This window comes from Liolophura sinensis, chromosome 4 (genome assembly GCF_032854445.1).
Source record: "Liolophura sinensis isolate JHLJ2023 chromosome 4, CUHK_Ljap_v2, whole genome shotgun sequence".
In the NCBI taxonomy this organism is placed as follows: Eukaryota; Metazoa; Mollusca; class Polyplacophora; order Chitonida; family Chitonidae; genus Liolophura; species Liolophura sinensis.
In genome coordinates this window covers 16,377,355-16,449,443 of record NC_088298.1, presented here as the reverse complement: position 1 = coordinate 16,449,443, position 72,089 = coordinate 16,377,355, and the positions used below count along the sequence as shown (strand labels likewise).

The window sequence follows — 72,089 nt, the reverse complement described above, 5'->3', positions numbered from 1 at the left end:
ATATTCATTCTCTCAAACAAATAATTATGTGTTAAAATTTTGTTTTTTGTCTAAATTATGCTAGAACTTATTCTGTTTTTGTATCAAGTTATTCTGTTAAACGTAGTACACATTTTGCTATGTCAATTTATTTATTTATTTGATTGGTGTTTTACGCCGTACTCAAGAATATTTCACTTATACGACGGCGGTCAGTATTATGGTGGGAGGAAACCGGGCATAGCCCGGGGGAAACCCACGACCATCCGCAGGTTGCTGTCAGACCTTCCCACGTACGGCCGGAGAGGAAAGCCAGCATGAGCTGGACTTGAACTCATTGCGACCGCATTGGTGAGGGACTCCTGGGCTATTACGCAGCGCTAGCGCGCTAACCAGCTGAGCCAGGGAGGCCCCTTTTTATTAATTCAACAGGCAGAAAGATTGTTTACATAGGATATTATGTTGAATGTGACAGGTCTTATGTCTATACAGTGAAACATTCTCGCATCATTCAAACAACAGAATTTCTGTCAAAATCAGCAGACTATTGTGTTTAGTGCACATCGACACACGACACACCGTATCAGGCATGGTCGTACCTATAAGTACGAAGGTACGTATACGAATTCATGACGTAAAAATACTGCTCATAGTCCGATCTGAGCGATAAACTTGTATTAAAGTAAGGATGTGCAGTCTTCTGTAGCCGAAATGGTTAGCGTGCCCTAGTCCCGCAGGACGCCAAGACCCGCTCACCAGTGCGGTCACTGTGGGTTCAAGTCCAGCTCATACGGGCTTCTTCTCCGGCCGTGCATTGGAAGGTCTTCCAGCAAACCCGCGGGTGGTCGTGGGTTTTCCTGGGGTCTCTGTCTGGTATCCTCCCATCATAATGCTGGGCGCCGTCGTTATAAATGAAATATTTTTGGGTACGACGTAAAACACCAATCACATAAATAAATAAAGCAAGTATAATAAGTATACTTATTTTGACCAACCTGTATCGCAGTCCCAGTATGTATATAATTACCTAGCGTCACATTGAAAACGATGAAGATAAATGGGCGTATGCGCAAACATTTCTACTGGACGTGGGCAAACTTGCGCGGCTTTCTGTTATTTTCACTCAAGAATTTGGTGTTTTAACGACGTGCCCAAGAATGTTTCACTTATACGACCGTGGCGTCTGAGTGACATTAACATGTAGTTTGTTATTATAGCATAACATGACGCCATATTGAACAGGTAACTCACGGGTTTTCTGTCACGTTTAACAGATAGTTCTTTTTGACAGTGTATTCATGCAAGGTTACGACATGTTATTTATTACTCTCTTAATTGTTCGCCGAGAAAAAAAGAAACAATGACCAGGATACGAATTTGTTCACACAAACATAACACTTCTTGCCAGGTCATGTCGTAGAGATCCGTCTTCTTATATACGCGCCTTCTGTAGGTCCATGGGTGTCCTATTTATACGTATACTTGTGGGCTGTTTGTTCAACGTTGCGTGCAATGCTCGAACCGGCCTCGCCATAAATAACCTGTCACAATCCGTGTGGCGGACCTAATTTAGGTTCGTGTTTTTGGATAAGGCTGTTGTACAGTGCTCTATTAACCTGTTGACCTCGTTATGCTGAGACCTCTCGGCTCGTGTATACAGCCCGTTGACTGACTTTGGGCCTACGTTTCTGAAAGTACGTACACAAGAGGTAATGATGCATGGCGAAGATTATGTGAACTTGTGTATGTCTGACCGACTTTCGTGCGGTAGATTTAAGTGCTTGTATATCTTAATTAGGTTAAGAAATGCATCAGTGTAGTAAGTCCAAGGTCTGAGCAAAAAGTTCCTGTAATCTTTGTTTTGTTTTTTTCTTCTGCTCTTTTTTTCATGTTACAAGTTCGAATCTGGTTTCCTCAACTAAACAAATTAAGGGGTCTTTACTTGCATTTGCCATACCGGTACCATTGTACTCAAATATGGTTAATATGAATGACGTGAACATAGGTTTGAATAACACAATGGCTTTACGTCCACACCACGAGTCCACCGTCATGCGCCAGACCTAGGTATAGGCCCCCATACTGCGAGGTGAGTCAGGAATGAAATTCCGAGTATAAAGACCCCACCCACACCACATCCCACGCCTTAACTCTTCATCTCTTTGCCTATGGTAAGTGCATGGTACTTGAGGAAATATAATAAAAGATTTCCCGTTCACAGTTATTAATAAACAGGACAGCTGAATAACCTGTATATGGCATAATTTATGCTTTCTAAATTAATCTATACGGTGAACTCGTACCTTGAATGCTGGTGCGTAACTCGGTACGGTAAGGGTTTTTTTTTTCAGCCAATCCCTGTTTCTGTTGTCACAAAACTTCGCAAAAGTATAAGTTTGACAAGAAATCTGAATTGCGAAATTTTGTGAAAGTCGCCCGTAGGCCTATAGTCTAAGACGTGGTGTGTATGTCTTTCTTAATTCTTTTAAAGATATATACAATGACTTGCAATGACATGACGTTAGAGAATAAGTAGATCTATACGCCTACGCGCCTTATATACGTACATTGAGAGTGAAGTGTCTTTCTTAAAGTTGCATCAGAGAACCCAGTAAGTATTATCAAATAAAGTCTTACGAAGTTAACGCACGGTCATATTAGGTCTGCGAATCAAGTAGGCCTATATATACATGTAGTAAAGACACGCGGTCATACACATAAAACGATTCCAAAATCCTATGCCCTTTCAACTGTTTATTTCATTACCTGTTCAACTACTCATCATCGGTTAATTAGGTGTAAAAGTTGAGGAAACTGGATGCCTGAAGTACCCCCGCCCCCTTCCCGGCTTAAAGCCGCAGCCGTACGCTGCTCCCGATCCCTATCCCGATCAAGAACCAAATTTGACCCTTTTACCCTCGGATCCAGGCCGATAATGCTAGGCGCAATGTTTCATCCAGCATAACTAAGCATAACCGTAACAATCTCCCAAAAGTTGCTGACAGACAAACAGACCGTATAAACCCAGTAAAAAAATGAAACTCTTTTCCTTGAGGTATAGTTTCAGCATTTAATTGATTGATTTGTTTAATTGGTATTTTACGCCTTACTCGAGCATATTTCACTTATACGACGGCGGTCAGTATTATGGTGGGAGAAAAACTGGCTAGAGCTCGAGGAAAATCCACGACCATCCACAGGTTGCTGGAAGACTAGTTTCAGTTCTTTTCTACACCTAAAGTATAAAGCCGCAGTTTCTCGCGGGATATGAACATGTTACTATATATTCCTGTATATACATCATATGAGTTCTGTGTTACTAAAGTGCACAAAGCATAACTGTCAATATAGGCCACCACAAAAATCAAGGGCATCTCTGAAGGATATGAAGGATAAATTTTTATAGTAGCGGTAGGTACAATTACGGGTAAAAGGCCTGGCTACAAGCTTTCCAGGCATTGTCGCTTTAAAACGAAAGTCCTAATGTTATAATACAGGAATTTGTGACATCGTGTAAAACAATATGAAAACCCTATATAAACATCACGTGTTCGTGGTATTATGGATGTTTTACCTCTAAAGCTGCATGTTTTAGTAACGGGGTCGTTCTAGATAACACGCCTACCTCCATATATTCATTCATTTATTCATCTGATGTTAAACTCTATACTTAACAATTTTAAACCTATACGATGACGCTCGTCCTTGTGGGTGAAGGAAACGGCAGTGCCAGGGAAAACCCACTTGCATGTGGCAAGTTACTGGCAAACTTTCATACATGTGACGTACAGATATGTTCGCAATATTGATGGATTTCAACGACCGTTACATACTGCGCAAATGATTACTGGAGCCACTTTTTTTCAAATTTCCTGCCAAAGGCCGAGTTTGAACCCGTGTGTCCTCGTGTGTGCAAGAACGGCAATCTCTCCAGCACGGCACACTCCCTGTCTCTATATAACGAATACTCAGCTGATATAACCTGCAAGCTGCATGCAGAGCAGTGTTTATACATCACAGCTCTGGATGGGCAAATCGGTTGTACAACATAACATTGCATATTCACTACGTGGATGGATATGCGATCGACTGATTCATATTTTTCACCAAAGCGCTTTATATAAACAAAACATACTTCGTGTTTGGATCAGTAGTACATCGTACATGGATCATTGTACAGTGATTGCTTTACAATGGCTTTATTAAGTCAAGCACAAATATAATAGCTGTACATGCATGAACATGGAGGCCTTGATTGGCGCATGCGCTCTTTGTGTACATGTTGTCCACAACATAACATAACATAACATAACGTGCAAGAAATCAGACTTGATGTCATTACCGTAAACTGTCAACCAATGTGCTGGCGTGCTATATTAGCAAAGCCCATGTATACATCAAAGACGACAAGGAACTAAAATTTGAAATTTAACCGTTTTGAAATGTTACATATTAACTTCATATAGCATTGTTTTACTGTGACACATGTTTTTTAAGAATATATTCGCCTGGTAAATTTATTTTTTTTCCATAACAGATGTTACTCAATAATGGCACCATGCATATGACCTACAGACCACGTCTTTTACAAAAGTTGCGATGGTTTGTGAAAGTGGCCCCAGTAAAATATGAATGAAGAATCTAACACCAATGGCTTGCAAGTCTGTAGGCTGTATCTGGGAAGTTAAGTCGATAACTTGCCATAACTCTGTGATTTATCCCAGACATGCATGCACTCAAGTGTCCGTCACTAATATAAAACTGATCGCCATTCTGGAAATGAAAACGTATGAGCCAGGATTGAACCGAGAGCTCCCTGGATAACATGAGGCTTAAAAGCAACCATATATTCAGAGGTGGTTAAATTCTTTCCCGCCTAAAGAACAATTCTGGCGAAAGCTCTATTGATTATTCATTCCTTCTTTTTCCTTCTATCACCAGATCAAAACTGGTGATACACATATAGTGCCAATACATTACAATAAAACGTACACTCAAAAAATGAATATGTTAATTTTAACAGAAAGTCCGTTGTTTGAGTGATGCTAGAATGTATTCTGGTGTTACACCATTATACTTTGTCATATTCAACATTATACCCTGTTAATTAATTAATTAATTTATTTATTTATTTATTTGATTGGTGTTTTACGCCATACTCAAAAATATTTCCCTTATACGACGGTGGCCAGCATTACGGTGGGACGAAACCGGGCTATCCTGTGAATAGAATCTTGTATAGAATATGTGTGTTATATTTAACATTATAATCTGTTGCAATATCAGAGTACATTCCAGCATCACTCGGACAGCTGACTTTCTGCTAAAATTAACATATTGTGAAAGTGTAAAATACCCATTAAATAGCCCAAATAAACAAATACAAGAAGCACTGTGGTCAAAACCATTTGAACCCAAGGTGCCATTGCCCATGAAATGGTTCTTCCATGGCAAAAACAACATTTAAAAAAACGTTCATTTGGTGACTTTCTTGGGATATTTATACCACATGGACGCCTACGACAAAGTAATCGTTACAATTCATAAAGGATTGGCTTTACTGAACGAATGGCCACGTTATAGTGGGTCAAGCAACGGCCACCGCTAAGCAGCGTATTTGAAAGACTCGTTATAGACAGCATACTGAAATATTATCGATCGGAGAACGCATGAATGGCGAAAGAATACGCGAGTGGGCTGGACAGCAGACGTTAGCATTGGGGTGGGGACAGGGTGGAGATGGGGTGGTGTAGGGCGTGTTGACCCAGTGTTTCTGATGTATATGAGCAAATGATCAAGGGCAAGCAAATGAGCAAAGATTTGTCGGTCTTATAATTACTTCGGACAAATGATTTTCTGTTCAGGAAATAAGAAGACTATAAGCTGATCCCTGTGTAAACAAATCTGCCTGCGGATTGTTGCTTTGTTGTGTGTGTGTTCGTCTGTAGGGGGTGGGTGTCACAGATGGGAAGGGGGGGGGGTCCTCATTGATCAGATGAGAAGTCTTGTCTGCGCATGTAGCCACATATATTGGCTTTCCCCTAGATATAGATTTACCATATTTATCCCATATACATGCAGAGCCTTCAGGATATAATGGATGTACCTCTGTTCTGAAATGTATGTTACCCTTGTCTGGTTTTGCCTTAAGGCTTACAATAAATGCCCCCGAATGCTTTGATTGTTTTTTTTTTCTTTATAGTATTATTTTATGCACTTAAAGTGATCAACAGAAACTTTTAGTTTTCTGACTCGCACAGTGAATAAGACTGTATTTCGGTCCACAAAAGTACATGCACTATACATGCACTATATATTATAAATACATAAGCAACAACAAGGCAAGACTTGTGTACTCTCCTTGTACAATGCCATAGCTATTATTCAGCTATAACAGACCTATATATACACACGTACCTGTCAAATGATTATCCGCGTGAGAATTCAACCTTTCGACTTCTTAAGGGACAAATTTAGCGGCCCGGTTTACGAGTGAGACATGGTTAGACATGGTTATGGGACATTATATGTTTTGCTCTTTAAAACTGCGTACGTGAGAAGGTCTGCCAGCAACCTGCGGATGGTCGTGGGTTTTTCTCCGGGCTCTGCCCGGTTTCCACCCACCATAATGCTGGCCGCCGTCGTATAAGTGAAATATTCTTGAGTACGGCGTAAAACACCAATCAAAAAAAAAAAAAAATCTTTAAAACTGAAAAACTTAACGAAGAACTGAATTCAATATTGCATGATATCATTTTTGTGTTTATTTACTTGATTACTGTTTAATTATGCACTTTGAATTTACACATGAATTTACAATGGCAGATTATTTTACGGACTGAAGTAGATTGAGTGTCTGAGGGAAATCATCTACCTACCTTTAATAATTACGTTACTGACAAACTACCAAACGCTAGAACAAATGAGATGCGGGATAAAACCTAACCCTGGGGAATTTGCTTAGCTTTCTCCTTTCTCACTGTTGAATTGTGTGGCATACGTGACACTATATGTGCGGGCGATAACGCCCCCGTGCGGCTATTTACGTAGTCAAACGTTCGTTGAACACAAGTTGTCCTAGCTTCACTAAAATGGTTTGCATATAGTTATCTGCATGTGTGTCACATGCATGTGGGAAAGTTCGTCACTGATTTGCAACAAAAGACTTGTGACGTGGAAGTCCTCATTCACACTAGCATCACCTTTTGTGAGAAAAAAACCCGCCAGTATCCCGCATGTCACCTACATTCACTTGGTTTCCACACGTGGTTTCCACACGTGGCTTCCACACGTGGCTTCCACACGTGGCTTCCACACATAATGTCCGCTAAACGACGCAGTTCCTAATATTGGACTTTTTCACGTGCATGTAATTGGGTTTACGAGTAAAGTAACTCTGGCTTCCTAAAACAGGACACATCCTTAGTTCCGATGAGCAGTCACGTCATATCCTCTATAATTTAAAAATCGAAATCACACCAACCTAACTGCAGTTGAAGGGCCACATCCTGAGGATTATGAGTGAATATTTTGTTACAATGATATAAGAATCAAAGAAAAACTACATCTAAAAGTTTTATCACTGGACGAGTGGTACACATAATTGTGGGTACCAGCGGCGCATAAATTGTCAAACCTAATTCTAAATGTTAAAATGACACAAATTGCGTTCAACTGATAGGCGTACACGTATCATTAAAATGCAGATGTGCAAACTGGTGCACAGTTGTTCACAGAGAGTATACGTATCTGAAAAAAGTGCTGATAATCACGGACACCAGTGTAATACACAAGCGTAGCGATGCACGACAGAGGAAATGTTCGCAACTGTCCCAAGTTGTGGAGCAAACCGACGTGAAAGGCCTCTAGCTCGGAAAGAAACACCGAGAGTCATGGTATATATATGTGCTCAATAATTTCAACTTTGAATACCACTATCCTGCATTTAACTGGTTATATCTAAAGGCCAAAAGGCCATATGCTCTCAAATATGATTTCCTTTTTATTGTCTTTGATTTGAATTTGTTTTCGATCTATATACAGTATAGCATACTAAATCAATGTTTCATCAATGCATGGAGATCAACAAAAATATACCTGAATATGTGTATCGACTAAAAAAAAATGGTGGATCGCCTTGACCAAGTTTAAACCAAAACAGAACAAGCCTATAGCCATACCTCAGTTTGGCCCGAAGAGCATTACGCATGGTGAACACAAATGTTAGGAAGGGTATCAAGCGTTCGAAGACGTCGTTAGGCGCGCACAATGGTAGTGCCAAGCCAACACGAGAGATTTTTAAGTTTTCTTGATGCCATTTACCCTTTACACCAATCGGTAATCCGATCAGACAAAATAACACGAACCTTTTGCTAATTCCATCGAGACAAATACCAACGACATCACTGGACAACACAATGTTCCATCTGTATACACTTTTTCACATTTTTGAAAAGTGTTTATGAATGCATATTCTCAAAGTATTATTCTGTGTATTTTGATAAAATTATAATTTTTGTGATGTTCCTAAACTGGCCGAACCAGCTAATATAGTTTTGTCTTCAAAATCAACTTAAAAAGTGCATAAATCGCACTGAAAGTTGCTTTTCATGAAAGTCGCGAAAAGGTTGAAGAATTAAGGCATATGTGAACTTTTTGAACTTTGACATTTCCTTGTACATGCTTGGACTAACCCAAGCACAGTTTTTGCTTTTCTAGGCCTAGATGAAATTTACATGTCAATAAACAGGTAATGCAGAGGACGCTGTATACATTATATTGGCCAATATTAATGTAGTCTTCCTAGTTGCATTACTACGAACTGCGATAGCTTGAGCTGTTAATACATTATACATTCAGACTTTGATCTGCAAGCGTGGTTGGTTAACTCCATTCATCGATACCACGCGTTCGTTCGTTAAGCTGTTATACGAAACAGCTTACGCGCCATATCTATTCATTCCAAACACAGCTGCTGACGAAGACCAAAATTATGCTATAAACACCAATCATCAAACATGAATGTCCAGCTGTTGTAATTGACACCATTTATACCATTTATACCATTAATAAAAGTAGCTATTTTCGGGATTTTTTTTTTCATCATTCCTTTCAGAAGTGAAATGTATGTTAGCGAGATGTTTGATATTTATGTATGATATACAGCAATTAAGAGATCACTGAGCCCGTTACAATGTATTCATTCATATTTTTCGACCCTTGTTTATTCCAGTTTTGCTTACCGTAATACTGAACAGTTTTCCGTTTATTTCACGGTATACGAAGTTTGGCGGCCAGTTTAATGGAAGAAAAAAAAACAGGAGTGCCCGGAGAAAACCATAGCGAACATTCGTGCGTGCATCTGTCACATGTCACAGTGGTGGAAGGCAAGTGGTGTTCAGCGAAATTCATGCTCGACCACACACACAAAAAAACGTCATCGTGGATTTATTTCCACCTATGCAACAATGAAGAGCAATCCTGAAAATTGTTTGTCCGAGAATGGGATTGAAGCCAGCAACGACCATTGGCGAGTTACTGACAAACTTTCGCGCATGCGTCATTTGTCATGTTGGTGGGAGGCAAGTGGTGTCCAGCGAACTTCATGAACGACCACACAAGAGAACGCCATCGTGCATTTATTCCCACTATGTAACAATGCTCAATAACCCTGAAAATTGTCTGTACGATAATGAGATTGATGCCAGCAACGACCTTCAGCAAGTTACAGACGAACTTTCCTACGCTAGACAGACTAGCCTGTCGTCACTGCTGGACGTCGAATGGTTTTCAACGAATGTTACATATAGGCCACACGAATGACGTCGATCGCTTATTGTCCACGAATTCGATCGAACCTACATGTACATACAAATTCCCGGTACAATTAAGGCTGGGGTTGAACCCGAATCTCGCTTGCCTATAGTGGATTTGAGTTGTGCACCTTACCTCTGACGTACATGCACTTCTTGATCCCTACGTTCTGCAACTTGAAGAAACCCACGAGTCATGTTGAATGATGGACAAATAAAAAAATATGCTTTCAATTTTATTTAAGGAAGCAAACACTGCTTTGGGGACTTCATTTAGAGATAGGTGTTTGTACAGCAAGACCCACTGTCATTCAGTGCGTTTTTAACCTTTAAAGCCGTAAAAGGAAACACAAGTTTGGGGGATGTGAATTTAAATTTTGTTCATATATAGATCCTGGTCTTTTATAGAGTTGTAAACTCCCTGAATTTACATTATTTTGTCTAAATGACAGGAATAGTCTTCGATATGAGTACACGGAAATAATGTCCTGTTTACCTGCATACTTGATGTTCACACGTTTGAGTAGTTGAAAAAGAGGCTGAAAAATGGGAGATCGTGTCACGAACATTAAAACAGGTAACCTTGACTTTTCTTCTCATACCATTGAGGCGAATGGGCCACGATGGCTATGTCCATACATATACACCTATATATTCAGGTGTTGTCCACAATAAACATACATTATGCCGGCTTCCTCTCCGGCCGTAACGTGGGAAGGTCTTCCAGCAACCTGCGGATGGTCGTGGGTTTCCCCGGGCTCTGCCCGGTTTCCACCCACGATAATGCTGGCCGCCGTCGTATAAGTGAAATATTCCTGAGTACGGCGTAAAAAAACAATCAAAAAAAAAAACCAGTAAACATATGCGGGGCCTCCGTGGCTCATTTGGTTAGCGCAGCGCAGTGACCCAGGAGTCTCTCACCAATGCGGTCGCTGTGAGTTCAAGTCCAGCTCATGCTGGCTTCCTCTCCGGCCGTAAGTGGGAAGGTCTGACAGCAACCAGTCTGTCAGTCTGGTCGTGGGTTTCCCCCGAGCTACCCGGTTTCCACCCACCATAATGCTGACCGCCGTCGTGTAAGTGAAATATTCTTGAGTACGGCGTAAACACCAATCAAATAAATAAATAAATAAATATACATATGTAGGCCAAAATTATATGTTTAAACTTAGGCTAACCTGAGGTGTTTTTATTTGCCACAAGAACACACAGTATATGTACACACACCCAATGGTTCCTTGTCTTCAGACGACAGTAAAATAGTAAAGTACGACGTTAAACCCCAAGCATTCATTCATTCATTCATTCTAAGAGGAGAGACCATCGTATGTCTGAAACTGTTACGAGCAATGTTAACTACCCTGAAGACGACTAAAGTTCTCACTGACTTACACAGTCAGGTTATTGGCCAGAGGAAACCAGATTGACAAATCTACATCTACCTGACTGTTGACACAAAGTGGCAAAAAAGCGAGAGCTATATCAAGTGGAACCAAAAAAAATTAACACCATACAAAGAACTAAACGTAAATCTTTCTTTCGCTGCGCCAAGTTCTTCGACCTGCAACCGCGCCCAAAGACTGTGGACCATTGAAGCGACTCGTCATTATATTTCACTGTACTTTCGGCACTGTTGATGCTTCTCGCCGGCCACCACCAGAGGGCGGTTGTGGTTAAACCAGTACCAACTAAGTACCGCGAGGGTATCATCTATATAACCAACGCTAACGGTTAGATTTCACCCCTTTTCCAGAGAAATTGCTGATTGCTTACCCAGTTGCAATCAAATGCTTTGAATTATATTACATACCAACAAGTTCCATAGAGAACCCATTATGAGAACCAAGGACAACTCGGTTCTCTGAAGAACAATGAAGAACCAAGATTTTGGGGGTGTGGATCTGAAGGGACTGTGGTTAAGAAAGCTTTCCCTTCAATTATCCATATATAGGCCACATGAGATGTGGGTTCAGTCCCAGTCTCGGACACGCGAGGAATTTTTGAGATTTCTTGCATTCCATCAATAATGCATGGATAAGTTTGGTTTGGTAATTTTGCAAAGGTCGGTGCATGTTTTTCTTCGTTCATGCACTCCAATTTCCTCCGTTGATTACGACTACCATCGCACTTAAAAATTCATGAAAAGGCCTTAATTGTCTTAAAAAAATATTCATACAAGCACATTTAGACACTGCTGTCGGATTGACACAGGCGATATACCGTATTTACAGGATACATGAAACGGTTAGTTTTTATTTCTTAATATGCAGTTTCAGATGTGATCAAAAAAATTAATTTGTTACATTTAACAAAGTCTGTTGTGTGAGTGATGCTAAAATGTATTCCATTATTATAACACAGTATTTTGTCATATTTAAATAGCTGCTCGAGTATTTTCTTAAGACGTTAAAATGGCATTAAACTACAGTTGCCCTCACAGCCCAGCGGTCCGTCTGGAAATGAAGTAGCGTGCATAGTGGTGACGTCAATGACATCTGCTGAAACAAGTTACCGAGTGGGAGGAGCTAAGCTGCATGGTCTCGCGTTCATCTATTACGATATTTCCGAAAATTTTCGACCACAGACGGATTATATTAAGAGATCTAAATTATGCTTCAGAAATGAAGCAAAAAATTCATTTTTTGCTATAACTTTGTTAGTTTCCATTAAAACCATGATCTTCGTTTCAGAGTTCCTTTTCATGTAAACATTAACTATTATTTTACCCGGTCATGTTATTAACACTGAGTGTACCCATAAGGAAACTATATAATGAAAAATCATGCTGGCTTCCTCTCCGGCCGTACGTGGGAAGGTCTGTCAGCAACTTACGGATGGTCGTGGGTTTCCCTCAGGCTCTGCCCGGTTTCCACCCACCATAATGCTGGTCGCCGTCGTATAAGTGAAATATTCTTTAGTACGGCGTAAAACACCAATCAAATAAATAAATAAATGAATATAATGATAAATGCAGTTGATTACAACGACGTACACAGAAATTCAGATTTTGTTTTGTAAACGAAATATATCTAGAAAATTTTCGCCTTTATACTCTGTATAATTTGTTGTCTGAGTGATGCCAGAAAGTAGTCTGCTGTTGTAGCAGATTATTCTGTTAAATATAATACACATATTCTATTAATTCAACATCGCGATTCTATTAGACTAACATGATATCACGTTGAATTATTTTGATTAATTCATGTTGATGAATTTTTTCAGCGTACATGAATGTGTATATTGATTGGTCGATATATTGCATCTATATACACCACCGCCCATAAAACGCTTGTAGGGAAAATGATATATATTTAAATGTATGCCTTCCTGCTAACAAATTTAATCAAGAAACCGGACTTCATTATAAGACTGCTTGCCTGTACAGTGGAGCTATAATGTTAACGTATACGTTTGGAAGCAATGTCTGATTAAAAAATGATTTCGCTTTCCTTGTCCCATTTCCTATCCATTATACCGTATTTAACGCCGTAGGCCTATACATGTATAAACCTGCCTACAGTTTTTACTCGACCACCTATATGCGAATAAGTTTAAACATTTAACATTATCTTCTTACAATTTCTCTTATTTGATTAATCCCCAGGGTACATATTCTCAAGAATATTTGACGTTGTGCAATTAATGGTTATACCACCTATATGCAAATACGTTTAAACATTTAACATTATCCGTTTACAATTTTTCTTATTTGATTAATTCCCAGGGTACATATTCTCAAGAATATTTGACTTGTGCAATGAAAGGTGGTTAGTCTTAGGGGTAGAGGAAACAGAAGTAAACCGGTGGCTTTTGGCATGTACTAGACGAGCTTTTAGTCATTCACGTGTGTTAGCTTAATGAAATTAATATAAATTCATGCAAGAAGGCATAAACGGCCGTAGAAGCTCACGAAGTGCTACCTTGCACAATACGCCATGCAGCAGTGCAGGGAATCCTGCAGCAGGCAGAAGCTTTATTTGATCAAACCAATAAAGTCTAAACCCTTTGTTGCGTCGGTCTGTTCCCTGTGGCTGTATATTTTATTTATTTATATATGTGGATATATTTACTCATTACAGTATATAACCGTATATAGGTCCATATGTGTGTAGGCTACATGTTGGATATGAAACAGGCTAATGAAAACGTCTGGCCCTACAGCTTTATACGTGTATTTACTTATCCCATATGTTCCTCTCCGGCGATATGTGATGGGAAGATCTTCCAGCAACCTGCGGATGGTTGCATGTTTTCCCCTGGTTCTGTCCGGTTTCCTCCCACCATAATGCTGGATGCCGTCGCATAGGTGAAATATTCTTGAGTGCGGCGTGAACATCAAATAAATAAATAAATAAATAAATAAATTCATTCCGTATACGCCTAGGCATATAGCTTAACCTAAAATCCGCATCCTTCCACTCTTTTATAGAATATAGTATTAATCATCAGTTCTGTCTTACGAAGTAACAGCTACCGATGGTTTCTTCCTGCACACAGGCCCCCTATATAAGCTATATTCCATCCTCCATAGTTAATAAATTATATGAAATGACATGATGTAGGCCTACATATAAAACTTGTCCACTGTGTAGGCTTATCTCTTATATAGCCTCCACGCGCACTGTGCGGTAAACCGCCCAGCTATATGGATTAATATTATGCTGTAGGGCCTATATACCAAAGCCTGAGTTTATATATAGGTCTAAATCATTATAAGCCTACCTGTGTACGCTCACTATCTAAGCCCTACATATGCATGTACATCGTACCTTTCATTTGCTCATTTCAGGATATTTTTCTACCTGTATTAAAGAAAAAAAGTCTGTTGCCAGGGACATAGAAAAACATCATCCGCGCCGACTCGGGTATTCTGGGCTTCCTCTTTCGTATATATATGATAGGGGGCTGTTTTTACGGCTTGTGTGACATGCCGGCGGAGCTATTTTTAGTTGTTTACGCCGTCCTGGCTTAAACATTTGTGTCAATCAATGGGAATGCAAGTCACTTTGACAGTGAGAATGCATCCGTCATTCTGATTGGCCAGAGGCAATTGACCTACATTCGTGACACACGCTCAAGTGGGGCAAGATTTCGCCGAAACTTGAACAAGTACGGTTAATTAAACACCGTACTTAACTCGAACGGATTAAACACAGTAAAACTTGGATTAAAACGTTAACGACGAAAGGATTTCAGGCTTAAATTATGCGTTATGTCGATTTCAACGGGCTCCATATACAGTTGTTTTTCCCGTTGATGTCGACCAATGGCGAGGGCCGTTACAAAAAGTAGGCCATCATCTTGCGCAGATATGTGTCAGTCAGTCAGGGAGAGTTCACAGTGCAAACGGGCTGTTCGGTGCACAGCCAAAATAAGGTTTACCGGCTCAGAAAATGTCTACAAGGCTTGTTTGTCTGAACCAACAACGGGCTTAAATGATCTTTGGACGTCTTTGCCAGGAGGGGACACTTCTATTTGATGATTTGACGGCAGTCTTCTTGTTTGTTTTGGGGTGAGTTTTCACCGATTTTTTGTTTTACCGTTACGTTCTCTCGACAGCAGCATGACATGAAAGCTGAGGTTTTTTGTTCACCACTATGACCCATTCACAGCCGACAAATGACATCAGCCGGCCTTAGAATTGACCAGAAACTACTAGGATGTGCGTGTGTGTTTTTTCTGTTATATCCCCAATCGTCAGAACTGTCACACATCTGGCCTTTTCGTTTTGGGTTCGTCCTTGTCGTCCTTGTTACATTGGGGTTAACAGATACCGTATATTGAACCTATATGTAGGCCTACCGTGCATTTATGTACATGTATCCAAGCTAACACGTCATACATTTTCCGACAAAACATTTCATCATTACGTGATACGTTACTTGCGATGTCATGTGTCAGTATCAGTAATTCTGTACAAATTGTTCACACAGTTCCCCACACGTGATATATACAGGTATGTGTGTCTGCATTTCATATGTAACTTTGCCATATATTGAATGCCTAAATGGGTACCTGTACACCATACACATTGACACCTTGTACACATATAAGAGTTTTGCCAGCGTTGTGTACAGAGGCAAGTACTGGTACTTTTGTTTTTGTAATTTTAGGTTAATTGTAAAATATTGAATCTATGATTTATTCTTAATACATGTACTAACAATAAGACAACTGGTGATGTATGTATGTACATGTATAGTTTTCCTTTTGGGGGAATTTTTTGCCCTGTCAATTAAAACACTATTAAACCCATCTGTTTAAACAAACAAACAGCATGATTTTAACCAGGTGCAACTTCGCAGGAAATGCCTATGGTTCTGATTTGACCTCGGAGCTGTATTTTAATGATTGGGTTTTTTCCCCCTAACTTCCCGGTATCAATGGCATAAACAATAGACATTTTTAGGAAATGACAACTTACAGGGTATAGGAAAGTGAAAATAAATGTGGACATTTCCACGCATTGTTCTTAATGTATCTGATACAAGGAGCAGGCCATGGTCAAAAGATGGTAACTTGCCTGAATTCAATTGCTAGAACATGTAAGGTGTGAGGGGGGGCTGCATGGCTCAGGTGGTTACCGCGCTTGTGCTCCAGGAGCCTCTCTCCAATGCGTTCGCTGTGAGTTCAAGTCCAGCTCATGCTGGCTTCCTATCCGGCTGTATGTGGGAAGGTCTAGCGGCAACCTGCAGATGGTTGTGGGTTTCCCCTGCGCTCTGCCTGGTTTTCACCCACCATAATGCTGGCCGCCGTCATATAAGTGAAATATTCATGAGTACGGCGTAAAACACCAATCAATTTTACGCCGTACTCAAGAATATTTCACTTATACGACGGCGACCAGCATTATGGTGGGTGGAAACTGGGCAGAGCCTGGAGGATACCCACAACAGTCTGCAGGTTGCTGACAGACCTTCCACGTATGGCCGGAAAGGAAGCCAGCTTGAGCTGGACTTGAACTCACAGCAACCACATTGGTTCAAACATCTTAATAAATAAATATAAATATTATATTAAAGCATTTAAGAAAAAGATATACTTATATGTAATTGATTCTTAACTAAAATGCCTTATATATACCTATATGTATTTGGTAATTGTACATATATTTTGCTGAGCGTAGCAAATTTTTAATTAATTTTTGGAGGGGCTGGTGTATATTTTTCATCCTAAATGTTTTTAACTGACATTTTCAGGTAGCGGGGTACATTTGGAGGCATACATGTACATGTAGGAAATCAAAAGGAGCCTGACAATTTCACCTGTCTTCACACTTTTGTAATAAAATCCGTTATTGCTGATTAGCCTCTTGACGAAAAAAAAAAACAGTGCCTAACTAAAGTTGGATTTGAACTTACAACTCCAGAGAATGGATGGAAGTTTTCATATTGAACAGCCTGTGTTTTCACAAATTTTCTGATTATGTTCTCCAATCTTTTCACAGGTGACAGTTACGTTCCAGTTGGACCCTGTTCCCGTAAAAATTGTGATTCAAAACCGGAACATTCACCAGTGCAAGTAGCTGTGTTGACACGTGTGGACATTCAGTGTATTGTACAACCATGACCAACTTAGACCAGCCTTGATATCTAATAAAAAAAAAAAAAAAAGCTCACCATTTTTCCACCTACTGTCGGATTTAATCAGTTTCGAGCAGCGGTGTTTGGATAACCTAGTTTAGGGCCATTCCCGACTAGACCTACTTATTTCTACCAGGTGTGAGACTGAGACGAGCAAAAATATCGAACGGGCGATAAAGAGGCCAGGCATTGACAATCACTAGATGTCGATATTGCTGTAGTCCTGGTTACTATGTCCGCGATGGGGAAGGAGGCAAGCCTAGATGGTTTAGGTAAGCTTATTCATTTCATTTATACAGCATGTACATTCCTCACCCGACATCCACATTCAGACTCAACATTATTCATTATTCAGATTTCAGGTTTTAGGCAATATACATGTACTGTATGTATCAACATTAATGAATAGTTTTCATGGTTATGAATACCTGTCATTAATATATGACATTAACAGTACATGTGTATATATATATATATATATATATATATATATATATATATATATACCGCATGGTAAACACCAATAAAATAAATAAATTTGATTTATTTATTTATTTATTTATTTGATTGGTGTTTTTACACCGTACTCAAGAATATTTCACTTATATGACGGCGGCCAGCATTACGGTGGGAGGAAACCGGGCAGAGCAGGGGGCGGAAAACCCATGACCATCCGCTGGCTGCTGGCCGACCTTCTCACGTAAGGAGATAAGATAAATAAAAAGATACATCCACATGCAGGCATGTTACTCTTCAGTGTCTACATTACTCATGTTTCAGATTTCATATATTAGATAATATTAGATAATATAGACGTACATATATTTCGACATTAACAAATTAATGCATCATTGATTTCAGTCCATTTTGCCACTATTTTTTTTTTTTATTGTGGTTCATTTATTAGATATTCTCATTACTCAGATCCAGAATTCATTATTCACCTGTGTGATTATTCACTTTGTGTGAAGATTCGTTCATTTTACATTTAATGGTATTCATTTTTAATGAAGACCATTGTTTGCGCTTTAACATCATTGTTTGCGTTCTAACATCATTGTTTGCGTTTTAACATCATTGTTTGTGTTTTAACATTCAGTTGGATCGTTTTAGATTGTAATCTTGTACTTAAGTGTTTGAATTTTACATCTATGCTTTTCCATTTTACATACATGTAGTACTCTGTTCTGAAATCTCCATTTCACATAGCCTTCTGTCTTACTGATCTTACTGATGTCTCAGCATTGCAGTACTTGTGTTCTAATTTGCATCTTTGTTACCTATTTCTTTCTCTTGTCCACACGCCATATCAGCCATCTTTATTATGGTTCTTTCTTTCAATTTTTCTGCGGAAGCTTCTACCACGTCAATGAACGTTGATGTATTTACGTCGTGATCAGGAACGGTATGCGGGATTTGGTGTCACTGAGAATATTTGTCTACACTCTCTTCACCGGCAATCTCTGTAATACCCCCTCCCCCTCCCTAATGCCCCGCTTCTCACCTAAAACCCCTACCCCAACCCCTTCCAGGGAAGCTCTGGTTAAATCTTGGTTTAAGCAAATCTTTGTCAAGCCAGTCATAACATTTGCGAGCTCGACTTATCCAAGATGTGTTAGAGTCTGTCGCTTAGGACATCATTACATGCGTGTATTGGACTCCATCTTGGGCCGTTGATAAAAACTTCTTTGTTTTTTTCTTTTGAAAAAGATGAGAAGGAATGTGATCAAGAAATGTGGTCGAACAGAAGAGAAAAAAAACTTGCATTAAAATTACAATGCAAACTTTTGAGAAAGGCCCTTTGTTGGAGGGTGAGACGGTTTTATACCCCTCCCACATCCCATTATGCCCTAAGCGAACATTCGCCTGCTACTAGCGCTTTTACTAGAAGAATTCTTAAACATAAAGTGACAGTAACATATATATCCTCGTCAATTCATTATGCATTAAAAAGTAGATGACGGGAGAGAGGTGGGAGTTTATATTCGTCAAGGGCAAGTTTTCGCGAACCATGGAGCTCAGGGCAAATACGAAGTGTTGACTGAGACATGACGGGTATGTTCCAGTTACAACTCCGGGTGATGTTTATCGACTAGTTGCCTCTTTAAATAGAGTCGCATAGAGCAAAATGAGCCTTCCGACTTCTGTTTTTTTTGTTTTTTTCATGTTTGCTTAAACTCGTGGCTTTTCATTTTTGTTCTATTTGGATTTGGAGTTGACATTTTTGGCAAACCACACCCGTGTTTTTTGTGAGACATGACGGAAACTGAGATGGCTGTGTATGAGGGTTAATGAAATCTGATTGCTTAACACTCTAAATGTCTAACTTTGTAGAAAATACTGTAGCTACATGTACATATTGTGTGTATGTCACTTCCTGCTCTCATGTTTTTAATCGATCCTGATATTTTTTGAGGGTCAAACCATTTTAGCTTTTATATGCTTTTTTTCAGAAAAGTCAAAATTAATACCTAAAATGTGTTTTAGGGATGCTTGTTTGATCACTGAACAGATATATATGGGCCAGTGAAAAGTGCTGGCATGCTGTGACTATCAGGTCCTTGATCAGTCAGGTTACGGGTTCAAATCCAGCTCTCGCTGCTTCACCTGCGGTTTTCAGTCGGCATGTACACTGTCCCATGTCTCCCGATTTCAAGACTGACACTGTGACCATTCTATATAAAATTTATAACTAACTTGGGTTTCATTATTCTGCACATGATTTATAAATCTGCACATGATTTATAAATCTGCACATGATTTATAAATCTGTACAACGTAGTTTATGAATTTTTAAGCCTCATATTTAAAGTTGCATGTATATTTGTTTATTTACCTAAGAAAAAAACATTAATCGTGTTAAGTTGGTGAACAAAGTCAAGGTTTAAACAATCACCTTATGTTTTGCCAGTAGTCCAAGCGACAAAGAAAACATTTACATGACATAAGTATAATACTAGGTTTATCTGGGAGGATAAAAACCCCTGGCATCATTTATACAGCATTAAAATTCTTTGCTATTTTTAGGGAGGCCTTTATAGTACCTAAAGATTGTAGGGTTGGCCTCTTATAGATGCTCATAGGGGGTTGTGGTTGTCCCGGGGGAGGCGGGGGGGGAGTAGGTGCAAGAGCACACAGTATGGTTAATCTTGTAATCTCTCAATCTCATAATCGACTCTCAGTAGTTCTGAACTGTGCGGGAGTTAAGACATGCCAGTGTTTTAAATGCACACCAATCATTATTAAGTATTGTCAGGGATCCAAAACTATGAAAGGTCGCACAAATGTGGTACTCACCGAGGCTATATTTAGACAAACACTATCATTCTAATCTGATTAGGTACATGTAAGGAGTTGATGCCCTAAGTAGTTCATTTCGGCTGACATAATTCCTGTAATTAGATCAGTAATTAATCGGTTTGCCACCAGAAAGGCTGATACATACATGTATATACATGTAGGTAAATATATGTTCAGGTATGTTTTGACATGGAACGCAATAAGCTTAGTCAGCAGGATTCTGAATCTAGGCGAGTTGTACACATGTAGTCAGTGTCTTTACGTGTACTTGGTAAATCCAGTGGCTTGTTCGTAGAAAAAAGATATATGAAACCTGTCCATGAAAAAAAAAAAAGGCCAGTCGAAATGAAGATTTAGTTTGTGCCTAACTATAATATGATTAACCTTTTTTCTGCAACTTTAAGTCAGGAGGTCGGTCAGGTATATTGTACTGAAGTTTAGTAAAGTTTACTGCGTAGGTAAATATTCTTCAGTATGGCACGAGACAGTTTAACATCAGGCGCAAGAAAATAATCGTATAATAATAATGTTAAAACTGACAAAAACAAAAGTAAATCATATTCGGGGATGAAATATTCTAGAGTACGTCGTGGTACACCAATCAAATGAATAAATCAGTAAATCTGTATTTGACTGTTTATTTAGAAGTCGAGTACACAGTTTTTTGGAGAAACAAGAATTCACGTCTTGCCTGTGATTTGATTTACATGTAAAATAATACAAAACACACACACACACTTTTTCTCTCTCAGAAAAATACAGGAAATGTAAACCTAGACAAAAATTGCCACAATTTGGCCATGTGTTATTAAATTATTGTGTTTTTTTTATGGGTCTGTTGTTGTTTGGTTGGCCTACATGCAGTGTTTACATGGAATTTTTTTAGATATGATATGGCAACTCCAACCGATTTGTAGTAAACAAGTCTGACGAAGTGTGAAAAACAAAAAATCGTTTAATTGTTGGAAATTCAGTTTTTAATTTTGGTAGAATTTAGAAATCCAGTTTGTTCTTAGATGTACATTTATACATTTTATCTTAAAGGTTTTCAGAATTATCTAGCCTTTAATCGAGATATTCGTGTACCATTATATAGGGTACTTCCTGATTAGATAAGCATTTCAGAAAATTTCACCAGCATTGTCTTTCACTTTTGTTTTTATCTAATATATGTATGTATGCTTGGGGGTTTTATTTGGTACTCAACAATTTTTCAGTCATAAGTTACATGTTCTTACAAACAAACAAAGAGTTTGCAGATGCACCCTTCCCTTTTTTTTTTGCCTAGGGTGGGGGGAGTGCAATAATCGTTCGACGATGCTTGTGTGGTCATTTATTGAATTTCATCGAAAACTACACTAGATGGACATTTTTGTTAGTAACTTTCCAATGGTGGGTATTTTAATTACCCCAGAACAATGTGCTTTTCTGCGGCCTCCATGGCTGAGTTGGTTAACGCGCTAGCACAGCATAATGACCTAGGGGTCTCTCACCAATGCGTTTGCCGTGAGTTCAAGTCCATCTAATGCTGTCTTCCTCTCTGCCCGTACGTGGGAAGGTCTGACAGCAACCTGTGGATGGTCGTGGGTTTCCACCCACCATAATGCTGACCGCCGTCGTATAATTGAAATATTCTTGAGTATGGCGTAAAACACCAATCAAATAAATAAATTTAAATAACTGTGCTTTTCTCCACCTGTGAAGACCGAATAGCCATCCTACAATTGCCAGATATTCTGAGTATAGCCTTACAAAAGAAACAAATAAATATCTAAAGTAAACAAAGATAAAATCATGTCATGACTCTTGTCACATCATCACAAGTGTTTTATAAAAAGTACACCATTAAATCCTTGACAAACATAAAGTCTGTTGGGGGAAAGAAATGCTTGGCACTAAATCTGGCTGCAGCTTCCACTGGATCACATCCTGTCCAGTCCACTTCATTCTTCCTGTTGTGTTTGCAAACTTCTCTTTTCTAATGGGAAGAAAAACAAGCCGTCTGTTTTAAGGACGCCCTTATTTTTGATGATCTCATACGTCTAAGGAGGATGTTTTGATGAAGAACCCAAGGGAATTGGATCAGCTGGAACATGAGATTCAAAGCAAACACGTACATGTTCTGTGTTAAACCTACTGTGGTCACATGCAGGCTTTATGTATATGGCCAGGGTTGCCAGCTTATCAAGTGGTTTCTATTTCTAGATGTTCGGCTATGATTTCCGGTGTATTTTCATACTGAAGTTTAAATTTTCAAGACTGGGAAGAAAACATGTAAACAAGAGACTTTTTATGTATCGTGTTTATGAAAAACAAAAGAAAAAAAAAAAAAAACAAACAAACAAAAGAAGCAAAACATTCTCTTAGTTCTTTCATAGCCTTTTCAGATGGTTGATGTGTAATTTTATGGAAGTACCGTCTGTGCGTATTTTGAAGACTTGAATTAAATGCCTTAAGTGATTACTGGCCTAGTGTTGGCCAACTCTTGGCACTTTGATATCTGTTGCAATTAAATCTAATAGTATAATTGAGGTACATTTTACATTAATGTTGCAAGTTCAAATCCATCTCTTTGTAGTTCCACTACAGCTCTAGGGCAGGTCTTTTCCTTTTTTTTTAAATAACTGATGTGAGGATGGTAACCTACGTAACATGCTATCATACAAATGACATTCATGCAGTGAACTCCCATTAAATTCATTGTAGCCATCTGAACGGTGAACTTATAACCGTTTTCTGTTTAGCCTTTGTAATAAAGTGAAAACCCGGCACAACAAATTTATGATCAGGGTCACTATTTTCCTGTTTATGACTGCAAAGCCCTAGATCACATGTCTGTCCTGCTTCACTAACATCGCCTGTTGACATGTTACGTGCGATTTGAAGGGCGTATTCTTCGAATGTAGGCCATTTAAGTTTTTAGGCTTTCTGATATACACTCTGGTCAACATTGAAATTTATGTGAGATATAACTTCTCCATCTGACATGGACTAGAAACCTTCTTTTTGTAGCTGATAAAATTGATCGCTGTTGACACAAAGACTCGCACCCAGGCCGGAAAAAATTGAGAAGTAATAGACTTGGCTCAGGACGATAAATCTCTAGTGTGGTGTCATAAAACTTCAATGTGCAATAGAAAAGGGTGGACAAAAAAATGCTGTATTTGAAAAAAAATGTTAACTTCTTCCTGCTACTGCTGTTGTCGTTGGGTGATTGTGTGTTCTTCTTGTTGCCAACTTGGTCTTGAAGTGCATTTTCAGAATGCGCTTTTGTCACAGCTTAGTGACATGTGTCACACATGTCATATTGTTATGACTTTGATGAATATCGAAAACAGTTTTTGTGTGAAATTTGGATACATAATATGATAGTACATTAGTGTTGTTTACTGTATCAGTGGATTACCACCAGACCTGTAAAGTGACACACTTGGTTCTAACTGTTAAACGATTGAGGCTTTTAAAAAAGGATAGATGAAAAGTTTGATTTTTATATCTTAACATGAATTTTGTGGAAAAGTATAAAGGAAGAAAAAAGCAAGGTCAGTGATGATAGCTGTCAAAACAACTCAGCCAGGGGAAGTGTCTGAATAGGGGGGTTGGGGGGGGGGAATGAAAGAGAGGCACTAAACTGGTCTGACTATCAACTTTTAAGTTCATCGTTGGCCTTGTTTCTGAAAGTTTCTGACAATTAACTGAAAACATGCATACGCTAGAGGGGTAATTAAAACATAGGCATCAAGAAAAAGATTTTTTTTTTCTTAAAACCATAATGTTGGGGTTAGAGTTCTTTTTCTCATGTCATGTTAGCAAGGAAGATTGCCCAAGGATGGTGGTTTTAGACCCTGGCATATCAGAGCACTCCCATTAAACATGACATAAAATTATGTTATGATTTTCTCATGTTGAATTATATGCACAAGAGATATGGATTTATTTATTTATTTATTTGATTGGTGTTTTATGCCGTACTCAAGAATATTTCACTTATACGACGGCGACCAGCATTATGATGGGTGGAAACCGGCCAGAGGCCGGGGGAAACCCATGACCATCCGCAGGTTGTTGACGTGAGCTGGAATTGAACTCACAGCGACCGCATTGGTGAGAGACTCCTGGGTCATTACGCTATTCTAGCGCGCTAACCGACTGAGCCATGGAGTCCCCTGAGATATGGATTGAAGTGACACAATAGCTATAAGTATGTGTGAGTAATAAGGGCTATGGCCTGTGTCATTACATTAAATTGTTCATGTGAACAATAAATTTGTCACTTCCACCTAGCTTTGTAATGAACTTCACATGTGCCTTCCAGGCAGATAAAACAAGTAAACTAATGATGTAGTGTGAAAGGTGAACTCTATGTGCATGCATTCTTTTCATGGAAATGTAGACCTAATTGGTATTTTGTTATATCAGAATGTAGAATAACAAACTAGATACTGTGTGTTTAGTTTTGTTTAATGTCAGGTACAAAATCATGGCTAAATTTGATTCATGAGTATATATATATATACATGTAAATTTTGTTACAAACAGGATTAATAAAGGCAATAGAAAGTAAAGTCACAAAATATTGGTTGTGTTACTAGCTCAGTACACTCCGGTAAAACGAAAAACTCATTTTGACTCAGTATGCTTGGCTAAATAGTGCCGAAATATTGAGTCAAAATGAGTCTTTCGTTTTTTGGAGTCACACCACTTATGTATTACATTAAATTCATCAGTGGAACACAAGGTTACTAGCTCATCAACCACATTTTATGCTGTTTTATTTCATTTTTTCTTCGTTTTGTTAGCTATTTTGATGCAGTTTGTGCTTGACTAGCCTGGGGAATCACAGCACTGATGCAGTGCAAATTTATGCCAATTTTATGACACTGCTTCTAATGCTGAGTTGGCCAAACAGGTAAATTGATGTAAAGTTGCTTTAGGTTTGCATGTATATATGTATATATATTTATTAAAGAAAAAAAGGATAGATGAAAAGTTTGATTTTTATCAATATTTAAAAGTCAGTTATATGTATATATATATATATATATATATGTAAAGAAAATGTATAATGATCGTTAGGGAATTACAGAAGTTGTTGTTACTGGTTACCATGGCAGCGTGTCATAAATGAGGTTTAATGTTAGATGGATGACAGATTGGGCACACTATGTGGAGGTTACAGGCCCGTTTCATGCCTGAAATACGACTCTCCGTGATGAGGGGATGGGAAAACATATGCATCACAGCTTCGATCTAAAGGTCAAATGTTTCCAGACTGAATATGGTTTGATATTCATGGCTCTGGGATGCCAGAAATAGCCGGTTATTTTTGGCGAAAAGTCGTTGGATCGTCTTAGAGGAGCTAAATATATAACCTGTGCAGTGAGCCTGTTGACAAGTGAATGGCTAGTAATGGAGCTGACCTCGCAGTGATCCGAAGACGAAAATTACCTAAAATTGAATGCAGAGACAAAAACAGGATGTCTCGACCCCCCCATATATCGATAATGTGAGATAGAAACAGTAGCTGTGGCAATGACAGCATTGCTGTCAATCCAACACATTGTTGGTGTTACAGAAGGTACGAAGTATGACACGCTGAGATAACGTATTGTTATGTGTGGGTGGAGGATGGGTGTTGAGACAAATTTTATTAAGGAGAGTGGTTACCAGGTGGGAAGGGAAATTTGATAAGTTGCAGAGGTTCAGTATGTAAAATGTTCAGTATGTGGGCTTAAAGGACAAGGCAGCAAAACATATTTCAGTCAAAGGCAGGATTCTCAAGCTTTCTAAAAAGTTTCATACTTGTATTACTTTAATGAAATTTTACTGAATAACATGTAGAACAAAATAACAGTACTGTACAACTGGTTGATGTGAATTGAGGGAGACATTTTAAGAATTTTATCCAATCAAACTTGTTGCTGTCAGATTGCCCTGCCTAAGCGGTGACATAGCTATTGCCCATTCACTCCGTGAAGTGACATATGATAACACAGAACTACTGCCTAACACATCATTTTGAGATCATTTACAACGATTTATGTACGTGTTGCCAAAGGGCCATGTCACACAATGTTGGGTGACAAGTCTGTATCATTTAAGAAACAAGAGACATAAAATAAGTTGATTTACAAGCCGTGTAATATTCAGCAACGGTATCACCAATTATGTGAGATAGCAGCATACCGTCTCAGCCCAAACCACATTCATCTTCCTGCTAGACCTTAGGACCACTTAGACACGCTGTTCAAACTATACAAATATATTTTTTGTCTTTCATGCAATTGGTAAAATAACAATTATCAGAGTCATTGAAAAATTCATTAGGGTTGCTGAAGGTTTATGGAAAGGAGAAGACGGAATCTCATTGGACAATGATTAAAATTAATTAAATGTTAATTTTAAAATTTAAATTTTGCTCTTTGTCTTTCTCTCATACAAGGAATGTTTTTTTTGTTTTTGTTTTCTTTTTTTCTGGTTTTTTTTTATGAAATACAGTAAAATTATTGAAATGCTGTGTTTTAACCTGAGGTGCTTTCTCTGACATTCAAGATAACTAGGTCAGCACTGTTTTCATCTTAGAAGCCACCAGTACAAAATTGAAGGATGAAATCCAGTGACAGTCGAATTCCTAGATCAGCCTCCGTGGTGCTTAGATTTATTTCCATTTGTGTCAGAATTGGGCATGAATCCAGTTTTGCAACAATCCTATTGTAATTTTGCAAACATTTTATAGTGATCAGAATCACTGGTATGCGCACAAACCCTCCAGAGGCTATGACGTGAACCAGGAATACCAAGGCCGTGCATCTGCTGGACATGAACCAGGAATACCCCGGCCATGCATCTGCTGGACATGAACCAGGAATACCCCGGACGTGCATCTGCTGGACATGAACCAGGAATACCCTGGCCGTGCATCTGCTGGACATGAAGCAGGAATACCCCGGCCGTGCATCTGCTGGACATGAACCAGAAATACCCCGGCCGTGCATCTCCTGGACATGAAGCAGGAATACTCCGGCCGTGCATCTGCTGGACATGAAGCAGGAATACCCTGGCCGTGCATCTGCTGGACATGAAGCAGGAATACCCCGGCCGTGCATCTGCTGGGCATTAACCAGGAATACCCTGGCCGTGCATCTGCTGGACATGAAGCAGGAATACCCCGGCCGTGCATCTGCTGGACATGAACCAGAAATACCTCAGCCGTGCATCTGCTGGACATGAAGCAGGAATACCCCGGCCGTGCATCTGCTGGACATGAACCAGGAATACCCTGGCCGTGCATCTGCTGGACATGAACCAGAAATACCCCGGCCGTGCATCTGCTGGACATGAACCAGGAATACTCCAGCCGTGCATCTGCTGGACATGAACCAGGAATACCCTGGCCCTGCATCTGCTGGACATGAACCAGAAATACCCCGGCCGTGCATCTGCTGGACATGAACCAGGAATACTCCAGCCGTGCAACTGCTGGACATGAACCAGGAATAACCTGGCCGTGCATCTGCTGGACATGAACCAGAAATACCCCGGCCGTGCATCTGCTGGACATGAACCAGGAATACCTCAGCCGTGCATCTGCTGGACATGAACCAGGAATACCCCGGCCGTGCATCTGCTGGACATCAACCAGGAATACTCCAGCCGTGCATCTGCTGGACATGAACCAGGAATACCTCAGCCGTGCATCTGCTGGACATGAACCAGGAATACCCCGGCCGTGCATCTGCTGGACATCAACCAGGAATACTCCAGCCGTGCATCTGCTGGAAATGAAGCAGGAATACCCCAGCCGTGCATCTGCTGGACATGAACCAGGAATACCTCAGCCGTGCATCTGCTGGACATGAAGCAGGAATACCCCGGCCGTGCATCTGCTGGACATCAACCAGGAATACTCCAGCCGTGCATCTGCTGGACATGAACCAGGAATACCTCAGCCGTGCATCTGCTGGACATGAATATTCTTGAGTACGGCGTAAAACACCAATCAAATAAATAAATAAATCAAATTTTTAACATGCACACATATGTAATAAGATGACCTCTTGTTTTTTTAAGGAAATTTTTCGCTCTGAATTCTATATACTTTTTATATTATGTGCATGTTCACATGTTGACCACACCAATTTAAATTGTTGTTTTGTGGGCCGAATAAATCTGTTTCCAGAATAAAACTTCATAAAAAATCATCTAATGTGTGAAAAATATGGCCGGTCCCAGCAAGTTTTCCTGCCAAAGACATATATTACATGATCGAAAAACCTTGAAAAACAGGAATATCTACGTGTACATCAAGATCTGACAAAATGAAAAAGCGGATTTTCGTTTTTTTTTTTTTATGTTCCATTTTTTTTTGTTTAGTGGTTAGTGGTTTGCCCAGTGAAACAGAAACGAAAATCATTGTCACCTTGATTACATTACCTGTGTGACCGTGCACATTTTATGAGGGCATTGGGGTGCGCAGGGGAACCACCCGACTTTACCAAATACACATACATGCATACACGTATGCCTGACAAACATAAAGCTACATCTACTTCCTGAACTTCATAAAGCTGACATTTATCTCCTGGCATCTGGAGGTTTGACGATATGTACCCTTATGGCATATCACACTCTAATGACCTTTATTACCTGAAACAGGAAGCTGGTTGAAGCAGAGTGAATGAAGGAGTGTTTTAATCCCTAGAGCTAAGGTAGTCCAAAACGAAAGATTTCCCTGCTTCCATTTCTAGGGTTAATATAAACTTAATTGGTTCATTGAAGGCTTAATGCATGCAATGAAATTATTTATTGATATTGATTATGAATGATTTAACCTGCCCGTCATTGGCTGCCATCGTAAAAACCAAAAATTCTGGCATGTTAGTCTTTGTCACATGTAGAAAAGTTTGACTTGCACTTTGCCAGAGGTTGGAGTTTTACCCCAGGCACACCACCAGTTTAACTCCATCCGCAAAATTATCGTATAAAGGGCGAATTCTCCAGTATAGCATTAATCAAGAATTCATCATTCAATCAGTCAATGAACATGCGTGTGTATACCAAGACAAGACAAACAAGTACTCTCTAATGAGAAGGTTTTGAAAAATTGTCGAAAAGTCCAGAAAGTATATAGATATTAACAACATACATGTGCCTACCTTTACACATACAGACATTGTAGGCTTTGCAAAGATAGTTTTTGTAAATCCTGTTAATTTATTAGGTTAACTGTTTCGTGCAGAAAAAAAAATATTAATATTGAACTGCAGTTTTATTAAATGATGCTGTTTTACCCCTTCTGTAGCTGATCATTAAAGGAAGGTAAACAGTGATGGCTTAGAGCAATTATGCTCCGGCTACAACTCATGTACATGGTTGAATTACTCATGCTTGCGTGGGAGTCGAAGATAAATTTTTGATCATTATGTCAAGGCCTATGTTTCTGAAGAGCTTTGTTAGATTTGTCATGATTGTGCAGTCTGCGTACACTAATGGTAGTGGCTCAGCTGACAAGAGCTCTGTGTTAAATTCGATGGCTCAGTGTGACAGTTTTGAACAGAAAAAAGTGGGATTTGTAGAGCTATGTTACTTTATGCAAATGAACAAAGGTTGTGCTGTTCAGGAGTGCCTTATATATGCTCATACATCTTCTCCGTGTACATTTTACTTGTTTTACCTGGTAATTTACATCAGTATCAAAACGGTAGAAGTCAGCTTAAAATTCATTTACCACTTTAACAGTCAAATGCTGAATATTTTTTTTCTGTACGAAATTTCACATTGCTTTTTGTGGAGCCCTAGCTAGCATATGGGATACATGTAAAATCATAGTTGCCAGTTTCATATAGTATATTTATAATCAACAATTAACATGTGCATGAAAACATGTTTAATAATTATATAAATTACATATTTTGTACATTTTTTTAAGAATTGTGCACAGGACATGTATTTATGAACTGTATGTTTCTTTGATAAATTCATGTTCTTATTATATGTGTGATCTTTTTATGGCATTTTTATGTACAGTTCAATTGAAACAAAAATTTTATATGGGGAAAATTATTAAAAAATATATCTACATGATGTCTAGATTATGTACGTATGGATGTATAGTTACATGTAAAACTTGATCATGGTTTAGGAAGATCTAATAAAAACTCGAAAATAGCATGAATTTTGACACATACATGTGACGTGTAACTTCTGTATATGAGGAGGATGTAATAATTTTTTAACACATAAACAGTTGAGGTCGTTTTAATGCTAGAGTTTGTTACGAGCTGACAAAATTGTCGAGTGTCTGTGGTACAGTACAGTACAAGTTGATTTTCTTCGAGACATGCCTTACATGACAAGAAAAAATTTTTGATTACACATGCTCTGTCAAGAATTCGACAAAATTTTTTTTTTTTCCCTTTTTTTTTTCATTTCTAACTTTGCTGAAGAGATTGTTCCGGATTTATTTTTTCTGGACGACATTGCGTGGGAATTGAAGTTTGACATGATTTTTGGATTGGCACGCCTCTGCTGTAAACCCTTGCTCAGTGCATGTAGTATCACATGGTCAGGTCGTCCGTATGAAGTGACCCCTTATCCTCCCCTTCTGTGGAGTTTACGGCAAGGTCACTTGATAGAAACCTTTCACTCTTCAGACTCTACATATACATGTAATAGTATCGGTGTTATGTTATCAGTTTGAACTTGAGGAAAATTTCATTTTAGTCTATATATGGGTATTAAAGTAGGAGTGATGTGAAGAAAATTTACAAAATTAAAAACAAACATTTGAGTCCAATAGTTCGTCAGGATATATATATACAAGTAGATATATATTTGGGTACAAAATGCAGTCCCTGTGAGTTCAAACCCAGCTCATGTTGGCTTCCTCTCCGGCCTTAAGTGGATAGGCCTGTCAGCAACCTGCGGATGGTCGGAGGTTCCTTCCACCATAATGCTGGTCACCGTCGTATAAGTGAAATATTCTTGAGTGCGGCATAAAAAACCAGTCAAATAGATAAATAAATATTTGGGTAAAATGTTCAGTTTTCTGATGTGAATGAGAGGTATTTGCAAGAATATAAACACAAATACTGTAACAGTTTTCTACATTCCAACTCTCATTCCTGACTTCTGCTCTCTTCAGCATTACTTGACCATGTGGGTGCTAACAATTTATATTTGTACAGTACGATGAGTGTTTAATTTGGGTAACAACAAAACACAAGAAGTAAGTTTTGTATCGATAAAAAAAAGATATTCATAGGTAAAAAAAAAGTGTTGGTATTTTGAAATTCAGGTTTGGGTGCAAACATTTGAATTTGATGTTTGGACATTCCCCATTTTTTTTTTTTCCTCTTGCGATTTTCATGGACTGATGTGAATACATTAATAATAATTCTTCAATGTTTTCATCATGTTTGCAAGGTGTTTATTCAAGCATATTCTGAAGACATAATTCTGTGTTGACTAGCTGATAAAAATTATACTTTCTGTGAAGCCCTGAAATTGGCTGATCTAACCCATGTAGTTTTGTCTCCAAAATCATATGAAATGAGTGCATAAATTGCACTGAAAGTTGCTCTTTCAGTCGCGAAATGGTTGAGGAATTAGGGTAACAGCTGAGTTGCATGTGAAATTAATTAATACATTGTATCAGTTTGTATTCATTGGTCTATTTGCTCTATATAAAATTATATTACACTGTACATTAATGTGATAATGAATACAGTGTCAGACTAAACATGGATTTTTAAGGATATTAAAGACTGTATTGGGGGGAGGGGGAGTACCCTATATCTCAATCGATATTTAATATGTTTTAATTTGAATCGTATTTGGATGCCTCAGTTTTCAAAGAGTAAGTGGTAACTTTTTTCATCAACCTTTTCGAATGTTTGCAATGTGTTTATTCAAGCACGATCTTCGGCATTATTCTGTGATAAAATTATACTGTTTGTGGAGTCCTGAAACTGATCTATCCAACCAATGCAGTTTTGTCTCCAAAATCAAATTATAAATATGCATAAATTTGCGCTGAAAGTTGCTCTTTCAAGTGCAAAATGGTAGAGGAATTTGGGTACAACATGTATGCGTTCTCTTTTGCCAGAAGTGAGTAAATATGTATGTATATGCATATATATGTATATATATATATATGTGTGTGTGTGTGTGTGTGTGTGTGTGTATGCATAACTTATTGATCATTGAAGGAAAACACAGCAGTTGTTAAACCATTATACTTTATCCTTATTTAAGGTGTTGCTTAGCTGAATTCATCTGACAGGCACATGTATATCACAACTTCCACATGCTATATACAGTTGACCCATTGTCCGCTGTCATACACGGGTACGCTGCTTTGATGCTAATGCACGTTTTTCATAAAGTGCTCTACTTCTTCGGAAATGTCGGTAATTAGATGTATAGTATCGCTATGACTGAAATATTGACGACCAGGCTTGACCAGGCCAGGGGTGCATGTAATCAGCTACTGCCTGGTCGTGATTGACTGCATGACCAGTGGTCTGTGTATTGACCACTGCCCTAATGCCCATCCCTATTGTCCAGTCATATGGAAGGGTGTCATGCAGAGGTCAGTGGTGGTTGTCGTGGAAAGAGGGGTGGGGAGGAGGCAGGGTGTTATGCATACGTGTACACCATGATCTACCATGATTCACTGCATGACTTGATCATTCCCGCTAAAATGGTGGTTTTGTCATCGGCTCAAATTATAGCATAAGACCAAATATTGCCTTAACTCAAAGCATTCCTGATTTTAAGGTTACAGACTCTAGAAAAATCTGTCAGCCATTTTAAGCGGTATATGTCATTACTTGCAGGTTTTGTAAATAAGTAAAAATATTTTAGCAAAAATTCACCCTCAAAAAAGGTGCCCCAATTAAGAAGTTGTGTTTGACCCTGCTTGCTACAGCCTACCCAGAGTCCAGAACAAGGTGGTGACTGGCTCACATCTAAATGTAGCTCTTGGAGATAAAAGTTTTCAGGATTTATACATGTATTTGGAATTCAGCTGTTGTTGTTGTTTTTTTTTTTTTTTGTTTTTTTTTTAGGCTGATTGTTTATTGTGATAAATAATGCCAAAATACATGAAAGTTTTACATGCACAATTAATTCCAAATAACACATTAATAATCTATACATGTAAATGGTGGTTGATATCAAGTATACCAGCAAATATATGCGTATGCCAAATGTGTATGTTTTCCTCGACAAGAAAAAGGAAAATCAGGTGTCAAATTTTTCTAGCAAGTAATCTTTGACACATAAATGTGAAAATTTATGTACATGCAAAAGTAGGACCCAGTTTTTATTTTATAATCACTCTTGCAGACTTTCATATATTACAGTACATTTACATGCTTCTCAGGAATTAATTGTTACAGTATGTTCCTCACATGTACATGTGCATGTAAATGACTCATTCAATTGATCAATCAAACGTGATCAGAAAAATGCACTGATGCATGTAAATGAGTTTTGATCTACTTTCTCCATGTGTCCATGTATAAGTACAGACCTGTCTACCTGAAGGCTGTGGTACAAAACAGAATGGAAGGTCAGAGGTCAAAGACCATACCAATTTGGCTGGGGGGGGGGGGGGCACGGGGGAGTCAGGGTATTGTGGACAACAGGGTTAATATGACATGGTTAATAGGTGTGATCTGGAGAAGTAGATCAGTCTGGTGTTTACATGTACAAAACCTTAATCACCATTGTGCATCTGAGCTTCCTCGAATCCATAAAAATAGCATGTGATTATATTGCGTCATGTCCATAAAATTTGTTGACTTAATGTTTATACAGTAGTGTACATGTATATGTGAAAAAAGTAATACATATATGCAGCATTGGGATACATGTTTTGATAGGTTTTTTTTTTTAATCGTATGAGTCTTACACTTTTTTTTATGGGTCTGTTGGTGAGTGAGAGACTGGCCCGGATAGCACAGTTGGTAGAGAGTCCACTTCGAGAGTGGTAGATCCAGGATCAGTCCTGGGTCGAGTCACACCTTAGACTTTAAAGGAGGAAGTTATAACTTCCTCGCTTAGCATTTAGCATGAAGGGGATAGTGCAATGACTTGTTGACCCGTGTAAGTATAATGGCTCGGGCGGGGCGCCTTACTTGCCTTCGTAAGTCATCTCAATGAAGCAGAACTAGATAAAAAAATCGGTGGAAATCCATCCGGCAACAAGGAGGCACATTACATATACCCTAAGGATTCCTTCATCGTCATATGACTGAAAAATTGTTGAGTACAACATTAAACCCCAAGCACTCACTCACTCACTCACTCTGTTGATGGGAATCACCAGAGACCCATTATAGTGGTTTTACCCAAGTACGCCATGTCAGAGCACTTAGCGGAGTGGAGTGTGTGTTATGATCAAATATTAGCTTCCTTTCGTTATGTTTTCTTCTTTGTTTTGTTTTTGTATATTTTACAATTATGCATTGACATTTTTGTCCTTTAAACCTGCATTTGGATTTAGCCAAACAAGTGTATGATGTTTTAATCCCAAAGCGGAAGTTGTTCATGTATTCAGAAATGTTTCGACAGGTAAAAAAAAAACATACTATCGCTTTAGGCAAGTTACCACAGAAAGAATTAATACGCCGGCAATCAAAACAAAATAAGAAAGGTAAATTTGTCAGTGAGTGAGTTGTTGGAATAAACCCATTAGCCCTACAGGTGTAATAAATAAATCTAGGCCTATGAGCATCATTCGGATTCATTCCTCGTGAGGAAGAGATGAGATAATTAATTATTCCGGAATGTTAATGTAGAATCTCGTAATTCCGGACAATCGACATTTGCATACATATATTTGTAGTCCTATATGTAACTACAAGAATCTCTGTACCGGTAGGTCTGTGTAGGCCTATACATGTATACACATGTATGCCTTTAGACTTTCTTGACCCCCTTCACTCAGTCGACTCAGCACTTTCCAGGTGTATTGCTGGGGACCCAGAATAATGAAGTTTTGATTATTTTCAAAAAATGTGTACTTTTGTGGGATTAGCCAGTACTCCCTCTCTTGGAAAGTAGGGAATACCGCACTACCTCTGAAAAATATCTCTAGCACTGCTTGACCCATTGGGTTAAGACCCTGATCTTCCTAATTATGCGAATGCCAGTAACCTTATTATATAAAGATTTTCATGGTTCATTGAAGAGAAAATCTCTTAAATTATGAAATGACTTGGTGGTAATTGTTTGCTAAAAGGGATTAACATTTGGATGTAATCCTGAACAGATTGAAAAAAAAAGGTGGAGAGATTTTACATGTATTTTATGTGTCCTTGCCATATTTGTACTGTTGAGATACAACTATACAATGTAGGGACCAAAACATGTATTATGGTATGTTGCCTTGACCTGTTGCCACATAGGGCAGTGGTACAAATAATGAAGATTTTCACACTCACAATAAACTAACAAATAGAAATGGAATCGACTTAGTTGCAAAAAAATTTCGGGGAAAATGCCTAAAATCTTACAGTATATCTTAATATGATATTCTGGTGCAATGCATTCTCTTTAAAGCCATGTCATAATGAGGTTGGGCCTGGTCCTCCATTACAGACAGGATAGGCCCTTTGTGGGTGATTTTTCTTCCTGTATACTGTTCATACATGTACATATTTATAATCATTCTGGAAATTAATTAAGCATTGAATTACAAAAATTGACCTTCAAAGGTTTTATTCAGATACACGTAATTGACAGGTATAGTTGCTTGCATGAAAATTTATGGTACGGGAAGTGTATTACTAAGAAAAATGTATTTAATTTGTATTATTCTTACATGTGAATTAAAAGGCATGGACATTGTTATCTGTCCATATACATATAATACATAAATGCACATGTAGACCTTTTAAATACAACACCCCCCCCCCCCCCCCCCACCCCCCCCACCCCCGGAAAAAAATACGCTCCTTGGAACCCTCTCCGCACAAACATATTGGTTCTAATTGAGTCACGTACCCCCCAGTTTGTAGAGCCCCGGCTACTGTATGTAAATCATTTGTTTGGAGCCTCTCCCTTCAAAGGTACTACCATTGATTTGTTTATCAGGGCTGGTTAACAGCTGACTGTCTCAGCCTACATACCTCACTGCTGGGTCACTGTGACCAGCCAGGGGTCTCTAGGGCACTTTGCCTTGACTGACAAGCCCCCAATGTGTGAATGCCTGTTGTGACTAACAAGCAATGGTCTAGTTATAAGCTTAGTCCAACTGGTGAGCTATGCCCATAAACATGCTGGTGATGCAGATAGTGCAAAGGTGTCTAGTAGATTGAAGGCCTAAGCGTATAGTCATTAGTTCGTCTGATCTGGAAGCTCCAGTAAGCACCTAAAACCTAATCAGTTATCTGTGCCACAGGAACTGAGGCTGTTATATTACACATGGTTATATGTGCTGAAGAGTTTTAGTAGTGAGGAGATATTATATTTAATATATCTGATAATATAGATTCAGTATGAATGTAGGTGACAGCTGAGAGTTACTGTAGCAGTTCACGTGCGCTGACTGTAATATTGTACGCATGCACATGTACGAACGAGGGACGCATAGTCCTAAAAGGGTGTTTTAATTGCGGGGGTGGCGTTTGACTGAGAAGCATGCTGAACCCAATCCTTTACCACCGCCAGTGCAAGAGTCCTGTTATAGGTAAGCCTGTTTGAATTGGATATATAATTTCTTCTTTGTTTTTATTTTCATCATCCCTTTTTCGTTGTAATACGCCAAAGATGGAATGTTTGAGAACACAGGTATTATACACAGCTAAAGCGTAAATAACAGTGTATCTGTGATTGTAATTGAACCTTCAAATTTTTAGGGTAAGATATCGCTTGTATTCGCAGTGCATAAGGTAGAAAGTGTACTGAATCTTTTTCTTTTTTTTTTTTTTCGTTTTCATGAAAGTAAACATGAAACAAGGTTCTTGTGTACGTGTATGTGACATGATATGTGACTTTCAGGTATAATGGGTCAATTTACTTTTGACTGACTTGTTAAATGGTGCCTATTTAAAACCTTGTTCTTTTGACAGGTTGATTTTGCAATACTTTCGAAGCTAGTATGGAAAATACCTTGTTCGTACACCTAAATGTACAGCTCTTTTAGCAGTTCTGTCAGATCTCTTGAAAGCATTGTTGTGCAGAATTTTGGTTGACAGATACAAGCATCTAAAGTTGACCTAGGTGTGTTATTGTGTGGGGAAATAAGATTGTAATATCTAAAATGAAATTATCAAAGCTGTTTAGAAGAAATGCTTCAGAGAAACATTAATGGTATGATTGTATTAATTTGTACATTCATGTAAATCAGACTATTTATTGTTGTACTATGATTTAATAGTTTTCACATGTACATGTATCTAGTAAAAAAAAATCTGTTCAGACAAGTAGCCATTTGTTTTGGAAATGAAGTGGCCATTTTAGAGAATCAACATGGATATCAGAGGTACATGTAGCGCAGAAGATGAACTGGGCAAATAATTTTGATTATAAATCTTTGATTGTTTCTTTTTGAAAGCAGATTGACTTAAATCCCGAACTGCTCAGTCATCAACTATTAAGTTGTAATCTTTGAATGGTTTGTCTACAATGTAGAGCAGTCTAAAGGGGTGAGCTTTGATTTGTTGTCATAGCAACCTCTGATTGACAGCTCAGCCCATCCCTTCACATCAGTCACCTCTTCATGACCTCTTTGGCCTTTTCAGTCCACCTTGGTGCCCAAAACACCACTGACCCTTGACCTTTCCCATTTGACCTCTGTGCTGTAAGGTCAAGAGGAGAACTCATGCATGGTGATCTTATTTGTGGGATTTTGGGACCTGCCTAATTTAGCCATGTAGGCTGATTGGAGCAATTATATATAAAGCTACTATGTTTACATGTAGTTTTAACCTTCTTCATTGTGGGTTGTGTTAAGTTGTAAGTCAGATTAAATGTCACAATGGAGTTCATTAATAAAGAAGTCTTATCAACTTAATTTACTAGATTAGGTATGTTTAACGGCTTAGGAGAAAATATTTGCAAAGACTGTTTGTACTCTCAAATAATCTGATTTAGGGAACTGACCTGTGTTTGCATCGTTGATAAGATTAGCACTTGTTTATTTGATTGTAAGTTTTATGCTGTACTCAAGACTCTACTGGTATTAGTAAGATCTTCATAAAGCTTAATATACAAGAAAGTCATTCCTTGGAAACAATGCAATTAAGTTGCATTTAAGAACATAATATATATATATATATATATATATATACAATGTATGCATGGGCATTACAGGCAGGGCAAACCAATGACTTCCTCTGTGAGTTAATTGGTCTTTCACATGTGAGGTCGCAGGTTCAAATCTAGCTCTGGCAGAAGGTCACATCCCATTCATCACACCTGGTTGGTTGTAATTTTATTTTTTAAGCTATAAATTTCGCTGTCATTATTGATAATTCTTACTTAAATTATGTATAAAAATATTTAAACATGGGTATGTTTAAGCGATAGATCAAAACACTTTAGTATCATACTAAATGTGCACTTAGTATGTAATTTGATAATGTGTGTTGATGGAGCCACCATCTTGTGCACATATATGACTGTACTCTACTTATCTAAATAAGGAAATGTTAAAGCAATTATATGTAAGAGGTGTATTTCTCCTAAAGTTTAGCATGTTTTGATGCTGTGTTAGACACATTTTGCTTGATTCTGATTGATTCATCCACCTGGTAGGGCCACTTAAGAATTTTTTTTTTTTTTCGTATCAGAAAATCTTTGCACCCAAAGTGTCATTTTAAGGCTTTGGTGTTCATGTATGTGAAAGGGCACTTCTACTTACCCAAACCTGTCGTCAAATACAGTATTGTACAACTTTTGATAATCTTGTGATGTACAAGTTAGTGACCCATCAAACATGACCTTTTATCAATAAACGAAGGGGGGAGGGGGGTTATGAAGTTTAAGTTCATGTGTGTTTTAAGATTTGGCACCTGTACGACAGATTATCAGTCATCTGCACCGAGAAAACAATGGCTGATGTTTTTGACCTATGAAGACTTCCTACTTCCTTTGTGTGGGATCAAAGCTGTGTGGGGAATGATGTTGTGTTGTCGTTGCACCTGTACAAGCCCACAGGTCTCTGGGTTCGCTTTTCTCCCATTCCAATCGAATCCCCAAGACCTTGAGCTCTAGAAACGAGTCCAAGCAAACAAACCCTGTGGCCCCAAACCCTGCTGGAATGCAGCAGTGCAGATAACACCACGGAGTGTTTGCACTGCACTGCTCTCCGCTTTTTATTTGCACCCAGATCTTTAAAGTGTAACCGTCAAACCTACGAGTAATGCCTCCTTCCCCCTGCCCACTCACGCTTCGCCTGTTGTTTCAACAGCACTGCAGATGCACCAAGAGGACAGACTCATAAAGCCGAAATGCCGGTCAAATCGATGCGCTGAAACAATGCAGCGTATTTTACGAGTCTGAGCTATATTGGAGTGGTGCACCCAGTACGCGTCAGTTTGTGCTGATATTTTGACGGGATACTACCTACCTTTTGCTCCCGTAGTTGGGAACTATTTTGTATGTGTTACGGTGCCGTGGGAACTACTTTACCTTCATGCCTGTCTATAACGGAGGCTTCATTAGCCATATACCAGTCCCCAAGATGGTCGTCATTGGTAGGTGGAAATTATTAGTTTTCACAAGATAATTATTATATTATCTTATAAGATTTTTATTGATGAACTTTGTATGCTACCTAAACTTCGTACACCACAGTCAGTTTTTTTTCTTTCTTTTCTGGCATCTAGATGTAATGGTTTTCAAAGTTGCATTTGAAGATGTGTGAAGACATTTACATGTACCATCTACTGGACCATCCTGAATGTTTGTAGAACGTTTATTTTTCTTAAACTGACCCTATAATTAGGATATGCCTGATGGAAGTTGTCTTTTTTTTTTCTTTTTTGTAAGGATTGGGGACCAAGGGAATTTTTTTAAGTAAAATTTGACATGTAACGACAAATTGCATCGTTTTTTTTTTTGTTGTAGTTTTTTTTTCTTGAGTAATGCTCAGAGTCCTTTTTAGTGGGTAGGAGGGGTTGTGTGAAATATGATTTATAGATTGTCCGAGTGAGGGGTAGTTTGGTCAAGGGATCAGCTTAGGTTAAGAAATCCAGTAGCTTTCAGTTCTCTATAATTTACAACAAAACCCACATATCTACGTCTTTCTGCCACAGCTTTGGATGGCCAGTCGTTGCATGTGTACACTGTACAGTTAATTTCGTACTTAGGAATATTTGATACCTCTGTACGTGATGGTTCATGGGTGATTGAAACAGAACGGATCAAGACTTGTAAGGTAATCAAGGCTGCCTTTCAGCATCTAGGTGACCATATGTTTAGCCAGAGTAGGGCACTTGTCTCTGTGTCTTTCATATACCCTATTCTGTCAAAATTAACATGGGAGACAGGGAAAGTAGGAGAACATTGGAAAGGAGAAGGCCTGATTTCAAAGTCTTGCTAAACATATGAGCAATATTGGTACACAACTAATTTGTACATGTAAGGTAACAGCATAGGTTTAACCAGGAGGGGTGTCTCAGTGCAATTTGCGACATCTTGACAAAATTAACATGGGAGAGATAGGGAAAATAGGTGAAAATTGGAAATGGGTGAAGGCTCGATTTCAAATTCTGGCTAATTTTATGTAGGTAACAAACCTCGTGGCTTGGTAACGCCATGAACCAAGTGTACCTGTAGTTGATGTGGCCTGTGGGGGTGTGTTACACGATGTGAGTGGGAGGGAAAGAGGCTGGGAGTGAGAGATAATGTGACAAATTGTCAAAGTTATGGGATAAGCACTGTATGAAGTTACAGGTGTTTTCTGTAGAATAGATTTAGCTGCGTCACCATTGGTCCATTGTTCTTGTACACAAAAATAGGATCATATGTTCATTTCCAAGGAGTGATGTACAGTGCAGGTTTCTAAGTGTTGCTTTCAAGCCGATACATAATATAATCAACATGTAGCATGAATTCTTCACCTGTGTACTGGTTTTGATAAAGATAGTCTTTTCGTTTTCATGGGGTCTACTGGTGAGAATTGCCAGAGGCCCATTATAGAGGCATGAACAAGAAGTGAAGAAATTCCCTGAAATAGTTTCACCTAAGTATAACCACTCTTTTGTGTCAAAACAAAATGGCCGCCCTGTGTTAAGGCATTGAAGAAAAGGTCACTTTTTGCCACTTTGCTAGCGACCAGTAAGGCCTAGATGTACAAAATAACACCACCAAAGCTCTGCAGAAATAATTAAGCTATGTGGATAGCTGAAAATTATACAAATCCAGTGGGTACAAGATCTCTGACAGCGATTCGAAAATAGGCATTTTCCTATACAATAACGTTTGGAGGACCATTTTGGTCACCCACGCCGTTTGTTGCTGAAGAGATCACATGGTCTCTAGCTTCGGATCCGCCTTATAGAATGAAATACAACAATGACGAGAACAGCTAGTGTTCAGAAACACTTTAAATTTATATTATATACTGCCAATAAATTAAAGCACAATGCCAGTCATACAAATAATGAAGATTTTCACACTCATACAAACCTAACAAATAGAAATGGTAACGACTTAGTTGCAAAAAAATATCGGGGGAAAGTGCCTATAATCTTACAGTATATCTTAATATGACGTTTTGGTGCAATGCATTCTCTTTAAAGTCATGTCATAACGAGGTGGGGGCCTGGTCCTCCATTACAGACAGAATAACTGATGGGTCCTTTGTGGGTGGAGAAGACCAATGAATTGTACTAGAAGACAATTGGTCATTAGTTTAGAAGAATTCATTAATTGGTCATTAAATGTAGAAGAACAGGAATTTCACAGCCATTGGGCTCTAGATTTGAGTTCAAGTGCATTGCATAGTGTGGAATTTAGATATTTAGAGAACTTGATTTGGCACTTTTTAACAACATGGAGAATTTTGCTTTTTTGTTTAATGCCATTTCGCTCTACAGAGAAATTGACAACTGAGTAAATGCGGTAAAAACAGATTTTCATACATCTTAAATGACCTAAAAATTCAACCACAAAAGATCATTTTTGGAGGCAAGTAAATACCATGAGATATTACCTCTGGTGCTGAAATTGACATTTTCCTAGTAGGATGCCCTCATACCTTCCAAGCACCTATCAAAAATCAACAGAACTCCGAGGATCAGGTAAAATGAGCACCTTAGTAATAGACAAGGTTTTATGTTATTTAGGGTATGCACTACCCTAGACTAATGATTACAGGACCAAAAAATACCCCTCATTTCTGTGCTACCTGAATGTACATGTATGTATAAAGCACATAGTAAGCTTAAGGAAATTCTTTTGTTAAACCTTTGTCTCTTCTGACCCCAGGCAGGCCCACTGCGGGTCTTACTTACGGGTACACTGCCGGGTCATTAGGGATTTGACGCACCAGACTGACCTAGTGGGTTTGAGCTAAAACCTTCACTCGGCTGGCAATCGGAGCAAACAAACACAAAGCTGTCCAAAGCCATTCGTTTCCTTTCTTCCATTGACACGCTCAGCCAAACAAATCTTTTAAACTATTTCACCTCTCGATCGGAGGAGGTTGTTTTGGTACGAATGCGAGACGGGAAGGTCGATTACATTGCTCCTGATGTTTGTTCTCGACAATTTTATACACAGACATGTAGGAGGAAGGCATTTGTTCAGGCTTTGCCTCGTATTTGATTTCTTCCTCTCTCCGCGCACATGGCTCACAGTTCACTCCAGATTGTACATGTACATGTATATGTTTTTAGTTAATGTACAATTTTAGTCTGAAAATGCTACCCATAAAACCTAATTTAGTATGGCATCGTTCGTTATGGAATTGCATCGTTCGTTATAGAATTGCATTGTTCGTTATGGAATTGCATCGTTCGTTATAGAACTGCTGACCTGTTCTGCAAGTAAATTGTAGAATAAAAAAAATTATCTAAGAAATTTTTAACTTTCATCATTGCATCACAACAGATTGACCCGGTAAAAAAAGTGAACAAACCATCGATCAACAAAGCATTCTTTAACTTTTTAGCATAAATAAAACATTAGATACATACTTTAGTAGAATTAAAAGTGCTGGCTTTAAAACATGTATGCGGGTAATTTTTCTACTTACCCTAAATGACCTTAAATTTCCTTCACGACTAGCTTGACTGTTTTTCCTGGTTCGGAGAGTTCTATTAAGTTTAGAAAAGTGTTTGGAAGTTGCCTTGACACACGGGGTGATATTCTACGAGAAAATTGTAAGTTTTAGCACAGAAAATAATATTTTGTAATATTTATTTGCCTTTAAAAATGCCCACTTTTGTGGGCGAAATTTGAGGTCTTTTAGAGTGTACGCTTATGACATTAATAAATCTATATTTGGTCAAGGAAAGTCACCAGAAAGCTAAGAGTGAGTGAGGTGAACGTAATCTACCTTTGATATCATGAATCACCTAACTGTAATGCTAGAAAATTACCTGTACTAATTAACGAGAACTGTCAATAGTAGTGGCCTCTGATTAACCTGAAGTACATGTAGGAGTACCTGTTAATATATTCACTTATTTTATTTGATTGGTGTTTTACGCTGCACTCAAGAATATTTCACTTATATGACGGCGGCCAGTATTATGGTGGGTGGAAACCGGGCAGCGCCCCCTGGGAAACCCATGACGATTCACAGGCTGCTGGCAGACCTTCGCACGTACGGCGGAAGAGGAAACCAGCATGAACTGGACTTGAACTCACAGCGACCGCATTGGTGAGAGGCTCCTGGGTCATTACGCGGCGCTACCCCGCTAACCAACTGAGCCACAGAGGTCCCCCCTGTTAATATAAGGCCTATGTGTAATCAGGGGAAATAATGTTCGTGTGATCTGTACAATGGCTAAACATAAGTTATGAACTCAAGGTCGTCTTAAAAACTGTGATCAACACATGCGTCACTCTTGTGTTAAACAAACAGCAGCCAAGCTGGCAAAAAGAAAACCCTCACGTTTTTTTTTTTTACGCTGAGCACATACTGTTTTTTTTTTTCTGGTTGTGCTCAACAAATCAGTTGACAGGATTTCCCTGTAGTCCCTTTATTTTCTATAGTAGAACTTGTTGAGTTTAATACTGTGTCCCTTGGAAAGGAGGGTATATTCCGAATAGATTAGTCCTTGATTGACTCGGATTACACAACTTTGTATCTTGGTTTTTCCTACATACTTTAGTAGAATCAAAAGTACTGGCTTTAGAACATGTATGGGGGTCATTTTTTTTTACCTACGCTGAATGACCTTAAATTTCCTCCGGTACTAGCTTGACTGTTTTTCCTGATTCTGAGAGTTCTATTAAATTAAGAAAAGTGTTTGGAAGTTCGCTTGAAACATGGGGTGATATTCTACTGGAAAGTTATAAATTTTAGCACAAAAAGTAATATTTTGTGGCATTTATTTGCCTCTGAAAACGCCCTAGATGCAATGTTGTTTAGTCATTGTCTTTCAGGGTCTAACCACTGCATCTGAAAGAAAGCAACAATTTTTTTTTTTTTCACATGGAAAACATAAGTTTTATCAAAAGTTACATGGGATGCTTTGAAAAACCTGTTTTGATGTGGTTTAGTACAGCCTATTGTAGTCAACATTCAGCAACATGTATTTGTTCTGTTTATGATGCCTGCAAGTTGCCCAGACTACACTTGCATAATGTGCATGCCAGCACCGCATGCAAAGGGAACTCCAGCCAGCTGGCTCCTTTGGCTTCTGTCATAGAGTATGGATAAATATAGATTGCTAATTAGCAGACTGCATGTAAATAGCTACCACAAACTGTTGGCCCCCAGCAGTATTATGCAATGCTAGTTAAATGACCCCAACATTGATCTACTTCTCCTCAGAGGTCATGGAGGGCAGACAGAAGCTCTAGAATTGGGGGTGGGGTCGGAAGGGGGGGGGTGAAGGCTTAATTTTAATGTACATAGACTTATTAATGCTGGCACATGTAGTTGCTAGAGAAAGCTTAACTAAGTTTTGTGTGTTTGTGCGTGTCCCTTTTGTTTTTTTTTTGGGGGGGGGGGGGAGGAGGATCTTGGATATTGGAGAGAGCATAGGCTTTGAACACATGTCACTGTGTTGCCCTTCAAGTTTATCCCCCATCTTGACCCTCAGTCTGACCCATGGCTAGTTTGACCCTCCTGGCCAGGAGATTGGAGGGAAGGGAAATAACTAGGGTTAATGATTCCTATAGGCTTGACCTGTGTCCTGTGAACATAGCCACATGCAGGGCATGATTGTATAAGTTTGGCCAGCTTTCCTCTTTCTTACTGACCTAAATGGAATTGGATGTGTCAGCTGGTGGAGAGACTTTCAGAGCAAAGGGTCCAGGTAATCAGAGCCTAGCGATTGGAGGGGGTGGGGGTGGGGGGTGGGGGGAAGGGGGTTGTACCTGCTGACCATCTTTAAAGGATGGAGGGGTTTCCCTCTGGGCTGTGCCTATCATAATGCCAGCTGCTGTTGTAGAAGTGAAATATTCTTGAGTATGGTGTGAAACCCAAATCAAATAAATAAAATAAGTGTTAGCTTAACCTTGATATAGCTATAAATTAATTTGTTTCAGCTTTTAATGTGAAGTCAACATTTATTATACATGTACAATTTATAAGTAGAGTTCTTCCAAATGTTGAATTACATGCACATGTAAGGATAAATTTCTTAAACAAAAAGCCCCACCCCCCCCCCCCCCCCCACAAAAAAAAGAAACCAGTTTCTCAGTTCCTGTTAAAATGTGACTTTTTCTTCATTCTAAGTGGACAGAAGTATATTGCTAGATTTAAGTCAAGTTTACAACCTTCTTCATCAGCCTCGGATGAGATTTCTGTCTTAAGCGTTTATTTTCCATCTGTGTGACCTTGTGGTGATTATCATCAGATTTGTGGCCACTGAGGGTTTTTTTTTATGATGACGTCTTCCTAATGAGGACATTGAAAACAGACCATTCGGTGGCTTTTACAAGAGAGTGAGAGAGTATTTTCAGTCTGACATGACAAATATGTAAGTCAAAGGTTGCACTGACCCTGAGCTCCAGGAAACATGGACACTAAATAAATGTATTTATAGTGTTTTTAAGTGCACTGACCAACACTCTGCCCCCAAGCCATAAACATGTTTATTCATGTTCCAAGGCCCAAAAGTCATAAGTTATAGGCTAAAGGTCATGACCTACTAGTTCATTTTTCGCTGTAGCAGTGAAAATGTGGGTGAGTTGGGGCTCACGAGGAGAGAGTCATGTGACTTTGATTAGATTCATACTTACACCTACACAGATTGCGTCTTTGTTCTAAAATTTGCTGAAAAGTTCGAGTTGAATTTAAATTTGCAAAAATTATATCAGTAGAGCAGGTGCAGTTGTGAATTTGGTTTTCTTTCATTAAAAAAAAAAAGCAAATGGAAAAAGTTTGCTAGCTGCACTGTTGACAGTGCACTTACATGTGCCCCCATCCCACTGGACCCTCATGGTCTGGACTGACTCTTATTTCTAGGTTTTAGACATCATATGAACTTCATTGTTGTGTGGGTAGTTCTTCACTTAATCTGTTTACAGGTACTATAAGAGTTACTGACTGTAGTACATATGTACAGTGTGTTGACAACTCTGGTGTGGGTACACATACATAGAATAGAACTTAGAGATCAGACTTGCCGTAAAAACTCTCAGACTTTTTTTTGACTGGCAGAGTTTTTCCTGGACACGTCAAGGGGATCGACCCCCCCCCCCCCAAAGGACTGGATTGTTTCAAAACTTTTCAGAAGAGGTGGCACTCGAGTGAATTCCCAGGATTTGTGGAAGAAGTTTGAAATCATTGTCAACCGGCTAACCTGTTCTTTTAGCTGGTTTGGGATAGACGCTTTTTTCTGGGATGACATTTTCATGCAACTGACTGTAATGCTAAAGGAGTTTACACCTGGTGGTGCTTGGTTCATTCAGCAGTGATTGATGTCATTAACGAACTTGGCTGGGTTTTAATCAACTCTGACCTGAGACTGTCATGGGTTTAAACAGTATAACAGGTGAACTGGTTGGGTTAATGTATTCTCTTGTAGAAGTTGCATGGTGTACTTTGGTATGTAGAGAAAGAAAGGGTTAAGCATCTGGTATGTTTCACTTTAAGACAATGCTTTTTTTTTTTGGAAAAAAGAGAAAGGAAAAGTATAGTTTGATTCTGACTTAATTCTCTTATTTTCTATCTATTTCTTTCAGGAAAAAATGTCAATTTGGCCAAAGTGCAAATAGGTGTTTTTTTAGAAACTTAATATGCACCATTTCAAGATTTGATCAAATCACTTGTTCAGTGCTAGCTGTGTAGCTCTAGCTAGTAAAGTAGAATAGGTACATGTTCTTTTGAAATTTTTCTTTTTTTTTTGGTAACTTGGTTAAAGTAATGAAATATGAACAGTTATGAAGTGTTGATCATTTAGCAGGGATTTTTAAACATCGGTGTGATAGGTTATGAGCGTGTCGATTTTTGCGCAGAATTTAAAATCTTCGCAAACTACAGATATTTCCTGTGTCATTTTTTGCATGTGAAAGAGTATCAGTTAAATTATATATTCATTGCATCTTAATTATTTAATTGTGGAGGTACATATACAGCGCAAACAATCTGATTCGTTAATGAAATGCCCGTATGTACATAATTTATTTTTCGGTCTAGATACATAGATATGTACCATGTACATACATGCCAGGGATCTGAATACGATTTCTAACTATCATTTAAGCACTTTGGAAAATATCAAAAAAAGAAAACGTGAAAAGTTATATGGGTATGCATAAAAATTGACCCTTAAATTTAAAATATGGAAGCATAGTAGAATTTAACTGTACATGCATGTAAGTACATGTGCATGTATAAGTGTACTTATATTTCTTAACCTGTCTGTTGCCGGGGGCATTTAGACATATGCATTACAGAAAAAGGCCATTTTCCACTGCACGCCACGACGTCATAAAATAGAACACTGCTAAGTGCTTGTTATGTATAACTACTTCTACTATACGCAGCGTTGTTCTGGTCCAGCGCCGCATCAATTTGTGTGGCGCCACTTGGTAGCTTTGTTTCTATTTCCAAGCCGTGCAGCGTCATTTTAAACCAATCATTTGCCGTTACAATTATTTTGCCCTTTTGTTGCCTGTCTGTTGCTGCATGTGGATGGCGGAGGCAAGCATCTTGTAACAACAAGCTGATCGTTTTCATCGGGGACGTCCGGTCTCAGCAAGAAGCTGACGTTTTGCTGGCAGGATAAGGGTTTATTAATTTACATATACATGTATCTTATTTTCAACTAAGGTCATTGCTTGTTTATGAAGTATACAATACATGTAAAGTGTACACGTACATGTATGTAATGAAATGACATTTTATAAGTATGTTTACTCCATTTCGTTTTACAAAGGGTGGTTTTACCAAGTCCAAATGCCTTCACTGACACAGTTTAGTTTGGTATAAAGGAGTTTGAAATCTAGGTTTGTCTTTTAGTAGGTCAGTTCAATCTGTTTTTTTTCCCCCTCTCTTAAATAGGTCTCTTTAAGTGCATGTTTATGTAGGTGATAAGAACCTGGGGGGAAGGCCCAAAAGTTTAGACCACCTTTGTTATACTAATTCACACGTGTGAATTATTTCCCAATATGCATATGAATTTGTATGAATTATTTTGAGTTAATTTTGCATTTCTATCATGACCTGCATATCTGAATTATCAAAATCAATTAATGCATTTCTAATTTTTTCACTTTTTCAAAAAGTAATGATCTAAAGTAATACAGTGCCTGGTGGTTACTTGATGCCTCATAGTTTTTAGCTGGCTGGCGTGTCAAAACGTGGGCGTATGAAAGTGCAGTGTATTTCAGCATCATCCCTTGCGTGCCTCTTGTTTGTTTCAAACCCCGCAATGGCGGAGGGGGGAATCTACATGTATTATAGTTCGCTTGATGGTTTCCGACACATCACTTGCTTACATTGTTTGGTATTTATAGAGCCTAGAGACATTGTCCCACTTTAATCCCCCGTGACCTACATTTCTCTCTCCACGCCCCTCATGCTCACTCAGGGAGCCCCATGCAGGCATCGTAGATCACATTTCATTGGTGGGTTTCTGGGTAAATGACACAGATACATGTCGGATTTTCTAAGGTCATACAGGAGGGTCTGGAGTGGAGGGGTGAGATGAGACACAATTAACTGAGCAGGGTTCAACTTCAAAAGTGCCACCTGTCACTCCAGGTGGGCGAAATTGGAGATTTTGTCATGAACTCCATGGTTGCATGTGGCAAGTGTAGGGTAGGCATTTGTCTGAAAATGAGCAATTTATTAACGCTCACTGGCCAAGATGAAAATGACCCTGAAAAATTGTGCTAAATGTACAATATATACATATGTGCTGACCGCCCATGTGAATAAGCAGGAAACTGTTTGCGCAAAAGAGCATTAAGTGTCATGGCAGTTTTAAATCTGATTGTACGTGATGTACCCGTAGAATGGCCCCTAATGCCTAACATTTCAGCACAGGCGTCATTGTTAAAACCTGAACTCTATCATTAATCATTTGTATAATGATGTGTTCGGTAGAGTCACACTTATCGTCATTTTCAGGATTTGAAGTTAGATGGCCTCAGAATTGTATATCGCCTACTTTTATGTAACATTATGTTACATTGATCAGGTGATTGTCTTACACCTGAATTTGTCCAGCATTTTATTTCAACTATGTCTCGATACATACATGTTAAGCTGCTTTAAACTTTTACATTTTTGAGTGCTATCTGTAATGCCTTGATTAAATAAAGAAAGAATTAACCCAAATACTAGATCTCACACTGAAGAATTTTCTTTAACTTGAGAAATAAAACATTTTCATTAAATACCTGTTTGCCCATTATTTGGGTACTGGAATGACCATTATTTGGGCACTTGAATGACCATTTTTTGGTCATTTGAATGACCATTATTTGGGCATTTGAATGACCATTATTTGGGCACTTGAATGACCATTTGTTTGGACACTTGAATGACCATTATTTGGGGACTTGCAAGACCATTATTTGGATCCATGTACTTTCAGTTTCACAAAAAGAATAAAGACAAAAATGTTTACTTTGTTCATGGAGGCTAGTGCCTTGTGGTTCTTATGATCAGAAATCTTTTAATGTTTATTTGTATAAACTATCGCTTAATGTTCTTAATGACGTTGACAAATAATTGTCTGCACAAAAGCTTTGCTCTCACTGTGTGAATGTTAATAACAGAAGAGCATGTTTCTAACATTAAGACTGAAAATTTATTCCTTTTAAACGCAAGGTTGGCTAATGTAATCCTTCAGGAGACAGTAAGATGTAAAAACATGTATACATCAGAATCTACGATTTTTTCCAGTGATCCGTAATTGTATCATTCGTTTACTTGTACATAACAAAAGCAGACAAGCTTGAATATGATTAAACAACGTACAAAAGTTTCTTTGTGTTAATGACCTGGAAAAATGGCGACCGCTTCTCTGATTTCGAACATATTTGTTAGTGACATCTCGTAGAGTCCTGAACAGGCCTTTAATTGACATATTCCGCGCTCTGGTTCAATTTGCGTCATGGTTAATGTCTTTGGCCGTCAGGAGTTTTTTCACGAGTCGATTGCGCCTTCCGCCAGCCCAAGGTAACTCCTTGGTGTTTTCTGACTTAATTATATCGTATTCCCGACCCAGTCATTTTTCATGGGCGGAGGCAAGTGTCACGAAGACAACGTTTATAACACAAATCCAGTAAACACAGTTGTTTGAAGGTTTCAGGTATCTGTAGACTTCCGCCTGGGACCCCCGAAATGAGACATCGGCGTCGCTATGGTGATAAATGGCCGCTGCCACATCCTCATTTGTCAAAGGCAATTAGTTCATTACAGTTAAACTGTCTTAAAGGCCGCTCAAATAAGGTTTCGATGCTCTTCGTGGCCCCTTGCTTTTTATTTTTAATGTGGGCAATTATTTGTGCGAGTTTGGTCTCATTATGGTCAATGTTCTGGGGTGGAAGAGTCGAATTGCAAAAGTACGTATTGATATATAGTTTTCCTGGTTTCTTATAAATCTGCTTGTTTCATTGTTTCGGGGGAAATGAGGCAAGACTTCGTGGTGGTGATAGTGCTGAGTTTGTGCGCTACGATGAGTGTTAATTTGTTACCCATTGTGATTACTAGGCTGTTCTGTGTGTACAGGTACTTAGGACATGTATATTTGTGAAAAAAACACTACTGGATCTTTGTTCATTATCAGTTGTCCAAAAACTGCGGGTGATAATTGACTATCGTTTCGACCAGAATGACTTGGCGAGGAAATCACCTCGAGTCATACCTAATGACAATTCCCGAATACCATGTTCGCAGCGGGCCACCGAATCTGATAGAGTTTTATTCCTACGATGGTTTTGCGGCAACTCGGAGAGTCATTGGTATGGAGAAGGCAGTTTCTTGTGATGCAAATTCTTCCTTTGGTTTTTTTGCTTTGAACTGTTTCTTAAGATTTGTACAGCGATCTTGCAACTTGGTATGGCATGTTTTATATCAGTTTATGCAAATTATGTAAAGTTTTTTGGGACAGGGGTCAACTCCGATTGTGATGCATCTGTCATTATTAATTTAATTATTTTATTGCATGTAATTACAGTGTACCCACTTCTGCTCCGTGGGGCATCTCACATTCTGTGGTTTGTGTGATTAGATGGTCCCGTGACTCGTTCCCGTGATTAGAACCGTGACTTGTTCTCGTGATCGTGATACATACATATATGTGTTGTTTTGATCAACACAGTATATGGCGCAACTTTGATTGTGTCATTTTGTGATCAACTCTCTTGGTGGCGCAACTCTTCTGTCATTAAACATGTAATTTATTATCATTCAACTCTTTGTGACTACTAATTGTGTTATCAACACACAATGAGAGCTGTATGTGTCACACAATCTCATTCTAGTGTCTGTGTGATCAACTTGGTGATGCAACTCTCTTTTTGGAAAATTTGTGTGATCAACCCTGTGGTGCAACTCTTGAAATTTTAGTCTCGTCTCACTGATAGTGCTTTTGAAACAAGCACGTTTTCTCTGTACTGTTCAATATTCGTTAATTAGTTGACCTTTTTTGTATGTTGTAGAATTTGACGGGGAGACTGTCCTGTGTCGGGTATGTGGGGATAAGGCCAGTGGTTTTCATTATGGCGTCCACGCCTGTGAAGGTTGTAAGGTAAGAAAGTGACTTTATTGAACTTTTGTATTAATAAACCATTTCTAAAACTACTGTAAATCTTCAATCTAAAGCACTTTTTACAGTGGAATTTATGCACGCAATTCTTATGAAAATGACACTGTAACGATTTGTTTGTGTCACTGAAGATGCAAGCTGCGTAAAACTGTGCAAATTATTTCGCTACACCCCGTGGTTCGCTCAGAATGCTTCAAAATATTGGTCGCAGAGGCAGTTGGAAAGGTTGAAGAATTAGGGTGGATATATACCTCACTCATCTCCACTGTCATGTAAATTTGTGAGCTATGAGAATCCACAACATTGGAAAAATGAAATGGTTTTTGCCATTACTACCATAGTATAAGTGAAAAATTCTTCATTGTGGCGTTAAACAGCAATCAAATTAATTACTTACTTAATTAATTAATTAATTAAAATACTCTGTCCTATGTCTTTTCAGAATGTTGTGATAGTGAGATACATTCTGAGAACATATTTCTACATACATGTATTTATATATGCATATATGTAACAATTCTGTGTATTTACAGTGTTTATCTTATCATGAAAATTGTATTTTTGTGAAAGAAAAATAATCTCTAATTAATTGAAAGATGCTGAGGACAAATAGTTTATGTATGTGTTTATTTTATTTTTTTTTGTCTTGCGCAGGGATTTTTTCCGTCGAAGCATACAACAGAAGATTCAGTACAGACCTTGTCTCAAAAACCAACAGTGTAACATAATGCGAGTTAATCGTAACAGATGTCAGTATTGCAGGTAGAGTTGAAACATAATTCATGTGGTTTTACATGGAGGTCAGTGCATGTAAATATACAGATTATTTTTACCCAAAAAATTTCAAATTAGGAATGAGATCAATTCACAAAATTAGGAAATTTAAAAAAGTTGAACTGCTTCATAAGTTCTCTTTTAAAATTAATGCTAATTTTTGGGTCTTTAATGTCTACATGCACTGTGTTTTTTTAATTGCAAAAGCTGTCAGTCTGAGTTCGCATGTAACTTCTGAAATTTTAAAGTATTTTATGCATGATACCTATGTTTAGTGCTAATAATTTATTTTATCGACTTAAACTTTATGATATTGCTTATTCTACAAGACATTATTTCCTTGAAAATTTTAAAAATATTAAATATGTTGGAAATGGTTTTCATTCAGATCATACATGACCTTGTTGTAATTTTTTTTTTCTTTAAGGTTGAAAAAATGCATATCAGTTGGATGTCCAGGGACGGTAAGTTAAAATTCTTAATTGTTAGAGCAGTCCTTGAACTTTGTTTGCATGTAAGAAATTACCAACAACTGCTGTTTGCACACTGCATGGTTTGTAACTCAGAAGGTGTGAGCTAAAAAAACATGAACTGGAAACCTTTTTATCCGTTGTTTTCCCCAACAACATGATTTTCTGTGAAAAAGAGAAAAACAAAAGCAACGCTCATTCGACCTTGATATTTCTATCTCTATCAAGTACACTCGGTTACCAGGTTGCATTGTTGTTGTTGTTGTTTCAGCTGTGAGATTTGGCCGAGTGCCAAAGAAGGAGAAGGCAAGGATAATGGAGCAGATGCAAAAGGTCAACTCTCAGTCTGTTTCCACTGTGCTCTCGGAAATCCTCGAAAACGAAAGTGATTTGGTGCACACGGTTGTGAGCTCACACAAGCTGACCAATGAATTCACTCAGGAGAAAGTTCAGAGGTTAAGGCAAGAGGCATTCCAGAGGGGGGACTTCATGACCTGTCCAGCCCATATGGTAAGTTCTAGCATGTAAAAAATTGCAGTACATTGACGAGCATTTAACTGTCCTACTGTACAAAGTCTGATTTTGGGAAAAGTTTTGCTTTCTTAAGTCCAAATTTCTATTTATATGTATATATATATATATATATATCAAATTTATTAAAAAATTTGAAGAATTAAGAAAAAAATGATTCAAGGCACCAATTATTCAGTTTTGAAAATGACGTGTGGCACATGCAAATACATGTAGATGTAAACTTTCAAAAAACCAAAAAGAAAATATGTTATGCTCCATATCCATGTTTAAAGAAACAAACGTCCTATTCACATATTTTGGCAAATACTGTATTTCACTTGAGGTTTTTGCCAGTAACTGTGCACCTTCAGTACTGATATAGGCCATAAAAATGATAATTTTGATGCCAGCCCTTATCAGTTTTTCCTGATGAAAAATTAATCAGATTTCACAAAAGACTTCCAGGTTACCCTATAATGGATAAATGAGTTTAAATAAAACAAAATGCTTCACTTCCAAAAAAAAAAAAACAACTAGACTTAAAGTGAAATACATTGTTCATAATGATTTAGACGCGTAGAATGCATGGAGAAAAACATGCTTAACAGATGATAACACAGTTAGTAGAGCGTCCGCTTCGGGAGCAGTAGATTCAGGGTCAATCCTGGGTTTAGTCACACTTAAGACCTTAAAAGAGGAAGATGTAACTTCCTCGCTTGGCGTTCAGAATGAAGGGGATAGTGCAACAACTGGTTGACCTGTATCAGTATAATGGCTCTGGCGGGGCAGCTTACTTGCCTTCAGTAAGCCATCTCAGTGAAGCAGCTCTAGATAAAAGAGTGGCGGAAATACGTCCCGCAGCAAGGAGGCACATTACATACACTCTAAGGATTCCGTTGTTGTCGTAAGACTGAAAAATTGTTGAGTGCGACGTTAAACCCCAAGCACTCACTCACTCACTCACTCTTAACAGAGAATATTTTATCTCCATAACTTCATAATCTCTCTTGGTAAGTTGGTATAGTGTGACGGCAATGGAGTATAACTTTGCCAATCACCTTGCAGGCCTGTCCATTGAATGTCAGCGCTACCACAGATGCCAACGACAACAAACAGAGATGGGAGGATTTCTCAGAGTACTTCACTCCAGCTATCAAGTGCGTTGTGGACTTTGCTAAGGCCATTCCAGGGTTCCAGATGTTGAGTCAGGACGACCAAGTCACCTTGTTAAAGGTAAGTTACTTTTCAGCTCGGACTAAGAATCCTGTAGAGAGCTTTTGAAAGCACGGCGTTATTTGCGCTGAAACATTAGCAATGGGTCATGCCATATATTCCTGGGTGAAGTCACTCCAGACAAAGATAGAAACAACAGAAAGCTATTGTTTCGTATGACCCTCTGTAACTTCGAACAGCGGTTTAAAAAGTTTAAAGTTTTTTATTTACAATTTTATAAAGCAGCTCCAGCAATCTCATTCATTATAACATTATGACTTTGAGGTTTTGACAGTGGTGTAGAACTACCAATAATGTCTTATTTTTGACCCTTTAACATCATCGGTGAAAAGTTTTAACATTGAGACACACATCTATATTTTCAGGCAGGGACTTTTGAAGTTCTGTTGTTGCGGTTTGTCAGCCTGTTCGATCCAACCACGAACACTATGTTGTTTACAAATGGAAAGTTGTTCAGAAGACAACAGGCCTCAGTAAGTTCATGGGAGATAACCAGTGTCAAGGGAAGATAACTTCCACTGTCTTGTATATAATGCAAATCTCATTTTTTTGTAACATTATTTTTTTTTCTGTTTGGAAATTAACTTTTAGTGTAAATTTGTCCAAACATATCTGAACATAATCAAAAGTGAATTCATAAGAAGTAATTTTTTTAAGTAAGTAGTTTTTTTAAAATGTCATAGGCTTGAAACATGTTATATTTTGACTAGTATTTTTAACTTAAATGTATTTTAATCCCAGCTTTGGACAGGGGATTTATGAATACTCCAGCTCTTACTGCTCAGTGGACCTTGGTAACAATAGGTTGTCAATGACACTCACATGGCCGTTTGCACAGTCTAATGTTTGTTGAAGACCACTTGTCTTCCATCAGTAAAGGCAAGCAAGTCTGTATGTCACAAATGGGAAAGTTTGTCTGTTACCTACCAAAGGTCGGGGGTTTACCTCTGGGCATCCTGGTTACCTCCACCCGTTCAACTAAACGCCATCATAAAAGTGAAAAAGTTTTGATTGTGGTGTTACATTTAAATAAGTCACTTAAGAAAAAAAACTTCAATGTGTTTTCCTGATGAAGAAAACACAAATGCCTTCAAACAGGCAGTTAAAACTGCTAAGGTTGAAAAAATAAACATCACCAAAAGAGTAAAACATTTAAAAAACACGAGGCACTTAGCATTAATATTTAATTACCCTTTTGTGTTATACATGCCAAAGTACGTGTTTTAAGTGGAAGCTTTTTTATAAGTTGCACGTAATATTGAAATAAAATATATTTTTTTAAATTGAATTAAATTTGTTAACCTGTGTGTTTGTCACTTACTAAATGAATGATTTGTGTTTGTAGGTGTCTGGAAGTGCAGGATTTCTCTTAGACTCCATGTTTGACTTCGCTGATCGGTTCAGCAAGCTCAATTTGACGGAGGATGAACTGGCTCTCTTCTCATCAATCATATTACTTGCTCCAGGTGAGTTTGCAAAATATTATGAAGTGAATCTATTTCCTTTGATTTGCATCCATTGTAGCCCCCACCAGTAAGACTGTGAGTTCAAAGCTTTTGTTTGTCTTGTACATACTCTCTTGGACCTGAAATTTCATCAGAGACTAAGGTATTGGGACTCATTTTTAAGGTTTGCTTGGAAGGTAAGATGATATACATTCTGGAAAAATATAAGTTTGAGCACATAAGGTAACAATTTTTGGCCTTTATTTGCCTGTTATAATGATTTTTTTTTTCGCAAATACACTATAATATTTGTGTCATTTCAGCCTGCTCAATCTTACCACGAGATATACATTTGTTCAGTGTCATGAGTAAAACATTTGGAGATGACTAAGCTGTAACAAATGTTTTGAATAGGCTTTCTTCTTGTATTGAACAAAAATCTGAATAATTTTTTCATTCTTTTCTTTTTTAACCTGCGCAGATCGTCCTGGGCTGCGTAATATTGAGCAGGTGGAGCGCATCCAGAATAAGTTGACACAGGCGTTACAAAACATGATCAACTCGGTTCACATGGACGATTCCACGCTGTTTGCGAAACTCCTCATGAAAACCACAGATCTCCGTACCCTAAACACACTACATTCAGAAAAACTTATAGGTAAGATTCTTTTTCAAATGCCCAAAACGTAATGACACAGAAGCGTTTCACCAATGCGGTTGCTCTGAGTTCAAGTCCTGTGGATGGTCGTGGGTTTCCCCCGGGCTCTGCCCGGTCTCCTCTCGCCATAATGCTGGCCGCTGTCATATAAGTGAAATATTCTTGAGTACGGCGTAAAACACCAATCAAATAAACCAATAAATAATTGAATACCCAAAATTTTCTCTTCAAAAGCATTCATCTCCATAAATTTTGGTACGCTACATTCAGAAGAACTAAGGATCTTTTTTGAATACTTGGATTTTTGTACTCTTGACATGCTACATTCTGAAAGACTGATGGATGTATTTACAAACCTTTTTTCAAATGCCCAAAATCATCTGCAATACCACAGGTCTCCTTTATGCCGTTAATATCTTATGTTGAAAATTTTTTGAGAAAACAGTGTCTCATCTTACCTACTCTTGTTATATAATTTCCTTTTAGCAACTTTCAACTATGGAAGTCATAATATAGATTATTTATGTATTATTTTATAGATTTCTATTGATATTGTCTTTGTTTCCAGGTCCTCAGTCTAAAGATGGAGAAAGACTTACAAATCCACTGTTCAGCGTCAAACAGGAGCATGTTCCCATGGAAACGGAAGCTCCAGCGTAAGAATCATTGTGTTATTTGTGTCACCATTTCCGACTATTCCACCTTGGTGCAGGGGGAGGTAACTCTCTCCTTGTGAATTGTTTGAAGTCTGTTGTTTGTCACATCGCATGTGCATCTTCTCTGATATTTAATTAATTCTTGACGCAATTGGTCATGCAGTTTGATGCTATGAACTATGTTTTTGAAGACCTCATTTTCCGATGCTTTTCCGTGCTAAATTTAAAAGGGTTGCTTGTCATGAAAAAAAAAACAACTCAGAATTGTCACGAAGAAATGTCACTTATCATGAAAAAGGTCATGTGTTGTGAAAATTAAATAGAAATTCATGGAAAATGTCGTGAATTTTCTTTCCTCTCAGCATATATGTGTCAAACACACATATACACAATCACCTATTCATATATATTTATTAATATGATAATAATATTTCTTCATTATTCCAGTTTGTTGGCTAATCATCTGAGCTATATCATTTAAATCATTTGATTTCAGAAATGAGATGTTGTTGAACTTTGGGTCCTCCCCATCGGCAGCCCCGTTGTCCATACCGGCACGCCCTGGTGTGGACCTCAACTTAGGAACCCCTCCCGTTCCTGTTGTCCCTCAGCGTATGCCCATGGAAGGTAACAGTCACCAGAAACTTGTCCTGCAAACGCCCTACGGGACATTTTATCGTGAAGAAGTCAGCGGCTTCTACGGTTACCTGCCAGACCAGCCACGTCAGCGCTGTCACACGCTGGACCGTGAAACCATGTCTCGCCCGAGTCGCTCCTTGCATGTGATAGACGAGGGCAACCGACGACGCTACACCCTCGACAAGGAATACATTTCCAAAATGGTGAATAAGCTGAGTCATAAGCTGGAGAAACGGGCAGTCGTGAATGATGACTATAACCCGCCATCGGTGTCGAGCAGCGTGTGCAGTAGCCCTGTCCCTGACGACCAGTATAATCGCCTAGGGATGGGCAGCACCCCCGACTCTAGCGCCTGCAGCTCTCGCACTAGCCCCGTCCCCGGGAAGGACAGGTACTCCCCCGGTTCGCCCAATCCTCGCTCACGATCAGGATCCATGGCTGAAAAGGATTATGAAATCCGCCGACGATGCTACAGCTTCCACCTGAACAGTGAGGGGCGCGCAGCACGAAATCTCCACCCAACAGCGCTCCCCATGGAAAGCGAGCGGTTGTTGCTGGATGGGATCCAGCCCCCTTACAGCGCGGACACCCGCAGAGGCAGCGTGGGGGCGTCCTACGGGCTGCATCGACATGAGAAAGCTCTCCTGATAGAGCGAGGCGGTGCCCAGTATCTGCAGACCCCTGAGGCTTTCTACAGGGGCATTGGGAAACGTCCTGCTAAGACTGGTCTGGAGGACTCTCAGAAGGTGAGAAACTATGTCATTTGCATCGTTTTAAGGCAGCAGAAATTTTATTTCGCCTTGATTAGAAAGAAAAGAAATTTCATCATATATAAAGTATATATATATATATATATATATATATATAAAGTAGTCCAGTACATCTGAAAAGCTGGTATCTATTCCATTCATAAAAATTAAGTAAAAAGTCCAAGTCTTCAGATCATGAATTGTCAAGAAATCTGGGAAAAATGTTTGTATTATTGATACTGTTTGATTGCCCTCACTTACAAGGCTCTGTTGGTTGTGCTGATGCACTGTTGTTGTTGTACATGTAACAGGTACTTGAATTAATTGTTGAACTATCTCGTGTTGTCGTTGCAGTTCCAGAGGGTGCAGACCTCGGTTGGTCTGAGTGCGCCCACCTTGACTGCGCAGCTGGCAGCAAACCCGCTAGATAAGGTACACTCACAACTTTCTCACGCAAGTCCCTCAAAAACAGAAACGCCCAAAATGGCGTGGATGTCCCAGGATAGCAGCCGTGCCGTGGAGAGCATCTCACCACCAGCATTGTCCGCCCAGGAGCAGTCTGGGAGTGAAGGTGATGCACCTGCGGCCAAGCGCGACACAAAGATTGTTGTCAGTGATTTCAGTTCCGGTGTTGTCCACAAAAAGTTTGACAAGTTCCGGAAAACATCTCCTCAGCCACCCGTTAATGTGGAGAAGGAGAAGAACGAGAGTGCTGCTGCCACAGTTGCCTCCCCTTCCGCCAGTGACAACCAGCCCTCCACCAGCTCCTCGCCTGACAGCGAGAAGTCTGCAAAACCCTCAGCCGCGGAGGCACACCCCCAACTAATGGCCCACCTTCAGGCGCCACCTCCTGCAATAGCCACACCCTTCACAAGTGTTGCCAGCTTGCCCCTCAGGACCTCCCAGAGCGCGTATGACACCCATGTTACCTCTGAACCCCAGGTCGTCATGGCGATGTCCAAGCCTAACCCTGTCCTCAGCAACATGACAAACCAAGATGGCAGCCTGCTTGGTAACCGTGGCAACAAGCCTCTCACCGAAGCTGAGGAGAAAAACTTGCGTGAGCAGGTCCACCAGACGACTATGCTGAGTCTGAAAGACAAATTGTTGAAGAAGATCGACAGCATGGACAACCTGATGAAAATCAACAATGGCGAGAAGACTTCCGCCAAACGCGAACCTGCAAAGGCGCCAGCGTCCACTGCCCCACCAACAACAGCCGTCCTGACATCACAGCCACCCCACACGATGTATGCACCCAGTCCCATGTACTCGCGACAGATCCCACTCTACTCCCCGTACTACGGACTACGTTACCCCGCAATGCCGGGCATGCCGCCCATGATGCCCCAGGGGGCATACCCTCAGCCCGTGCCCGGCATGCCCCATATAGCTCAGATGTACAGCTCCAGTATGCCTCATCTTAGGTAAGGATACCGTACGTATTGTCACTTTCTCGTACCTCTGTTTAGTTAGTTGTAGCTGTTGTTGTTGTTGTTCCTGTAGCTGTTGTTGTTGTTCCTGCAGTTGTTGTGGTTGTTATAAATCATCTGGTGTGAAATGAATATCATTTGTCATGTGTAATTCTGGAGCCATTTCTGACCAAGGTGAAAATTTGAAACTTTGTCAAAAGTTGTGACTTTGAGACATTTATCTTAAGATAACGTGTTCATGTATGAAATGAGGTGGGGAAAATATTTGACGTGAAAACTGTTCGTGCAAGTCAGACGTGGCTTTGTTGAATTGGCCCATGTGTTGTGAATTATAATAATTGGTAAATTATTTTAAAGTATTAAAGCTGCTAAATTTGACGCACCCATATGTCAGAGACAGCTTTGTCATCTGTTTAGCTGAAAAGAACTAAAAATAAAATTTTAAGGGAATCTGATGCAGAGGTTTCAGAGTTTTTTTTCTCTTATTTCGGATGAGAGACTGTTTTGTGAAAAATATACTTCTAATAGCAATTTAGACAGGATAATGCTCTGAATCTGAAAGACATAAATACACTTCTTGTAAGCAATTTCCAAAAGTTCGCAAAGAATGATGTGTTTATTGAATTATGTATTTGTGTTCGCTTAGTTTTAATTTTTCTAATCGTGTTGGGGGCCTCCGTGGCTCAGTCGGTTAAAGCGCTAGCGCAGCGTAATGACCCAGGAGTCTCTCACCAATGCGGTCGCTGTGAGTTCAAGTCCAGCTCATGCTGGCGGCCGTACGTGAGAAGGTCTGCAAGCAACCTGCGGATGGTCGTGGGTTTCCCCCGGGCTGTACCCGGTTTCCACCCACCATAATGCTGGCCGCCGTCGTATAAGTGAAATATTCTTGAGTACGGCGTAAAACACCAATCAAAAAAAAAAAAAAAAAAAAAATCGAATCGTGTTGACAGGATAATGTGTACTATATGGAATAATGATTTCATCAAGTAGTGCATTTACATACAAGTAATAAGACACTAAGGCGTTAACATAACAATGTTCTCAAAAACTTGTCTTGCACAAAACCGATAGCAGCAGGATATAAACCATGAAAGCGGAAATGAAGTTGCTCTTCACTTTTGTGTCTTTTAATACAGTGATTTTTAGTGATTTGTCTCTTTCATTTTTCAGACAAGCTGGTCAACCGCTCAATCTGTCAAAAAGCCTGGAAGACTTGCCAAAGATGCAGTTGCCAGGGCAACCACCTATGGGGTCTCTCTCTATGGAAAATGGAGTCCATGTCGTGAAGTCTGAAAATATGCCGAAGTTAGGCAGTCCCAAGCAGCCCCAAAACGAAGAGATGGCCGTATCTTAAATGGGACGGATAAGTCAGGCATACTGCCATGGTTTGAAAAATCTGGGAGATGGGATGGATCTGGGATAGTTGGAACTCAAAGTCAACCGTCTTCAATCCCATCATACAATGGATCATCAGTGCTCAATATCCAAACAACTGTTTGGCGGTGGACTTCGATTTCCCCTCCCCCCCCCCCCCCCCCCAACCCCCACACCCAGTCACTCAAAGAAGCAATACAGGGTGATGCCTGTGTGCAGCATGTGATGACTACTGCCCTGCCCCTGGCTTCAAAATGGCAACCCTGTAGCCCTCTGCTGCCCTTGGCTTTAAGAGGGCATCCCCATGGACCTCTGAAGAGTCTGCTAGATGTAGGTCATGGGATAGTGTGCACTGCGTCAGGTGACTGGCTTGTAACCAATCAGCAGTGGAAGCAGTAGACGAACAGGTTGTGAATTCAAAAACTCACAACCAACCAGACATTGCCAGCTTCGAATGGATGACACAGATGGAGATTTGAAAACCTTCATGCTCAGATGCATGCAGCATATCATTGGAAAGGTTGCCGAGACTTTCTGTCAACCATTAAGATGCAGATGACAAGCTGGAAAGGCTGCAGTGCAGTATGAGATGTAAATAACCCTGGGAGTAGTGGGAAATGTATAGTCTCGTGCAGATGTATAATTGCTGTTAAATATTATGCCATGTGTGATGATTTCACACAAAATAGTACATGAACGCAGCATTGAGCCATTTCTTGTACACACGCCTTCATTTTTTTTTTTTTCATGTATTTTGGGGTTTTCTTTTTTGTGAAAAATCAATCCACATTCAGTAATGATTCATTCCTTCACTCCCTCACTCAGAGTGTTTGGCATCCATTTTGAATCACTTTTACACCAAATGATTTGCTCAGTTTTTGAAAGCTGAAATTTACAGCTTTAATATTATTCATGTGTTTTTGTTTTGCTGTTGTAAAATGGCTGTCCAAATAATACATGCTTTTTTTTATTGGGGAAAATATTTTGCTTTGTTGTAAGCTGCAATTTTTTCCTTGTCAAAAAGATCATTTACTAAACACTTTCAAAATATTTCATATTTCATCTGCAAATCTTTATTCCCAAGATACTTGTCTTTAAAGTAGTAGTCTTGAAAATGCAGTTGTCATCGTATAATGTTTTGTACCTCAAAAACTCTGTAATGTGTTGAAAAATTTTAGTGTTGTTAGTGATATGTTATCTCCCTTTGGTTGCTCCTGCCAGAGTTATCTCCCCTAGACTGCTTGCAGCCACCAAAAAAATCCCAGTGAAATTTTTATGTGGACATGACAATTTTCAATTTTACAGTTCAGTGTCGATCTACCGGTGATGCACTTGATGCATTCTGTCTCAAGATGTTTTTTCTGACTTAAGATTATCAGAAAGATAAACATTAATTCTCATAATAACTACAATAATGATAATAAAAGATAATAGATTTTGCTTGAAATGAAAGTGCTTTCTCTGTTACTGGTAGTGTCTTAGAACTACTTCTTATGCGAAAATGGTCACTTGAATAAGTGTGAATTCATACAGGCAAAAATCACAGGACAGAACTTGTTGTTTTTGTGTATAAATTTGTCTTGTTTGAATGTTGCTGTAAATATACATAGTCCTGAGATGGGCCTAAGTGCAGGCATGTTATTTATATATATACATATATATATATATATATAAAGAGAAAGAGATGATTATATCTAGATATGTTGCCTAATTTATTTACGATTTAAATGTTTCCCCTGCTTTGCAATTGATCACTTAGTTGCGTAGATACATGTAAGTTCATGTTTGCAGTTCCTATCAACTTTGTTGTAAGAAAAGTTACAAATACATACATGTAGGGTAGATGAAAGCATAGTTATTACACAGATAACGATGAAGAAAAATACCACTGTTTAAGTGGAAGGTAATATCACTTTAGGAGATAATACCACTTCCCTTTGGCATTGCTTAGCTGTGCTGTATTTGGAAGTACGGTACATTTACATGCATTGGACTCAATGCCTGGAATTGCATGGTTTTCTTGCACAGACTTGCTTAGCATTTAGCTGGAGTGCTTTAAATTGGTTTTTTTTTTTGCTTGTTACTTGTTGTCTTCATGTTTTGCTTGTTGTTGGGGAGTGACCAAAACGATGATAGCTGTATCTATCGTTAAAGTTTATATAAGTATCCTATTGTTAAATCTGATGTTGTCGTATAGTGATGTTGCTTCTTTCTTTTTTTTTTTTCCTTTTTTTTTTTATTTTTATTAATATATTTATTACATTGATTAAATGTATGTGAGTGGCATTGGCATAAAATTTTTCTTCGTAGTCTTTGTTGATTTGTTGCGCTGTGAGGGCAACAGAGAATTTTCTTCAAATCCTGTAGTTGGGAAAAAAACCCTCCAAAAATTTGAAGTTGATAAATTTTGCAAGACACTAACGCCGACAGTGGTACTAAGTTAGTCTGTCACTTGATTCTGCTTTAACTAAGTTGTCTGTCTTTAAGTCTTTTCGGATGGTTAGTATGGTGTCAAATAAAAATTAAGTTTAAAGTTTTAATTAAGTAAATGAATGAAAATGGCCAAGAGTCCATGTCACTCAGTTCTTGGCTTAATGTTGAAAAATTAAATTCTAAATCAGTGAAAGAAAACTATGGGAACTAAACAAATGTTGATTGAGATCAACAAAAAGACTTTAAGGAAATGTAGGCTTTCTGTTGATACATGTAAGACAAAGGGTATGCACTATGTGGTTCATGAGCCCCTCCTATGAAGGGAGGCAAATCTTGTGACCTTTGTTTCACGAGGTACAAGATTTCCCTCCCTTGGTAGAAGGCCCTTGGACAGCTGCATTATGCCATGGCATGTATGATCTGAAAGTCGAATTGTGTTTCTGAAGAAAAGAAATTGTTTACTTTTTCTAGCTTTCTTTAAGCCACTTGTGTTGATGTTACCAGTGATCTATACAACTTTTATCCTGTATTATTTAATATCTTTTTATTAAAATTTAGACAGGAAAAAAAAAACTGAAATAAAAAAAAAACAAGTATGATGTGCAAATGATCTGCAAGAATGCATAGTGCAGTCACTCTTATGACTTATTTACACCAGTGGTGAAAAGAAAATGTGATCAAATTATTTATTCCAGCTTTCCACTGAGATGTCAAAGACTATCACAATAGTGTGTCTATGTTCTTGGATGAAGTTAGATATAAAAAAAATTCAAGCACATTTTTGTACTAAAATTGATGAATACAACTTGTGTCCATCTGTCTGTATGTCTGCTTGTGTGCCTGCCCATCTAGAATGTGTATTAAATATCACAGAATATCAAGATCATATATAAATACGGCTCTGGGTTTGTGGTTAAAAAAGAAACAAAAAAACTTCATATATATATATATATATATATATATATGTATATATATATATTTATTAAGGGAGTAGTCATGCTGGATTGTAAATTTATCTTCAAGTCAAAGTTATATATGTTATTATTGATATCATTATCCCTTTCCTGAGACTATCATAGGCTTCTATATTAGATCTTGAAATGTATATAAAAGTCTTGAAACTTAATGGATCTGTTGTTGACTTTTTTTTTATTAATATAGCCAAATGTATAACTTTATACATTGCTTGTTAGCCCTTTATCAGTGAGTTTTCCAGAAATGCTTTGTGTTGACTTGAAATTAGCTGCATAGTGTCAGTATAACAAGTTATAGATGGGCTTTGAGTTTCCTTTCTTTTAAACAGATTTGATTTTTTTTTTTTTTGGTCATTTTATGGGCTTTTATTCTGGTGTTGAAACTAAGGGCCTCTATGGCAGAGTGGTTTGTGTGCCAGTGTGGCTCACTGACTCCGGGAGTTTCTCACCAATGTGTCCGCTGAGTTGGAAGTCCGGTTTCCTCTCTGATCGTAATTGTGAAACATCTGACAGCAACCTGCAGATGGTCATGAAACTCCCCAGGGCTCTGCCCATTTTCTTCCCAGGCTAATGCTGACCACCGTCGTATAAGTGAAACATTCTTGAGCAAGGTGTAAATCAACAATCAAACAAATAAATAAACCAAACTGACGTGTGCTTCTTTCATAATACATGTACTTCCAATGTGCTTGTTGCTGTCACACTTAGCTTTAATAATTGCGATCGGAGGCTGCGTCGTGGTCGAGTGGTTAAGGTTCATATTGTTCTATTCCAAGGACCAAAAAGGGATAGGTTCTATTCTGACCTTGGGCAAGGAATCCACAGATTCCCCCCCCCCCCCCCCCCCCTTCCTTTTTTTTTTTTGACTTTTGATGAGCCCTTGGTCACAAAAAGAAGTCAACGATATTCGTGGATGGAGCCATTGGCACAATTCACCAATATAGTGCACATGTGTGTCAAGGAAAAATTTTAAAGAGACTTGCCGAAATTGGTCGGTAATTTACTTCCATAAAGTGGAACCTTCTTGAATTTTCAAGGGGCAAACAGTTATTGCATATGGTGTTTAAACAAAAGGTATTTAATTAATTTGGGTTCCTGAGTCTTTTGGCTGCAGCTTAAATTCCATTTAGTACAATACTAGTACTTCCAAATGTAGTCGTTTCCACCGGGTTTCTGCTCAGTTTTTTCCACACATTCACTGGACCGCTGTCACATGAGTGAAAATATCATTGAATTCATGATTGAAGGACGTCAACAGATTAATAAATATTCGTCAGGAATGAAAAGAAATGGTGTTTTTGATCGTCTCTTGTCATTATGTATCTGTGTTGTGTGCGGTCAAGGGTTTCGCACGCTATCTTTGCCGCTCTGAGCCGTTTCATTTAAAAACAAGAGGTTCCAAGTGTATAAAGAATTTACAACTGTTTGGACGCTTCCTTCACCCGCAGGGCCTATACAACCATCCAACAAGTAAACACGGTTAACTCATTGAAGTAATCAAAGACTCTATATGTCTTTACTTATAACATAGGGTGCATTTTATAGTTAAGTGAGCCCTTAACTACCATGAAAACGTGTGATGTAAATGAAGTACACTTAGCAAAATGACTTCTTTATAGTAAGTATGCTTCATGAAACCGGCCCTTGGCTCCTGGCCCCAAAGGTTGGCGACTTCATCCCGAGAACTTTGGTTTTCTCCTCCCATAAACCAGCTCCACAGCCCCACCCATCACTGGCTGCACTGATGACAAGGGTTTCTGTAGTCCGGTAGACTACCTCTACTTCACCAAACAGTCAAGCTTTTATAGCTTTCATGACAAATAAATCTCAGCCAGCTCTTGGGCGGTACGCGGAGCTACCTGATTTATAAAGTTCAAAATGATCAAAATTTATAAAATTCAAGAACACTGAAACTATCATATTTGACGGCTAGACACATTCTGATCACTTTTCAGAAAGAATTTCTTACCTAAAGACTATAATTTTCATTTTTTTATATATATATAAAACTTCCATGTCTATCTCATGTCAGTCGCGGTTACACTGGCATAGATTTGCCGGATTGAAAAAAAAATAGTAAAGTAGATTGCAGATCAAGTAGTAGTAGATCAAGTCAAGATCGCCACTAATCACAACGCCCCAACGCCTCCTCCCCCTCCTCCCAGGGTTTACTCACGGTGCCACATCCACCCATAAGAACAACGCAGGATTTACTCCGCCGCCTCCGCTGCCACACAGGGTTTACTCACGCCCTCGCCTCCACCACCGCTCCTACCCATAAGAATAACCCAGGATTTACTCCGCCACCGCCGCTGCCACACAGGGTGTACTCACGCCCTCGTCTCCACCGCCGCTCCTACCCATAAGAATAACCCAGGATTTACTCCGCCGCTGTCACTGCCACCCATGGTGTACTCACACCTTCGCCTCCACCGCCGCTCCTACCCATAAGAATAACCCAGGATTTACTCCGCCGCCTCCGCTGCCACACAGGGTGTACTCACGCCCTCGCCTCCACCACCGCTCCTACCCATAAGAATAACCCAAGATTTACTCCGCCGCCTCCGCTGCCACACAGGGTGTACTCACGCCCTCACCTCCACCACCGCTCCTACCCATAAGAATAACCCAGGACTTACTCTGCCGCCTCCGCTGCCACACAGGGTTTACTCACGCCTTCGCCTCCACCACCGCTCCTACCCATAAGAATAACCCAGGATTTACTCCGCCGCCGCTGCCAATTAGGGTTTACTCACGGCTTCGCCTCCACCACCGCTCCTACCCATAAGAGTAACCAGGATTTACTCCACAGCCGTCGCTGCCACCCAGGGTTTACTCACGCCTTCGCCTCCACCGCTGTTCCTACCCATAAGAATAACCCAGGATTTAACCAACCAACCACCTTTCTTCCCAACTGCCTCCTCCCATTAGAATAACTCACAAGCGGCGAAATTGATCTGATCTACTACCCCAAATTTGTGGTCGCATTCTAATGTTTGATTCGCCTACACTGGGTGCAAACATGTACTTGTCACATCAAGAATTACTATGCAGTTGAGCCGGCATTTAACGTTTTGCATTTTCATGGACAAAAAAAGATGGACTAAACCCAAAAAGAAGGATGGGGAAAAGCCATCCTAGGAGCGTTTATCTACCCCTAGTCAAACATCGTCTTTGCACACACTTCACGACGTTTGGATAGACGAGATTGGGCTATGGCACATAAATACTCCTGTATCCTATTTATTTATTTATTTATTTGATTGGTGTTTTACGCCGTACTCAAGAATATTTCACTTATACGACGACGGCCAGCATTATGGTGGGTGGAAACCGGGCAGAGTTCGGGGGAAATCCACGACCATCCGCAGGTAGCTACGGCCGGAGAGGAAGCCAACATGAGCTGGACTTGAAATCACAGCGACCGCATTGGTGAGAGACTCCTTGGTCATTACGCTGTGTAACGCGCTAACCAGCTGAGCCACGGAGGCCCCGCTCTCCTATATCCTAACTGGAACCGGTTTAGTTTAGGACATCTTTTCTTGCTAATATATACGTTCGAGCTGGCCCCGAGCTGGCCCCAAGCCACCAATTTTTCTAAGTGTAATCGGAAATATTATAACCTCTACGTTTATCTAAGTGAAATATTCTTGAGTACCGGTAGCACCAATTAACTAAATAAATAAATTAATGTGTCCGCCAAAAATTAAACTGCATGTTGTAGCCCAGACACAATTCACACCTGTATACAGTAGATGGGTTTATTGCAACCGCGGAAATTGAAAATTTCACATTAGAAGACAACGTGAACAGCTGTAGTTTGATATGTAGGTGAAGAAAATGGGAATTCCCTTGGGTGGAGAAAATGGAAGTTCCCTTGGGTGGAGGAAACCGGAGTGCCCTAATGTGAAGGAAATGGGAGTTCCCTTGATTGGAAGAAATGGGAGTTCCCTTGGGTGGAGGAAAGTGGAGTGCCCTCAATTGGTGGAAACCGGAGTGCCCTCAAGGAAAATGGAAACGGGAGTGCCCTTGGGTGGAGGAAATGGGTGTGCCCTTGATTGGTGGAAATGGGAGTTCCCTTGGGTGGAGGAAATGGGAGTACCTATAGGCGGTGGAAGTTTGTGTGGCCTAAGGCGAAGGAAACCGGAGTGCCCTTTGCTGCAAGCGGCTGAATACACATGACTGCTTTTGGATTTGAACTCCACATTTCACGCAACATGGTTTCTCCACCAATTTGGTAATCCAACGTGTTGTTCTATACTGATACATGTATATTTGATATTTGAGGCTCCTTAACTCCACACTAAAGAAATGTTGATCGAAGACAGTCAGGTTTATCAGTGTGACAGATAAGGACAAAGAGCGGAGGAAATTGGGACGTCTTTGGTTACAGGGTTGATGCAATCAATTAATTTGTTGCTTCATACACCATAACAAATACTGTTCCGCTCACGTTCCTGTGATAAATTTGTGGACCAATATAATCTAGCAAACGTCCCGTCGCAAACATACTCAATCTCTGGTTAAAGGGAGGTAACTTTGGTTTGACTAAGGGGACATTATTTCATCTATTTATTTTTAGTCCTTTTCACAAGATGTCATTTCTACATTTTATTGTTCATTCCTACTCAGAGTATGACCTATGGTGCTCTCCAACAGTTAGTTTAATGTAATAAGTCAGTTTTCACCTGTGCAATATTCTTTCATTCGCAACAATGAAAGTAACATCTGATCACCAATAAATGGAAACAGTTCCAAATGATCAAATTTTTTTTTTTTAGGTTCCATTATTCTATGTAAACAAGACACAGCTTTCTCTTTTTCCTTTGCTGGAGCCACCAGATCTTGCTTTGTTATTTTTCAGTTAACCATTTTAGTAGGGTTGGTTAGTGCACTAGCGCAGCGCAATGACCTAGGAGCCTCTCACCAATGAGGTCGCTGTGAGTTCTAGTCCAGGTCATGCTGGTTTCCTCTCCGGCCATATGTGGGGAGGTCTGCCAGCAACCTGCGGATGGTCGTGGGTTTCCCCCGGGGTCTGCCCGGTTTCCACCCACCATAATGCTGGCCGCCGTCATATAAGTGAAATATTCTTGAGTACGACATTAAACACCAATCAAATAAATAAATAACTAAATTTTAGTAGGGGAAAGGCTGTTCGGTTTCAGTACATACCATAAACCAATCTGGTCTCCCGACATCCAGGTGCTTTCTGGATGCTCTAACCATAAGGGCACCAAAGCGCTCATATGTTTTAGGCTTAACTATTTAAACGTTGCTAGTGTGGAGGTAAGCTAATGAGAACAATGTCCAAATCTGATCTTTATACTTCAACATGCCCAGTACCATTTTATAATACTTCAGCTTGACCAGTTGGCAGGGAGGAAAGCTATTTTATCCCAACACATACCAGACGCCAGTCTGGACACCATTTTTCTTTACACTAGTCCAGTATCATTTTACATTGAACATCTCAAATAAAATGTATGATAATCTCACTTTCTACTGGAGACCACAATCAGGAAAAGTCATTCTTACAATATTCTCTGTTATAAGTGAAACAAATCTTTCAAAAAAGGTAAGTCAATTGGTAATTAATCGTTTTCAGTGGTTTTTTTTTTTGGTTTTTTTTTATTTATTCTGGCAAAGACCACACCGATTTAAAAGTTTTGTTTCACAAGTACAACGAATCTGTTTTTTTCAATGC

At 39.0% G+C, this 72,089-nt stretch overlaps 2 protein-coding genes across 2 annotated transcripts in view; one reads left to right on the top strand and one right to left on the bottom strand.

Moving 5' to 3' along the window:
• Positions 1–15,158: 15,158 nt before the first annotated feature.
• On the top strand, positions 15,159–63,136 carry LOC135464570 (uncharacterized). The gene is given in 15 exon segments (XM_064741999.1): positions 15,159–15,300; positions 17,236–17,643; positions 52,928–53,024; positions 53,689–53,796; positions 54,236–54,258; positions 54,261–54,272; positions 54,550–54,788; positions 55,857–56,024; positions 56,390–56,497; positions 57,370–57,490; positions 57,951–58,127; positions 58,696–58,783; positions 59,280–60,168; positions 60,526–61,598; positions 62,775–63,136. Coding segments are annotated over 14 exon segments (3,327 nt in total). The 5' UTR covers positions 15,159–15,300; positions 17,236–17,603; the 3' UTR covers positions 62,959–63,136.
• An 8,905-nt stretch (positions 63,137–72,041) lies between these two features.
• The window catches only part of LOC135464455 (serine--tRNA ligase, mitochondrial-like), a 4,039-nt gene continuing 3,991 nt past the window's right edge, over positions 72,042–72,089 (bottom strand). Inside the window, exon 3 of the mRNA XM_064741880.1 lies at positions 72,042–72,089. This exon is cut by the window's right edge and continues 1,690 nt beyond it. The gene's annotated coding sequence lies outside the window, so the exon portion shown is untranslated.